The sequence below is a fragment of the Adiantum capillus-veneris genome, chromosome 8, assembly GCF_014529385.1.
Source record: "Adiantum capillus-veneris isolate H3 chromosome 8, ASM1452938v2, whole genome shotgun sequence".
In the NCBI taxonomy this organism is placed as follows: domain Eukaryota; kingdom Viridiplantae; phylum Streptophyta; class Polypodiopsida; order Polypodiales; family Pteridaceae; genus Adiantum; species Adiantum capillus-veneris.
Genome location: NC_140938.1, coordinates 125875810 through 125947272, shown reverse-complemented (window position 1 = coordinate 125947272; position 71463 = coordinate 125875810). Strand labels below are relative to the sequence as shown.

General features: G+C 43.8%; 1 protein-coding gene across 1 annotated transcript; it reads right to left on the bottom strand.

Annotated features, from left to right (window-relative positions):
• Positions 1 to 39048: 39048 nt before the first annotated feature.
• On the bottom strand, positions 39049 to 47222 carry LOC147452913 (uncharacterized). Its single transcript, XM_086519315.1, has 4 exons — positions 46925 to 47222; positions 46673 to 46854; positions 46359 to 46593; positions 39049 to 39341 (listed from the first exon to the last, which is right to left on the bottom strand). The coding sequence occupies exons 1-4, from the start codon at positions 47157 to 47159 to the stop codon at positions 39049 to 39051; spliced, it is 945 nt and encodes a 314-aa protein (XP_086375441.1). The 5' UTR covers positions 47160 to 47222.
• Between the last annotated feature and the right edge of the window lie 24241 nt (positions 47223 to 71463).

Below are 71463 nucleotides of genomic sequence, written 5' to 3'. Positions count from 1 at the left end.
ATAAACAAACCAACAATTTTCTTTAGTGAGGTGGCACTATCTATTTGTTATAAACTCTCTTGCAATACTTCAAATTTCGTATCATTTTGGTGCTACTAAAATAAACCCAGTTGTTTGAAATTTGCCCTTCTACTGTATTGTGTTTACATTTAAAGGACATGGATATCCAAGGAATTCATTCATGGACGCACTAATAAGCACGACCTTGCATAACAATATAAGCACTTACTGTTGAAAAATATTGCTTTGTCTGACTAACTTTCATAACTCTCATTATCATGTGTTTATTTTGTATCAACAAGATTCATATTTTCATTCTAGTGATTTGAAACTCACCCCTAGCTTCAAAAGATATGTTTGTAGGTGTCTACGATCCTTTCTAATTTTGATATAAATACTCCCCTATGTGTAATAGTTTTGAGTTTTTCTATATACATTTGTACCACTCTAGATGTTAAGTCATTGTTTAATTACCCAACCTTAATCAGGATGGCACCTTCTTTTATTTCATGGCAAATTCTTAACACAAAATTAACACATTTTGACTTTATTAACTATACTTTGGTTAAGTTTGGTAGTTGCATCTTTCTCTTACTTGTGCCTCCCCCCCCCCCCCCCCCCCCCCCCCAACACATACACACACAATGGTATATACATTTTCAACAAACAAAAACTGCATACCCTCCTCGTATATACATCAAATACATCATTCATCTTTTCATATTTCATTTCTCTGCATTGTGTTCTAAGATGAATACTCAAACACTACTAAGGTCATGGCTTCTGATTGTATTGAAATGATTTTTATTGAGATGGTTTGTCAATAAGCTATACAGCTACTCATGTGAGCTAAGGTGCTCTGGGACAGTAAACAATAGTTTGTAAGTATCCTCCTACTCAAACATACTCCAAATTGGTCTTACACCTGTGATAAATGTTACATTTTTATGCCTAGCCTAGTCCATTGGTCACGGACACACAGATTTGCTGATTTAGGCAGTGTGTAGACACTCATCTTGGTGCAGATCCGCTGATTTAGGTAGCACATTGATAAAATGCAGATTCATGAATTTTAAACAATATCAAATGCAGATTCGCCGATTTAGGCAACACCAATCACAAAATCATGCTGTAGTGGCTGGCCACCATTATAATTGGTATGATTTTGTTACCCGGGTATAGAAAATGAAAGATATTTTGAATTTGGATTTGGAATTGGTATATGATGATTTTCGATCGCGACAATATTTATAGAAGTGAACTTGAGATTGATGAGAATTAATTTATACAATGATGAGTGTGACCAATAATATCCTGATTCATCAGGGTATGACATATACTGCTTATTCTAGTGGTATTGGACACTAGAATAGGTAGTATGTGGATGACGGCAGGCATAAGCTAATGTTGTTTAGTTTCATAAATTTTTATTTTATTATGTGATGTTCTTGACACAACATACTAATCACTGTTTTTGACAAGTATTGTTTGCAGATTTTTTCACAAATGAGGACAATTGCTTTCCAACGGAGAGGTATGTTATGGAATTGATATCTTATTATTTATTGCAGCTGTGATAGGTGGAAAAGGCTTGACCGAGCTAGGCCTATGCATACAAAAATATATTTCATGTATTATTCAAGTGCTCTTTATGAGGTTCGGCCGTTTATGACCGGCCGGCCAGTTTGTACTCAATTTGACCATTCAAGAAATCTATAAATGAAATACGTGCAAGAGGGAAATGGTCACTCTTGCACGGGGGGAGATTGCACCCAGTGTCTGCCTTATTCTTCTCTCCTGTCCACTTCTTCTCTCTCTTCGTGCCGGTGTAGCACTCCGCTCTAGGAGGTGCGCCTGCACGTGCGTTGTCTTTCTCTCTCTCTCTCTCTCTCTCTCTCTCTCTCTCTCTCTCTCTCTCTCTCTCTGTTCGCTTATGGCCTTGATTCTGTGCTACGAGACTCATCAGCACACACAACTACAATAGTGTTAGCAACAGAGTCCCCAAGTGGCAAGAACTTGCTTTCAAGGGCATCTGGTGTATTGTCTAAGGGAAATTTGGTGTTGTTGCATAGCACGCTCAAGCATTCATCCATGCACAGGCCAAATGCTTTCTCCAAATCATGCATAAACACATACTCCCTCCCATTCACTACCAATGAGGATAAGTGTCTTATTTCAACCTCTAGGATAGCCTCATCCGTCGATGGTAGTGGAACTATAATGCCACTAGGGCCAGCCACGACGATGGATTTCTCTACCACCTCCTCGAGAAGTGTTTGTTCTTCGGCTGCACGGTTCATGGGGTCAACCATCTGCTCCTTGGTGTCCTTGATGAAGGACCCAACTTGAAGGTGTGGTAGACATAGCTCCTCCATATCAAGTTCCTCGCTCACTAAGAAGATGAATTTTGCTAGCCAAGAAAGGTACTCCACCCTCAACTTGCGCTTTTTGAGTGCTGACACCCCTGGGGCTTGATCGTCTAAGAAATTTCCTGCATCGGCGGTAATTTCTTGGAACCATCGCAACCACTTGGAGAATGGGAAATCACCCTTGTGTATGTAGCGCAAAAGATTGCAAGGCACCCAGATCCCTGCACCCAGATCCATATGAACGGCAATTGTGGCGTCAAGGTGAAGCGTGACAAAGGGGTGGATGTGGGTGCAGATGCAGAGGCTGTGGAGGCGTCCATGTCTAGCTTGGGGTGCAGATAGAGAGTGGAGGAGCTCAACAGTTACAAAAGTGAAAAGTGTGAATGAGTTATGCGGCTCCCCTTTTATAACGGTCCCTTTTTTAAAGACATTTTTTTGGAAAAAAAGGCACTTTCACGAAAAAATGATCTCTCATCTCAATGCGAAAAATTATATTCAAAGACATGATTTGTTGAAGAAAATCATGTTGATTACATCGGGGATTGTTTTCAAAACTGCAAGAGCTACAAAATTATAAGAGCGATAGCATAGTTCCATCCATGCCCCAGTCCTCCTTGACCTTCAATTTGTCTTCCATTCTGTTCCCAATCTGCGGACATTCATTACAATAAGCATCCAATGATCGACAAACTATGATGTATTGAAAATGTGGTGGAAGGATTCTCACCTTGTGACCTTGTAAATGAAATTCGATTGTTACAGGGCCTCAAAACCCATAATAACCGAATGTTCTTGCACATTACTGAAAGTCCAATGCTTGTTCACTTGGACTGCCTCCAAAGCATCGTTGGGCATCCTCACTGCAATATCAAAGCTTGCAATAGCACCGTCTACACTCTGTAAGGGAGTCCACACTCCAAGCTTGCACATCCAGCGATCATAGTGGAATTGTATGTACAAGGAGGTGTGGGATTTCAAATAGCGCATTCCAGTACCTGAAGCTCCAACCTTACAATGGTACCGGTCCCCATTGTGCATGCCCTCCACAAAACCCCAGTCCTCTTCTAAAAGCCTTCCTAATTCCTCATAATGCACATCTTTACATACAAGCAATTTGGTAGTCTCCACAAATCCAAACTCTTTAAAAATGTGTTCAAAACAATGAATAGGCAAACACAAACTCAAACCCACAGACCTAGAAGCTTTAGAGTATTTCAAAGAGTTTTGGACATCTATTATCATCTTTTTCTTGAAAGATGCTACCGACCACAAATCTGACACTGACCACTCCATACATAATAAGGAAGTTACTTTGATGGGTTCAAGCATTCCAAACTCTGGTGTAGAAGTAGGCACAATATAGGAGTGAGAATAGAAGAAAATCCTTCTTTGAACCAGTTTGGTTGGGAAAAGATGTGCGAACATCCAATATCCGCATGTATAGTATTGCATCTGCCGGAGAGACTATGTAGTGGCTGCGCCTCCACCAATGTGGATTGAAATATGACTATAAATGCATGGCAAACCTTAAGTATGAATCCATAATAACATTACTTGCATGCTTTGACAAAATATGTTGCACAGTGGCTACGGTCCCCTTGTCTTTGCAGTTCTTGAAGCCAAGGAGCTTCCTTTCCAATGATGGTCCAATTTGCACGATTCCGCACACGATGAGGGTCAATAGCAGATGGTTGCATGTATATCCAAGCACATTTGGTGAACTCTTGTATCACCCACTCATCATCTATACCTCTTGTGTTGTGGCATGAAAGTGTTGTGACCTCATCCTTTGGCCGCCTTTGCGAAGTAGAGCCGGCCATGGTTGAACAAAGAAAATTAGGAGGAGGAGCACGACCTTGCTTGTTGCTACAATGTAGGTGGGATAAAATGATAGAAGAAGGTGGTTAACCCTTGCTTGGTGTGGCAATGGGAGGAGAAGGTGGATAACCATTGCTTGGTGTGGCAATGGAAGGTGGTAGGGGAGGAGAGAGGAGATTCCTTGCTGCAACAATGGAGATGGTGTAGAGAGAGTGTTAGAGTAGAGGGTGAGTGTGATGGTTGCAACCAAGGAGGGGTTGGAAAAGGGGTTCTAGAGAGAGAAAATCACTTTCTGCCTAAGGACTACTTTTGGGGGACTCTGGATAGTAAAAAAACATTTTTCAAAATTTTTAAAAGAAACTGAATTTTAGGGTTTTTGGGTGCACGTTTTGACTTTTTGAGGTCAAAAAATGCTATTTTGACCATAAAATAGATTTAGGGGGATTTTAAGAAGATAAGGTTTGAGTTTTCAAATTTTGAGATTTTTTCAAAACCAGATAAAAAAGGAGGAAAGTTGGAGGTTTCATATGGCCCACCCACCCCCACCCCCACCCCCCCTTCTCATTAGGTAAGAGCCCATTAAGAAGTGTAAGACTACTTTGTTCCCTTACATTTTCGAGGGCATAGAGTGTGTCCACCTTCCTCTTCTCATTGGCTAGCCTCTAATTAACCTTAATCCCAAAGGGTCCCTAGAGGGTTCATATTTTTCCTAATGTCACTTCTCTCTCTACCTACTCTCTCAATCTATCTACGTAATCTCAATACTCTCTCTCTCTCTCTGCCCTCTGTTTCTCTCTCTAATATCTCTTTTCCTCTCTGTACACTCTCTTTATACCCTCTATCCCTCTTTTTCTCTCTACTCTCTATCTACCTAATCTTTACACTTTCTCTACAAACTCTATCTCTCTAATCTCTCTATGCTCTCTCTATTCTCTCTCCAATCATCTCTCTCTCTCTCTCTCTCTTTGTATCCACTCTCTGTAATCTCTCTCTACACATACTCTCTCTATCATTTTTGTCTCTCTAATCTAACCTACACTATTTACTCGGGCAAAAACTATAGAATAGTAGCTAACGGACATCATTGTAGAATTGCATGGAAAGTGATCAAAAATGGAAAATTAATGAAAACTTATGCATATCTACTCTTTTTATGCTTATGTGAATGATCCCACAAATTTAGTGATTTTTTGACTTTGTTTGGGATTTTTCACATTGAAAATGGTCTTCTTTGGGGAAAAAATGAGCTAAAAATGACTTAGTTTTGGTCAAAAATGGCAAATAAGCCCCAAAAATTAACACATCAGCACTTTTGACGATGGGCTTCAAACATAGCTACTTTTCATGGCTAAAAAAACTTGCAATTTTCTCCTTCTATGTAATTTACTTCATGCTTGCTCTATGAATGTGTAGTATAGTCCCACCTTTTTGCTATCTTCTATCTTAGCGTGTAAGGGAGTGAATTAGGGTTTCCCTATATCAAAATGGTGTGTGGGCTTCAATATGGGAGCTCTTAAATCTTTGCAAAATCAAAAAATGGTCTATATGTAGATGCAAGAAAAGTTTGAAGTTACGACTATATAAGAGAAGGTGAGGCTACAAGATTTTATGAAAGAGGTTTGGGTTTTGAATGAAATTTGTGCTTTTTGGCTTTCTAAAAGAAACCCTTAATGTTGTGTTGGGTTAGGGAGACTCCTTTCATTTCACATCCTGACATGATGACATGATGGAGACTTACTTTTCATTTCACATCTTGACATGTCTTTACTTTTGTTGAATTCTATTGTTTTAGAATGCTAAAGTGAAACTTCACCTTGCATAAATTTTAGTAAATTTTACACACACACACATGTTTTTTTTGCATTCTATTGTTATTGTTTTAGAATGCTAAAGTGAAGCTTCACTTTGCATAAATCTAATAAATTCTATACACACATATATATTAATTAGTTCTTTTTATTTCACCTTTCATTTCACAACTTCACATGGCTTTACATTTCTTGCATTTTATAGCTTGATTCCAGTCAGTATTAACGTTCAAGAAAGTCTCTTTTATTAAGAGGCTCCTAATCAACTTTCTTTCTCACAAAGAAGAAAATCACAATACTAGCATAAATTTTGAGATTTGTAAAATTTTTGGACGATTTTCTCACATATTTCATCGGTTTTTCTTCCATTTACCATGGTTTGCAGTTAGCTAGTCTCGATTTTCAATCGGCTCAAGACTAAGCTGAGGCAATCCTTTCCCAAACACTGATACCAATTTAATTCAACCTAACAATTTTATCACTTTCTTACTGTTTTTGAAAGGCGTCATGAGCCTTTCACTTGTTATGAGAGTTTAGGTTCAAGGAAGTTCTACAAGCGAAAGTGCTTCCCAAGGCAAAAATGGGCACCTTCTTTTGGCTTGGAAAAGCTCCTAGTCTTTTGGGACTTTTGCTAAAATCATGGCCTTCCTTTTAGAATTCAACTCTAGCCATGACGATCCAATTTTCCTACATTCACTTAGTCAATAAAATGTTATGTAAGCAACTAATGATCCGTATGTAAGTTAGACCACACCGCGATGTCCTAGTGTAATCACAACATGTATAGTACTGCACTGACATATTTATGATGTTGCTTCTTATATAATATTAGTTCTCGTAAAAATCCAATTTGATTTTGTTTCTCCATCGTATGTTCGTTTTTTACTCATACGGTGATAAAAAATAATATCTTTAGGGTTAGACGATTTTAAAAGGCACATTGGTTTTTGAAGAAAACAAAAAGCTTAAAAAAGTGTGAAAATCTTAAAAGAAAAGTGAAAATTTTTAAAATTCAATCACGATTTTACCTAATTTACATGAACAAAAAAAGAAACTTGTTGTGCCAGGAAACACGAAAAGCGCAAAAAATACTCAAAAAACATATTTTTACAAACGTAAGCCCTAGTTTCTTTGGAACTTTTAGATTGAGGATCCGACCCTGCTTCTTGAAAAAAGAGATTGAAAAATCACAAAAAGCAAGAAAAGAATTTTTTTTTTCAAACCTAAAATCAAGCATCTCTTTTACCCATGAGAATATGAAAACAACTTTTCTTTCCACTTAAAACCTCTTGACATTGCACAATAAGCATTCTAGACCAAAAATTAAAGTAGAAACCTAATTTTTAAAAAGAGACCCAAAAATCAAGAATCTTACATCCTTCCACACTTGAAAAATATGAGGTTTCCTCATCTTTACATAAAGTCCGGATAATTATGTTTCAAAACATCATCATGTTGCCAAGTAGTATCCTCTTCACAATAAGTTGACCATTTGACAAGGTGTTTAGTGACGGTCTCCAAATAGTAGGCGACTCTGAATTTTTGATTTCTTATTGTGAGAAAAAAGAGATGTATAAGATAAGAAAACTTACCTACTAGAGAATTCTTGAGGGAGTGAAAATATTTTTGTGATTTTTGCTAAAGTGGAGTCACACTAAGATTAACGGAAGCTTGAGTGAAAATATCCAATGCATGAGATGTACACATAAATGCTATTGCAATAGCATAAAACATATACAAATGGTAAAAGATGCAAAGGGTCTTACTTAGTCCTAGTAAAAATACATACCTAAATCAAACTCATAATGTAGCTAGGCTCAAGGTAAGAGAAAATATTTACATGCAAAGGGTGGCCATAATATCTTTAGGGTTTTTTCTTTTTTAACTTATAGGAATGATTGGTAACTCGCAAACACCTATGTACAATAAGGAGAGAAGGTGAATTTGTCAAACATGTGCTTTGGATAAAATATGAGATTGATTTGTGAAAATAGCCTAACCAAGGGGATATGTTTTAATTTTTAGAATGAAGGGCAATAGCTTCTTGTTCATCCAAAATAAAATGAATCCCATTTAGTCCTCCCACTAGATGATGATACATTCATGTACCATCAATTGGTACACATTGGAATGATAACTTTGGATAGTCATGCATTGATTTGTCCACCTTTCCTTCTTCTTTTGTTATCTTTGCATCTTCATGTAGATCACGTGTTGAGGAGTGCATGATTTTTGTTGATGAGAGAAGGAATAACAATACCGACATACTTTTTGAGGCTTCTTCTTAAATTGTTGATTAAGTCCTTCAAAAGAATATGGCTTAAATAGAACTTTAATCAGTAGCCATTTATCTTCTTTTTTTCCCGAGAAAGATCCTTCTATTAGTTAATGATAACTGTCCATAGGGCTACAACCACCTCTACAAGAGACGGCTACAACAATCATGATGGGGATACTCTTCCAATGAAAAAAAAACATATGTGCAATGAGGCTAAATCAAGAGATGGGAGGAGGGAAGAGACACACAGGTGGACGGTAGTTCCATCTGAGCACACCATGGACCATACTCAAGAAAGGCCCAGGATGCCAGAGTCAAAGGAAAGCCTCAAGCTGCATTCTCACACGCGGTTAGAGATGCCCTAGAGTTTCTCAAACTGTCCTCTGAGAGTATGGATTAGCTCTAGCTAAAGATCCCAAACAGTCTCTATTGGTGGTACAGGGTGAACCTCAAAGATGCGGAAGCAACGGGCCTGCCAGATAAACCAGAGTGTCAGGCCACTGATGAGCTCCCAACGCTCCTCTCTCTCACTGCACCACTCCTGTGGAGTAAGCTTTGTAGTAAGCCGGAGTGTAGGTTAACCCCCCCTGCATCACTATCATCCTGCTGGTGGAGGATAGCTCAAACTGAAGTGTCGGGCCTGTGAGAGTAGACCAAGCAGCTGCTCCCCATGTGTACTACTGAGCTGTGGAAAGAGTTGGCATTAGCCGAAGAACACAAATCCACACCTGCTATGCCAAAGGACAGTCCCAAAGACAGTGACACTCACTCTCCACAAGATGGTCACAAGCTGCACATGAGGCCGAGAGACCACTATGTACAAGCCAACTTCCAACTGTTGTAGCTCGGTGTGCAATCAGCCCCACTAGAGCAAAGTGACTCACCTTGGCTGTTTGAAGTCCCACAAACTCTCCCAAAAAGCTACCATGAACTCAGATGTGAGACCCTGCTCCTACCAGTGAGGTGATGCAGCAGGACGAGCCTCTCTCTACGGCACTGCGAGTATGCGACGTCCTAGTCGAATAGTGTACTGAAAGAAAGGAACACATGGATGGTCTGATGAGGAGAAAGGGCCCCTCCAAAGCCACTCTCTAGGATCCCATTGTACTCGTGCCAGTGGAAATCTCTCCCAAGCCCACAGTCTCCAGTGGCTAGTCTCAAGAGCTACTGGGTCGAGATCTATGACATGTCCTCCCACAGATGCCCACCACTTGGATCCTCTGAAAATAGCACTCTTCACCCCTCTCATGCCCTATAGCTGAATGCCTTGAAGCTCCTCTGACAAGCCTGAAAACTATAACCAGTCACCTAGACAGTGTGTTGGACCCTCTGCCATGGGACCCTAGGAAACATGAGGCGGACTACCAACCAAGTGACCTCTTTGAGTGCTTACCATAGGATTCCAAACAAGGGGCTGTCTAAGATGCTCCTCAGTGCAAGTAGGCTGATGGTGCTCCATGCCTCTCCGCAGTTGCTCCCAAGATCAGAGCAGACTCGCAGCAAAGCGGTCCTCCAGTCCCTTGCTCAAGCCAACTCTGCACATCTCTGTGAAATTCCATCTAGTCGAGGTTCGCCAGGGGCCTCCACCCTGAGGCACCCTAGCACTAAGCCGCTGAAGCAAGAACTCCTTCCAAGGCTCCTCACCTAGAAGAAATCCTATGATGTTAAACTTCCCAAGAAGAGATGTGCTCTATTGTGCTGAGTCTATGATCCCCAACCCTCCCTGAGAACAAGGAAGAGTGATGACTTGCCATGCCACTTTGGCCGAGCTATGTGAGATGCCCTGACCAAAGGAAGTTCCTGGTCATCCTCTCTACCTAGCTGATACAAGAACTCGAGAAGATCCAGCAAGAAGTGATGTACCACATAGTAGCCAACAACACTTGGTTGGCCACTACAACTCTGCCTGCCAGAGAAAGTTGTGTGGAGATCCAATGTAAAAACTTCCTTCTGATAGACAAGAGGAGGGGAGAAATTTTCTGCCTCGAAGACAAGTTCAAACCAACCTGACATCCCAAGTACCGAACTACAGTCCCTGGTCCCTGGGGGAATCCACATGAAACCCTCACCTGGCATCCAATCGGGCATAGGAGCACTACCAACCAAAAAAGCCATTGTCTTTCTCCAATTGATCAGTGCACCAGATGCACAACAGAAATTCTCAACTGCCTGCTCGCACCTGTGAAGGTTGGCCTCCTAGCCATTCAAGTACAAGGCTGAGTCATCCGCAAAATAAGCGTTCAGTAGCTCATCTCCCCTAATAGGATATGCTAAGACATGTAAACCAACCTGATGTGAGAACAAAAACCTGCTCATCACCTTAGCATAGAACAGAAAGAGGGGGCAAGAGGGAAGCCGTGTCTGACCAAATGTGTGAATGAATCAATCACCTCTACCTTTTGAAAAAAGTATCTAGCTGTGTGCCCGTCTGTACAAAGCTCACACCCCTCTGATCCAAGCATCTGAGAAGCCCCTGCGTAGAGTGCCCTCAAAAAAGTCCCAGTCAACTCTGTCATAGGCCTTCTTAAAATCAAGAAGACGAATCACCAGATCCTCACCACAGAGCCACGCAAGGGCAGAAGCCTCCCAAAAAGTAAAGATGTTGTCAAGGATACTACATTCCTTGACAAAACCTGTCTGAGTCCCATGTATAATGCTCTCTAGAAGTAGCTGAATCCTCAAACTCAGAGCCTTGGCAAGAATTTTTTAGGCTGAGTTGTGGATGGTGATAGGGCACCACTATTGAATCTCATCCAAGGAGCCACCCTCCTTGGTAATGAGGTAAATTAGGCCCTCACTCATGCTGTCAGGCATCTCTCCTGTGTGCAAGATGTACTAAAAAGCACTACAAAGATGTGAGCCAAGCAAGTCCCAGTACTCCAAGAAAAAGTTGGGAGTCAATCCATCCTCACCTAGACAGCTACCACGGGGGAGTTCTTTGAGAGCCGTGTGTAGCTCCTCTAGCTGAAGAGGCAGCTCAAGCTTCTGGCACATCTCCTCAGTCACCAAACAAGGCATCTGTGCCCACACCTGCTCTCTTCATGCATCCTGATGCTCTAATTGAGGCTCTACAGGCAGTAGATCACAGTAGAAGTAAGTGGGAACTGCACACATGTCTCTGGCTTTGAAGCAACTGACCCATCGAACCTCCTCAAGTGATTGACCTTGACATGCGTATGTCGAGGTCCCATTGCCTCAAAGAAAGCGCCTGTCATTCTATCACCCATCTAGGTCCAGTGTGATGCTCGATGGAAAGCAAACTCATGGCACCTCTTCTCTGTGTTGATGAGCTCCTGGTGAGCCTGTTGTAACTTCTCCTCCCACCAATGACTGTCTGGATGCTGCTCTTGCATCCTCTACAAGGAAGCAATGCCCCGTTGGAGATGCTTCTCCTCCTCTCTCGCTGTAGCCAGGCAAGCCAAAGACTCATGAAGAAAGAGTCGACTAAGCTGAGCAAGTCCTGAGGCCACTCTGTCAGTAGGAGAATCGTGCATGTCTATGCTCTCTATCCAAAGAGCCTCCACTCGCTCTCTAAAGCGCTCCCTCTCCTCTGCCTATCAGTCATTGTAAGGATCACTGGTGCATGGTCCAAAAAGGAAGTCCCTGCCAAAATGCCAGCTATACCACCGCGTCACAGAAGTGGTCACTAGTGTAGAAGCGATCTATCCAAGATAGATTCACGCCTCCCACTCTGTGGTCCAAACGAGAGAAGGCCAGGCTATCTGGGGTCTCACAAAATTGGAATGTTGCCACACATCTGAAACTCGCAGAGTCAAACAAAACCTCTCCCAAGTTGCCAACTCAACTCCATGCACAGTAGTATGGCTACCACCAATCCTGTCAGAGGGTTCCTCCAACATGTTGAAGTCACCCCCTATGCACCATTGCTCTACTTGTGATAGAGACTCAACAGTCTGAGACCAAAACTCTGCACGTGCACTCGCCACATTGGGCACATAGATGTTCAAGAAGCCCATGAGACAACCTTGAACCTGCATAGTGATCCACTGAACCCTACCTGGCATAATAATCCCTCTGCCCACAATGGCCTGCTGTAATGAATCCACAATAGTCATACATACCCCGCCCTAATGCCTCCACGTTCAAATGCAGCTGACCAAAAAGTCTCATATCGTCCATGCAAAATCTAACCACAACGTCTAATGCGGCTCTCACATAGAAGTTGCTCCTGTAGCATAAGAAGGTCATTCTCTTCTCCCATAAGGCATCATTGAAGCTCCTGATGCAGTCAGCCCCTCTGACGCTGAAATTGGGGCCCACCTAGTCCTTGTACATTCCATAAGAAGATCCTCATGGGGAGCAAGAGATAATTGATGTTGCCACAACAGCTAACCGTGCTATCTTCGAGGCAGGCTTGGATGGGAAGTAATCCGCATCCGACCGTCCTCGAGATAGGCGTGACAACAAAGAGTGTCTAGCCCAGGTCCAAGTAAACCGAGCCGTGCGTAAAGCAACCTCCTCTATCCAGAAGTCCTCATGTATGTGTACATAGCATGGAGGACTCTGCGTATCAACAAAAAAGTGAATTACAACGTGTCTACATCCTTCTACGTATGGAAGTGTCACAACAAACTTGGCCAATGGCCAAAGAGTCTGAAGATTTTCTGTAACCCTAGGTATCCCATGTGGTGAGAGAACTCTAGGGCCTGTATTTGTAGCCACTCCAACACTGAGTCTATAGTCCACTCAGCCTAGTCCCTACCGCATAGGGGAAAAGAGAAGCCAACCGCTGAGTCCAAGGCCTCTATCCCCCTAGCTGCAAGGAACAATACATGAACAATGAAGCAAGCTGCCTCAAGGTCTGGTGAGGGGTCACCAAGAAACCGTGTAAAGTCGTAGGCAAAGAAATCCCAACGGCGACGAATGTTGAAGCTCATTAGAACTCAAGGAACTGTTAAGTATGGAGCCTGATTTACCCGTTGTAATTTTTTGTGGTAAAAATGTACATTTGTAAGGCCCCCATTATAAGGAGAAGCCATCGTGCATGAAGTAAAATCACTCGCCGGAAACCAAAATTTTCACGGCCAACGGAATATTCCTTTTTGTCGGAATATTATGGCCGGATGGCGGCCGGAAAGTGGTCGAAAAATGACCGATCGGTTGGCTGGTTGGCCGATGGCCGGTAGTCAATGGCAAGTGGCCGGTGGTCGGAAGTCAATGGCCAGTGGCCGGTGGCTGAATTCAAAAGCGGACTTGTCTTCTCAAGGGCAACCGCACATGGGCGGATTGGAGGGTCCAATTTGGACTTATCTACACAAGGGCGGCTACACATGGCTGTCTCTCATGAGAGAGGGAAGCTATTTTGGTCTATAAAAAGAGGCCATTTCTACACACATTTCATAGTGTGAAGTTGATGCAACAAGATGAGTGTGAGGTGGTGAGAGTGAAGCAAGGCGGGAGCTCTATTAAGGGAATAATCTCTTTGTAAACTACTTCTTGTTTTGAAGTACTAAAGCCATTGAGTGGCTGCTTTCCCGTGGACGTAGCCCACATTAGGTGAATCACGTAAATCGTGTGTACTCTCTCTCTCTCTCTCTACTCTATAATCTCTTATGTGTGAAATCTATCTCTCTCCATTAAGTAATCTACTCAAATATCTATTTAGCTACGTCTTATTTCCTAACAACTGGTATTAGAGCAAGGTTTGCTCGTAGCTAAATTATCTCAAGGAAAGGATTCCTTGAATTGAGTGGGAGTTACGGCGGAGGAAGGGAAGCTCAACATTGAGAAGTTCAACGAAAAAAACTATCCACATTGGAAGATGCAGATTAAAGACTATCTCTACCAGAAGGTCCTCTATTTGCCACTAGGCGGTCTTATGAAGAAGCCCGCAACAATGGCAGATGAAGCACGGATTGTCCTTGATCAAAAGGCACTGGGAACAATCCGGTTAAGCTTGGCGTCAACGGTGGCCTTCAATGTTTCGGAGATGAAGACCACGGAGGACTTGATGAAGTCACTTGACGGCTTCTACGAGAAACCATCAGCATCCAATAAGGTATTTCTTATGAAGCGCTTATTCAATTTAAATATGGCAGAGAATGGTGTAGTTGCAGAACACCTAAATGACTTTAACACAAACATAAGTCAACTTCAATCGGTGAAAATCAATTTTGATGACGAAGTGCGAGCTCTCCTTATACTATCATCTCTACCTGATAGTTGGGCCAACCTTGTGATGGCTATAAGTAATTCTATTTATGGCACAAATACTCTTAAGTTTAATGATGGGGTGTTCTCTTAAGCGAGGAAATACAAAGGAGAAGCACAGGAGAATCATCAATTGTTGCACTATCAGTGGAAACAAGAGGAAGGCCTAAGGAGAGGTTCAAAAAACCAAAAGGGTCGTGATCGCTCAAGACGGAGCAAGTCACACACAAAGTCAGTTCTCGAATATTGGAACTGCAGCAAGAAGGGCCACGTCAAGAAGGATTTCTGGTCCAAGAAGAAGAAGGAGACTGAGTCTCAAGACAACAAGCCAACATCAGAGGCCAATGTGGCAGGTAAAGTAGAGCAAGATTCTCTAATTCTCTCATTAGACAACGTGTCTAATTCTTGGATAGTAGATTCGGGGGCTTCATTCCATGCGACACCACACAAGCAACATTTCCAAGATTACACCAAAGGTAATTTTGGGCATGTATACTTGGGAGATGATGAAGCTTGTGAGATTGTTGGCAAAGGTACAATTTCTGTCAAAACTGCTAATGGAAATGAATGGAAGCTTAAAGATGTTAGGCATGTTCCTTCTCTTCGCAAAAACTTGATCTCTACAGGACAATTGGACGATGAAGGTCACAACATTGCATTTGGAAACAAACGGTGGAAGATATCAAAGGGATCTTTGGTGGTTTCCAAGGGAGAAAAGGTCGGTACACTTTACTTATGTACTATCAGCACGCAACCTTCAACTTGTGCAGCAACTACAGGAGTTGACAGTGCGGTGTGGAACTACCAGCTTGGGCATATGAGTGCCAAAGGAATGCAAATCCTTCAAACGAAGAAGCTTCTACCAGGTTTGAAAGAAGTGGACTTAGAGTTCTGTGAAGATTGTGTTTATTGTAAACAAACGAAGGTAAAATTTCAAAAATCAGGAAATGAAAGAAAAAATAAAAAACTTGTGTTGGTTCATTCTAATGTTGGGGGTCCTGCCAGTACACCATCACTTGGTGGCTCATTGTACTATGTAACATTCATAGAGGATGCGACTAGAAAAACATGGGTTTATGTCATGAAGAATAAGTCCGATGTATTTTTCATATTTCAAAGGTGGAAAGCCTTTGTGGAGAATAAAACAGGTACCAAGGTCAAATGCCTCAGATCCGACAATGGAGGTGAATATTGTAGCCAAGATTTTGAAAGATTTTGTGCTAGCAATGGCATTCGGAGGCAAAGGACAACCCCAAGGACACCTCAACAAAATGGGATTTTGGAAAGGATGAACAGGACAATCATGGAGCGAGCACGAAGCATGCGGCTATATGTAGGCCTACCGCTTGAGCTTTTGGCGAAAGTTGTAAGCACGTCTGTGTACTTAATCAACTGGTCACCCTCAACGGCATTGGATGGGGAGTTCCATAAGAGGCATGGACAGGTAAACCGGTGATTTATGCATTTCTCAAAGTGTTTGGGTGTGAGACTTTCATGCACATAGATAGAAGCCTAAGATCAAAGCTAGATGCAAAGTCCAAAAAGTGTTTCTTCATTGGCTCTTGAGAGGTGACTTTGGGTATCGCCTATGGAATCCTAAAGATGGTAAAATCTTAAGGAGTAGGGATGTAATTTTAAACGAACAAAATATGTACAAAGATTACTTGTAAAGAAAACAAACAAAAGAAACAAGTGATGAGTACATGGAGCTTGAGGACGGTGAAGACTCAAGGACTGCAAACGGTGACAATGTGCAACAACGTCAACCAAATGAGAAGCCTCAATCTATTCCCCAAAGATCTACAAGAGCAAGTAGACCTCCAGAAAGGTTTGTTCCTTCCTTCAACCATCTCTTGATCTCAGATTCTAGAGATCCGGGATCATACGAAGAAGCTATGCAACACGAATCCAAAGAAGAATGGACGAAAAGCATGCAAGTGGAGATGGACTCACTACATCGCAACCAAACATGGGAGCTGGTTGAGTTAACTAAAGGTAAGCGGGCACTTCAAAACAAATGAGTGTACAAGCTAAAGGAAAAAGAAGGTGGGAATAAAAGGTACAAGTTTAGGCTTGTGGTAAAAGGGTTTTCTCAAACGAAAGGTATTGACTTCAATGAAATATTTTCTCCTGTTATAAAAATGAACTCAATTAGGCTTGTCTTAAGCCTTGTGGCTGCTCATGATCTAAATCTCGAGAAAATGGATGTAAATACAGCATTCCCTCATGGTGACTTAGAGGAGGAAATCTGCATGCTTCAACCAAAGGGGTATGAAGTAAAAAGTAAGGAGAAAATGGTTTGCAGATTAAAGAAAAGCTTGTATGGATTAAAGCAAGCATCAAGACAATGGTACTTGAAGTTTGATCGATGGATGTTAGATCATTGATTCAGAAGATGCAACTCAGATCATTGCGTCTACAAGAATAATTTGGGAGATGGGAAGTTCATCATCCTAATGTTGTATGTTGATGACATGCTGATTGCAAGTGCTAACATGCAGGACATCAAAGACCTAAAAGAGGAGCTGTCTAAATCTTTTTCAATTTAGGTGCTGCAAAGAGGATACTTGGTATGAAAATATCAAGGGACAGAGCTAAGAAGACAATAAAGCTATCTCAAGAGGAGTACATCAAGAAGGTACTGGAAAGGTTTGCAATGCAAAATGCAAAAACAGTTTCTACACCTTTGGCTGATCACTTTAAACTAATGAAGGATATGTGTCCAAAGACACAAGAGGAGATAGCCTATATGTCTAAAGTTCCATATGATGCAGCGTGTATGCTATGGTCTGGACAAGGCTAGATATTGCACATGTAGTGGGAGTTGTGAGTAGGTTCATGGACAACCCAGGTAAAGAACACTTGCAAGTTGTGAAGTGGATACTTAGGTATCTAAAAGGGACAACAACAAATGCTTTGTATTTTGGAGGAACTGATATTTTTCTAGAAGGGTATGCTGATGCAGATATGGTAGATGACAAAGATACTCAAAGAAGAACTACTGGCTATGTCTTCACGGTTGGAGGCACAATAGTAAGTTGGGCTTCAAAACTGCAGAAAGTGGTCTCACTTTCTACCACGGAAGCAGAGTATGTAGCAATGACAGAGGCAAGCAAATAAATTATGTGGCTTCACAGATTCTTAGAAGAGCTTAGATTCAAACAAGACAATTGTGTCTTGTACAGTGATAGTCAAAGTGCTATCCATCTTGCAAAGAATTCAGAATTTCATTCAAGGACAAAGCACATTGAGGTGAGATATCACTTCATACGCACTCTTTTGGAAGAGGGACAGCTAAAGCTATTAAAGGTGCATACAAGTGAAAATCCTGCAAACATGTTTACAAAGGTGGTCAACAAGGAGAAGTTGAGCTTTTGCTCATCTTCAATCAGCATTCAAGGATAAGAAGCCAGGATGGAAAGCAGTCACAGGTTTGGTTTGGAGATCAGTCTCCAAGTGGGAGATTGTTAAGTATGGAGCCTGATTTACCCCTTGTAATTTTTTGTTGTAAAAACGCACATTTGTAAGCCCCCCGTTATGAGGAGAAGCCATCGTGCATGAAGGAAAATCACTCTTCGGAAATAAAAATCACTCGTCGAAAATAAAAATCACTCGTCGGAAACCCAAATTTTCACGGCCAATCTCGAGCCGGAATATTCATTTTCATCAGAATATTATGGCCGGATGACGGCCGGAAAGTGGTCGAAAAACGATCGGTTGGCCAGTTGGCCGGTGGCCGGTAGTCAATGGCAGGTGGTCAGTGGTGGGACGTGAATGGCCGGTGGCCGGTGGCCGAATTCAAAAGCGGACTTGTCTTCTCAAGGATGGCCACACATGGACGGATTGGAGGGTCCGATTTGGAGTTATCTACACAAGGGTGGCTACACATGGCTGCCTCTCACGAAAGAGGCTAGCCCTTTTGATCTATAAAAGGAGACCATTTCTACAAACATTTCATAGTGTGAAGTTGGTGCAATAAGGTGAGTGTGAGATGGTGAGAGTGAAGCAAGGCGGGAGCTCTATTAAGGGTATAATCCCTTTGTAAACTACTTCTTGTTTTGAAGTACTAAAGCCATTGAGTGGCTGCTTTCCCATGGATGTAGCCCACATTGGGTCAACCAAGTATATCGTGTGTACCCTCTCTCTCTCTCTCTCTCTCTCTCTCTCTCTCTACTCTATAATCTCTTGTGTGTGAAATCTATCTCTCTCCATTAAGTAATCTACTCAAATATCTATTTAGCTATGTCTTATTTCCTAACAAGAACTATTGCAAAGGGAGACGTATGCACCAGAAGAGGGGTTCACAAGAAAGGATGTACCTCTCTCTCTAAGTGACTCGTGACAAAGGTGCTGCCAAGAGATCTCCTATCAGCTGAGGAAGGCCCTGCCCCTTGGGATTGGAGCAGGAAAGGTGAGGGAGCAGCGGGCGAGGGGGACCGATAGAGGTAGGAGGGTGATGTGGAGAGGCTTAGGGAGAAGAAGGAGGGGGGAATGGGGGGAAGAGGGGGGGATCTCAGGGGGAGGAGGGTCTATCGAGGGTGAGGCTGAGGTGGAGGTTGGAGCAGGGACCTTGTCCTACTGAAGAGGATCGAATCCATTTCCCGTGATAACGTAGTGCTGCTGGGCAGGATCCTGAGGAACACTCTGAGGGCCATGCTACCAGCTCTCCTTTGCTTGAGCCCCTAGCTTTAAGGGTGGATGATCTGCGTGCGTACTCTATGACTCTGCCTGCTCTGCTGTTGGCCAGCCCTTGAGGGCTAGGGCTAGGCCTGTGGTGTAGGTCGGGGTCTCCTTCCTGGACAAGGCTTCGCAAGATGGCCCATATGTCGACAAGTGAAACACTGATTCGGGAGGTCCCAAATTCTCCACGCTCTGTCTGAGCCGACTCCCAATCACCGAGGAAGTAGGATAACCTTGGGGAGGGTGTGGGTGTCCCTAACCAGAATACATATTGAGGGAATGTCGACCGCCTTGGTAGCAACTGAGGTTGTGTGAGGTGTCTCCAGGACAGTCCCAATCTCTGAGCCTATCCTGGACAAAAAATGGTAAGTACTCCCTGTTCAAACCAAGAAAGCAGACGGAGATGGGAAGGTCTACCTCCTCTACTAGAACATCTGAAGCTGGGTTAAAACCATGTCTTCACTGTCTAAAGTGGGCTCAAACTACTTGGATAGTCAAGGGGCTCATCGCGACCTGAGGGATTCACTCTATATACAAAACTGGATGCCACCTACGAGCAGACAGCTTTGATAAAACCCCTATATACGACTCATATTAGGAAATATGACCCCCCTTTCTATGCTTATATGATAATCAATGCAGAAAACTATCATACCCCTATCTTACATATACAATTTAGGTCTAACATGATCTAATTGAGTAAAACTAGTCAAAGAGCATGTAGTATAGTGATTGGCAACGTACTAAGGAACCACTTCTATTGATAACTAGATGTACCCTCAATGTGTCTTAGTTTGACTTTAAAACTATGTGTACCCTCAATGTGTCTTAGTTTGACTTTAAAACTATGTGCCCATTCAGTACACTCTAGCTACTCATCCAATTCTGACCCATCTAAATTACTCAAAAACATGGTTATAAAGTTTTGTTAGGTTCTCCGTGTAAATTTGCATCTATACACTCTTTATATCTTTTTTCCCTCAACAAATGAACTATAATCACAAAAAAGTCAATTGATATAGAGCCATTATTGTTAGTTCTTGGCATGTATCTTTGTAGTCAATGACTCCAAGTTTGAGGGCATACTTTCTTGAGAAGCCATGATTTTGAAACACAAAAACTTCCTCTCATTTTTTCCTTTTCTCACTTCTCTCCCCCACCCATGAATATGATACCCCCTCCCTTATTTCAAATCTTGGGAGATAAATTATTAGGGGCCTGTCCCTAACTTATACACTTATGTAGCTTGTAAAAAATAACCCCTCCCTTGCACTTACGTGGTGCGGTAAGTTTTCCATGGTGAATCCCCCGGGCATCACGATGACCTTGAACGCCATCTTAGAGGTCTCAAACTCTATTTGATAGTAGCCACATCCAAGGAAGTGCACGTCCAAGATCTTCCCCACCTCTGTGAGAAGGCAGGCCTGGAGAAGATCATGCAACTCTCCTCTGCTGGGTCTGGTGCCGAGAATCTTGCAAATGACGGAGGTCATTGCCTGTAGGCGTTCCACCTCTGAGGCTAGGCTCACTTGCTCTGTCGGTGATATAGCAAGTTGAATGGTGGGTGCGGGCGAGGGGACTTCACTAGATTTCCTCTGTGGCGGAGCTTGAGCCTCCATCTGTGTCTGGTGCTATGAGGAAAGGGCAGAGAAACATCGACGAAGGAGGAGGCTCCTGCTGGGGACCAAGCCTGTCAAGGGTGCTAGCGAGGCCCAACAATCAAGAGAGGCTAATGGTGAAGTGTAGGCGAGCGGGGCAAGGGATAACATCAATGTATAGGCGGGCGGCTGGGAAATTATTCATCATGTCATTCATCCTTCTAAGAATGTCTTCTATGGCTGAAAGCTGTGTTGCAGTAGCCGTTTCCACTTGTGCTGGTTTGGTGGATGTTGTTTTCTCGCTTTGATTATCCTTAGGGATGTCTTCTTCATTGAAAATATCACAATTGTCTCCTAAGTCAATAGCATCTGACACACACTCTTCTACGGTCGTATGCTTCTTGCTATACAGTTTAGCTAGCATCAAGTTCTTTGTTTAGCATTCCCTCTAGAAACAATGATACTAATCGTTCTTCTCTAGGTATCTCTAGCTATGGGTATCTAGCAATGTATTGCTTCATTCGAGTTTCACAATCCCTAATAGACTCACCTTGTTTCTGTTTAAATCTATAGATTTGAGCTACCATATTGTGTTTGATCCATGTTTTGGAACAAGCAGCTACAAATCCTTGATTGACCTTGGTGGAATGTTTTGGAACCATGTCAATGATTTTCCTTCTAATGTCATTCCAAACTCCTCAAATTGAGTATGGAAATCGAATATATGTTACGCTCTTAGCACTTGCTTAAAGCTTGCTAAGTGGTCATATGGATCCGGGCTAGATCCACTGTATTTTCTGACCCATTTCTGAAAATCAGCTGGTCTGACAAAGCTCAATCAGCTCACAATTTTGATTTGAGCTCATTTCGGCCTCCGTTTCCACTACAGGCAGTACTGCACAGGCTATTTCGTTATTTTGTGTAAAATTTCTGTCAGTGTCGTTTTTTGCATCACACGTGCCTTATAGTCTTCTACGGTTTGTGCTATATAGCACAGGTTGTTCCCGCTCCGTTCCTCCTATTTTCGGGCAGTTTTCACATCAGGTGCAGCATTTACCATGGCTGACAACAACAACACAGATGTGTTCAAGATGTTTGCTGCTGAGGACAGGTTGGATGGGGACAACTACCCTATGTGGGCTTATATGATGCAACATGTTCTTGTGTCAAAGGGTGTTTGGAACATTGTGCAGGGCATTGATGTACGTCCTGGTTCTGAGGATGTAGGCGATGTTGAGGATGTTGCAGGTCTTGCTGCAAGGATTGCAACTGTTAGAGTTGTTTTGCCTACCGCAGAACAAGCTCGTTGGGATGTTAAGGATGTGCAGGCTCATGCATTGATTGCATTGTCTGTGAAGCGCACCATTGTTCCTTACATCCGTTCAGCAAAATCTGCAAAACAGGCTTGGGATATTTTAGCAGGTCTTTATGCAAGCCGCAAAGAGGCTAAAATTGCTTTGCTGTGTAAAGAGCTGGAATCGAAGATTATGCATGAGGAAGATGATATGGACACTTTCCTTGCTAGTGTCAAGGATATCAATGAGCAGCTTATTTCTGCAGGTGAAGTCATTTCAGATAGTTCCCTTGTGCAGACTGTTCTTGATGCCTTACCAGATTCCTACCAGACTTTTGCTAGTACTTGGAGACTGATGACCCAAGGAAATCCTGAAGTTGTCAAGTTTGATGCATTATGCACATTGCTGTTGCAAGAGTCACTTTCTAAAAAAAACAGGACTAGGCAGCGTGCAGTTGAACAGGCTTTTATTGCTTCTCAAAGAAAGGGTGGTTACAACAATGCAGCCACTTCTTATGGTTCTGCTGTGCGTGGCAAAAATTCTGTTCCTAATGCTTCTGCTGGCAGTACTTCGTCTGGCAATTCTGGTGAAAAGGGCAAAAAGAAGATGCCTTGCCATTATTGTAAAGCCAATGATCACTTGATCAAGTCGTGTCCTAAGTTGAAGGCCAAAGAGGCTAAGAAGAAAGAGGGTGGTTCCACTGCAAATGCTGGTTCCACTACAAATGCAGCCATTGTTGAGTCTTCTGTGAAAGGAGACTGTGTTGCTGATGTTGATGCAGAATGGGCGTTTAGCGCAGAGTGCACTTACAATCCTGTTGTCCATGATGCATGCTTGTCAGTTGCTGCAGATTCACATGTGTGGTATTTCGACAGTGGTGCTACAAAGCACATTACCTCACATCGTCAATTGTTTACCTCTCTTGAGTCTGTCCCTCATGGGAATTCAGTCACTTCTGCCAACAACGCCTCTTATCCAGTTCAGGGAGTTGGAAAGATTGTGCTCACTGCTGCTAATGGAAGTTCCTTCACACTTGTTGATGCACTTTATGTACCTGGGATCAAGAAGAATCTCTTGTCTGTATCCGCACTTGCTAGACTTGGACTTGTAGTCAAATTTGTGGATGACAGATATACAGTTCATGATCTCAGTTATGGTGATGAAATTGTTGCATCTAGGATTTTGTGCCGTGGGTTGTATAAGCTCACTTTGTATGACAAGTGTGGACAAAATTTTGCAAATGCTGTTGCAGATTCAAGGGCTATTTCAGATGCAAAACTTTGGCATGCACGTTTTGGTCATCTGAATTTTGCCAGTTTGCTGCGTTTGCAAAAATCTGATATGGTTGCTTCTTTGCCGCCTCTTGAAGCACCTGTCAAACATGTTTGTGAAGGGTGTATATTGGGTAAGATGCAGCGTTCTAAATTTCCAAAGGATGGTTCAGTTCGGGCCACATACAGGTTGCAGCTTGTGCATAGTGATGTTTGTGGGCCCATGCAAACTCCGTCCTTGGGCAATTACCTGTACTTCATGACTTTCATAGATGATTACTCCAGGCATGCATGGGTATTTCCGCTTAAAGCGAAGTCCGAAGTTATTATGTGCTTCAAACAATTTCTCGCTATGGCTGAAAATGTCTCGAAATGTACTATGGGCACCCTCCGTTCTGATCGAGGGGGGAAGTATATGTCTCATGAATTTAATGCATTTCTGGCTAGTCATGGGATAAAACACCAATATACAGTGCCTTATACACCTCATCAAAATGGTGTTGATGAGAGGAAAAACAGGTCACTGACGGAAATGGCACAATGTATGGTCAAAAGTCAAGCTTTGCCGCATTCTTTTTGGCTTGAGGCCATTATGTACTTAACAGGTGTCCTACGAAATCTTTGCAGTCTATTACTCCATATGAAGCATGGCATGATAGAAAACCTTCTATTGAGCACATGCGTGTTTTTGGCTGTTTGGCATATGCTTTGGTGCCACAAGTGCAGCGCAAAAAATTGGATGATAAGGCTGTCAAATGTATTTTTGTTGGTTATAGTGCTGAAAGCAAAGGTTACAGGTTGTATCATCCGCAAACAAAACGTATTCTGGTTTCTCGGGATGTAGTGTTTGTGGAAGATTCTGTTCAGCCCTTGCTGTGATGTACTAAAGACAGTAATGTAAGCTCACAGGACATTTATGACACTTTGTTGCCTCTTTTCAGTGGTGGAAATACGAATGTAAGTTCCAATGAGGCAAATGTACAACCTATGGGGGTTTCTGAAAATGTTCTATATCAGCCTATTATTACTGATGCAGATGTACATGATGTACTTGATGAGGAAAGGGCTGAAAATGAGCAGGCTAGAGGTATGCCAAAATGGCTGGTGCACACTTTGCATGACAGTAAATTGGATGCAACTTTGTCTAGTCGTACTCGTTCAGGCTCTCGCCATGCATCTTATGCATCAGATTTTTATGCTTTGGCTGTGTTTAGCTTACATGATGTTGAGGAGCCTCTGACTTTTGATGAAGCACAAAATTCAAAAAATTGGATGGCTGCCATGCAATCAGAATATGATGCACTTATAGAAAATGACACATGGACTTTATGTGATTTGCCTCCTGGCAAAAAGGCCATTGGTACGAAGTGGGTTTACAAGTTGAAACGCAAGCCGGATGGTGAGATCGATCGCCATAAGGCTCGACTTGTTGCAAAGGGTTATGCACAGCAAAAAGGCATAGATTATGAAGAGACTTTTGCTCCCACTTGTCGTATGACTACTGTGCGTTTTCTATGTGCATTGGCAGCTCATTTTGGTTGGGATGTACATCAATCAGACATTGTTACTGCTTTCTTGAATGGTGACATATGTGACGAAGTTTATGTAATGCAGCCTCGCGGTTTTGTCATAAAAGGACAAGAGGACAAAGTGTGCAAATGTAACAAGGCTTTGTATGGGTTGAAGCAATGTCCTCGTGCTTGGTATGAGAAAGCTGACACTCATTTGGTCAAACAAGGCTTTCGTAATAGTCCAACAGAAAGCACATTGTATGTAAAGCGTGAGGGTGATGTACTTCTCATTGTGGTTCTTTATGTTGATGATTTGCTGATCACTGGACCAAATGAGAGACATATTGCTGAATTTAAAGCTGATTTGAATGCTACTTTCAAGATGAAAGATTTGGGACTGTTGCATCATTATTTGGGTATACAGTTTAAGCAGTGTGATGGTGGTATTGATTTGTGTCAGAAAAGTTACATAGAGACATTGCTATGTAAGTTTGGACTTGAGGATTGCAAACCTATTGCCACTCCCATGGAAACAGGTGTGAAGTTGAGTCTACATGATGCTGGTGATCCTGCTGATGTCACTCTTTACCAAATTGCTGTTGGCTGCCTCATTTATGTATGCAACACGAGGCCGGATATTCAGTTTGCAGTCTCACAGGTAAGCAGATTTGTGCATAGCCCAGGGTCTAAGCATTGGCAGGCTGTCAAGAGGATTTTCCGCTACCTTAGTGGCACTTTACATCTTGGCTTGTTTTATCCCAAGGGGGGATCATTGCCGCCAGACCTACATACGTTTTTGGACTCAGATTGGGCTCGTTGTTTTGACACGCGAGTGTCCACAAGTGGTTTTTGTTTCATGCTTGGCAGTTCATGTATATCATGGTTGAACAAGAAGAAACCTACTGTGGCCACTTCGAGTTGTGAGGCTGAGTACAGGGCAGTCTTCACAGCTACGGTTGAGTGTGTATGGCTCAGACGCCATATGGCTGATTTGGGTGTTGGACAGGACACTGCCAACACTATCTACACTGACAGTCAGAGCGCATTGGCAGTTGCGAGGAACCCAGTTTTTCATGCTCGCACAAAGCACATTGAGGTGCATTACGACTATGTCAGGGAGAGTCTCTCAGCAAGAGAGATCAGCTTGGCTTATGTGCCAACACAGGACAACCTTGCAAATCTTTTTACAAAGGCATTGTCTCGTGAGAAGCTTGAAGCTTTCCGCAACTCTTTGGGCTTACTGCCCTTTGTGGACTGATCGTGTCCTCATGACATGGCACTTCCCTTTACTCATGTGCCAGCTCTCGTTCACCGCATCACTCTAGGGGGGATTTGTTACCATATACATGTGGTAGTGATGTGTGTGAACACACTAGGACCGCAGGGGCATTTTTTCCCTCTTTAGGAGGTTTTTTTCCCCGTGCATTGTACATACGCCCATCACTCTAGGGCTATCTATCTTTCCATTGCACACTAAGTAAAACACTCTCTATTGTGTGCCTTGAGCTTCCTTCGTCTTCTACAAGCTGTGTGTGTTTAAACCTCTGCAACCCTAATTCCAACAGATTATCCGTACTAAGCCATTTCAAAGGCCTCAAATCAACTTGATCGTATCCCTCAAATTCTAAAGTTGGTGGTCCTTCTTTTGCTGCCATATCTGGAATTATGGTATTTACCTCTAACCCTCATTTGTCTATCACGTCACGGTTTTTGACTTGTAAATATTGAGTTTCGTTTCTATCCATGTATATTTTTCCTTGTTTGTTTGCCCTGATTTCCTCTTCAAACTCAATACCATGGTCATCAATGAGAATAGCATACTCTTCATTAGGATTTAGGTAAACCTGAGCTCCATGGCGATTAGTCTTATAAAAATAGAGTATATGCTGATAGCGCACTGTCGTTCCGGTTTCTGAGTGATTCGAATAGGAAGATATTTCAAATGTTGATTACTAAAAACTGTCTAAGACTTCTTCAAAGATAGTGTCCAAGTGTTCCCCTTGATTAACACTCTCTTCAGTGGATACTCTACTAGCGGTCTCTCCAAATAAGCCTTGGTTTCCTAGTCTACGACTAGATCTAAGGTTCATATAGACTTGTGAAGCCCTGGAGTGAGTACTTACCGTCGGATTGACTTGTTGTCAATTTCTTCCACTTGACTTGATTGCAACTTCTGTCAAGCTGTGAATTCCTTGTCTACAATCTGATTCTTGTATCAATTTTGATCAAGTTAGCTATTCTTTCACAATGACTATACACTTTTTGCTAACTATTGTGATTGGTCTATGTTTATCACTTCAATTCGAACTAAGTGAGTCAACACTTGAGAATTTCAGATTCTACTTTTGCGAAAAGCCAAAGGACTAATCTGCAACCTGAAAACTGAGTGAACATGTACTAATTTGGATTTGATTGAACCCAAAATTTCTCGGTGGCCTTGTATTATGTTGGTATAACATTGTACAAGTTTAAAACTTAAAAATGGTGCCCCTGCATAGCAGTAGTAAATAATCGTGATTATTTACTTTTCTCAGTTTTTTGCACTTTTTGGCTTGATTTGCCAAGTATACAACCTGTTAGGTCCCTGGACAAGCTTCACTAAGTTTGAACAAAATTTGTTCAAGTTAACTGTTTCGTGTCTGCAGACTCAATTTTCAAGATTCTGGCTTAAGTCTTACTTTTGTGATCCAAATTCCACCAAAATTGATTTTTGCTTGACCTTGTGGTATACTGAAATGTGCAAGATTATCACCTTTTGTAGCAGATGTAAATAATTACGATTATTTACTCCAGCTATTTTTTTGCAAGTTTTTGTCCCAATCTTGACACGAATCTGTTAAGTATATCAACTTAAGCTCCCTAACCAAGTTTCATCAAGTTTGGATAATTTTTGTTCAAATGGTCATCAGTTTTGTATCTGTAGACAGACTTTGCAAATTTGGCCACAATTTTTAATCCAATGATCCAAATCTTACCAAATTTGATTTGTAGGCTTGATACAACATGGTAAAGCTAGTGATATGCTGACTTGATCAAAAAAAGTTGAAAAATAGGACAGATGTAAATAATTTTGATTATTTACTTCTGGCAAATTTTTGCATCTTTTTGGTCAACTGAGCATGTACACATGTCTATCACATCAATATAAGCCTATGAATCAAGTTTCATTGATTTTGAATAAAAAAATTTCCAATTTTCACTCGAGTTCCCGAAAGTCAATACAGACTTTAGTTTTAATCCAGTTTTTGGTCAATTTGGTGATCCAAATTCTATGGTCCTTTACAAAAGTTGTTTGTACACATGCATAGAGTCTCTGGTATCAACCTTGGTTAGCTTTGAGCTGAAGTAAATAATCATGATTATTTACTTTAAGCCTAAAATGAACACTTTTTTGAACCTTTTCCCTGGACAGTCTTTTCATGAGCTATTTTAAGCCTCTGAGTCAAGTCAAAACTTAATTCGGCCTAAAATGTCAAGAAAACGTAAATCCTCTGAGTTTTTGCAAACTCTTGAAATTTTTACCTCAATGTGTCCTTGAGCTTACCCACCGGTTCATACAACTATTAAGCATACTCTCCAACCGAATTGAGTGGTTGACAGTCTTTTCGTGTTGTTTCTAGTTGTAGGCCTGAAATTTTGCAACTTCACATAACAACTCACAATTGGTTCTTTTGGAGAGAGCAATGTTCTGAAATCCACCTCGGATTCTACTTACCCTACTCCTAGGTTCTACTGCAATGGGGTTGTGGAAAGTGTCCACAAACACTCGTTTTCTTGTTTTTAATGGTTTTCTGAGCCTTGATCTTAAGACTTGTCTCGTCCATCAATCATTCTAAAAACCTTAATCTAATTCTATAATCCTACAATCCTACAATCCTAAAGGCACTCAGCAAGTACGATTACTTCCAAGCTACCCCTACAAAGCAAAAGACGACAATCTCAAGCTATGCGGTTTTAAAAGGCAAGTTTTCACTTTAGGAGATCCTAGAAGAAGTTAAAAGATAACTTCAAAAAACGCTCGTGTTTTTCCCTAGTTTAGGTCTCTTCTATCCTCGGCAGCGGTGCCAAATGTGGGACGGGTGTCTAACCTCACTCCTATCTTATTGCAGATGTAGCGAGAACCATGAATGAATTGTCAACCCATGAGACGAAGCTAGCTCGACTAGTGCATAGAGGCTACAAGAGGCTATCAACCTCTTGGAAAACAACAAAAAACTTGCATCTAACTCGGGCTACACTCAAATGACTGAAATCACCAAAAGCTAATGGCTCATCGGCAAACAAATCACATCCATTACAGCATTAAACGACATCCAAATGTAACAAAACTTCTATACGTGTTTATAAGACCTAAGCATACATGCTTATGGTCTCATATCTCACTTTAGATCAAGTGCAAAAATCACGATTATTAACAGCAGTGAGTTTTTGACCTAGTCGTTTTTGACCAAGAATGCATCTAAATGCTTAGCAATGATGCCCCCAATATCCCGCCTATACTTAGTTTTTTTATTTTGAAGTGTAAATTCCTACTTATGATGAGATTAGGCCGCGGGTCGACGACGCCAAAAGCTATGAAATACAGTGAAATGCTTACGTCAATGCATAGAGCTCTTGCCTGCGGTTGCAACGCAACAGACGCGACTGCAATGTCACAATCGAGGAGGGAGTGGAAGCACGAGAAGGAGAGAAGTGAGCACCGTTAGCTCACGCTGTGTTTCTATTATCCAAAATTGAGAAAATATCTTACAAAAATTGGCTTTTATACGTTAGCCAAGGTTTTGGTGGTCAAAACTAAAAATCTGGGAGCTCTAACTAAAGAGAGGTTGATACAATCTGACAGTTTGTAGCCCTGGCTCAACAATTACAAAGTTTATCCAAAAAATAGGAGTTACAATATTCCCAATTTATCAAAATAGTAAATGGTTTTACAATGAGAGCTCCAAAAAATGGTATCCTAGTTAGCTTGCTGCTAACAGAATCTATCATGCATAAATACATTTATGAGTCCTTGGCGGATATTTTGATCCAAAAGGTAATCTTACATTGAATCTAGAAGATTTACAAAACACAATAGAGTCAATTAAGTTTGATTTGGATTAGAAGTCTAAAGAGTACACAAACACATTAGTCACCCAAGCATTGATGGATCATTCAAAGAACCAAGAGGATGTTGAAGATGATCAGGATGAAGAGAAGGCGCAGGACGAGGATGTATAAGACACAAGAATCATAGGGATAATGGTGATGGAGACAACCCCCTCCTCCATTACCTGTTTCTAGGCAAAAATATCGAAATACACAAGGAGCCAAGGAAATAGGCGGGCAAGCTGAGGGTCAGACTTAGAATCAAGTGAATTGGACCGAGTCTAATCAAACTTAGCAGCGAACTCAGCATGAGTCCACGGGGCAACAACATGCTCAATGGTCAGAGGCTAAGGAAAGGTAAGAGTATTCTTATCAACCTAGATTCAAACACAAATTTGGATTACTCTACTAGATTCTTGACTCTAAATAAGCATCTAAGTAAGTAGAAGGCTATATGCAGATACAAAAATACTTGCATGATGAGGATGTTTATTCGATTTTAGAGCAATTCTAGATGATCTATGTGGGGGATAAACAAATGGTACATCAGTGGAAAATGATAAGTTATCATGAACAAACTACTTGTTAGTTACCCCCTCATCCCAGCACCATTCAGTTGTTAGAGCAGTACCAAAATATTTGAATATTATTGATGATATTGTAGTCAATCCTCAACTACAACAACCATCCACTATGAACCTTCAGAGTTTGGCACTTCGACTAGAATTACTATTGGGTGATCGACCAACATATAGCTGTATGAAGGATATTATAGTGGAAATCCAAGCCATGCTAGTCAAAATGCAAATTGCTAGATGGTTTTTGGATCAAAAAGTAAAGATTTTGTTGGAGAACAAGGCCAACAATAGCAAGGGATCCAAAACCAGAATGAGCCTAAGGGAGCAAGAGATGGCTCTGAAAACTCTTGTTCATCTAATTGGATTTTTCAAAAAATGTTGCTGCAAGATAACCAGATAGTAATAAACTTCATCAAATTCGTTCTAGATTTCCCAATTCTATTGTATGCATTACTAATTAAAGGTGAGAAATTGCCAAAGTTTTACCTTGCTCTGTATCCCAAGTATAATGAACCAGCTATCAACAAAGTTATCTTGAGATACTAGATCACTTGAGAGAGTGGTATGAGCACAACAAAGTAGATTGGATAGCATGGAAAAATGTTCTAAAAAATACTTTTAAAAAAAACTATTGTGTCAAAATTGAAGAAAAATCTCCATCGTTTTAGAGAGATGATGAATCAATGGTGGTATCAAATCAAAACAGTGATTTGATGTAATAACAAGCTCCTTCAATTGCCAGTGGAAGCTTCCAAGATTCCAAAAAAGAAGCTGGCAAACAAAGCAGTATCATCGGAGCCACGGTTTAGGGAAACAATTGAGGCATTATTGATCAAAGCATGTACCAAGGCAAACAAGCAATTACTAGAGGGTTGGATCCACACCGCATCAGTCTATCACGAGCTTGCTAGAGCTAGACTTACCAGGGAAAGGCATACTTTGTATGATGCTGACACCAAAACCTAGAATGCTCTCACGCCATATGAAATGGAAATGGTGATTGATCGCAGGGAGCAACTGGAGGAGAAAGCCATTTATCGGCTTATTTAGAATCATAATGCTTGCGCCAATGCTGAAGGTACATGTCAACCTCTTGCAATTCTAGTTCCTCCTCAAGCGATTTTGAAGGTCACGAAGAAGAAGGCTCCAAACAAGAGGAAACGATGACACCCAAGCGTGTGTACGAAAAGCCCAAGAACCGCATTTTAGGGAGGTCTATGATCTATTATGAAGAGTAATCTGGAACAAAAGTGGGTGGATTCAAACCTCGAGAATCAGACCACTTCCCCGAGGATATCAGTCATTTTCAAAAGCAAGATCAACAAGATCTGGATGTGATGGATGCTAGGAAATTTGGAATACTGTGAAATTCAAAGAAAGGAGGAAGGAGATGTAGACAGTGGGAAGAAACTCTAGTCAGGTTTCCAACATAGTCGATAGGAAAATTAGTCAGAGACACAGTCGAGTACCTATAGATAGGGTCCATTACTTCATTTTATGGGCTAGTCATTAAGGAGTCTAGTTCTATTGTTTGTACTCATTTGGAAATTTCTTCAATCACTATTTGTCTCTTGTGACTGTACCTGATTCGAATTGTATACATTCATATATTCGAGTTCCAATTCTAGTCTCTTGTCTTCTATTTCTAGTTTATTCTTTGTCTGATTGTATGCCATCCGAAGTTTGTCTAGCTGATCTGATCTGATCTCATATGACTCACTCAAACACTCCAACCTAGATTAGCTGTCAAAAATGACCAAATCATTCCACGCCACCATGGTCGTCCTTTGTGTAGTGATAACTCCACGTTCGGCCTCTTTTGCATGCACTCCATTTTTTGAACTTCAAACGGTACCATCATTCCTTGTGTCATATGTCGTCATTACATCAAGTCTTGACGGTCAATGATTTGAAAGTTTTTCTTTTTGAAATTAAAATTATCAAACTTAGCCCCATTTCTTTGGCCAAAAGTTCCCCATAAGGCAGGACCACAAAGGCCAAATCCCTTTAACCCCTTTTAATTAAGGGGCTTATTCCACTTTGCAGCATCAATCCCAAAGGGCCTTTTCCACTAAGCCCTTTTCCAAGAGGCTTTTATTCACTAACTAAGGAGATGCAATTTTCGCAGACCCAAGTCATTCGAGGTTTAGAAATAAATTGCTCGGACCAACCAATGGACTTTCACGAGTTTAATCAAAGCTCGACTCAAAGCCTTATTTTTCTTGAAACAGACTTGGTCTCAATGAATGAACCTAAATGACCATGCACACACATAAAATACAAAAGCATTTGGATAATACGATGATAGCAATGCTAATGCAAAATCGTCTAAAAGTGAACACAACAGCACACTAAAAATATTTATGCATACACACTCAATTCTTGGAAAGCTGCTAATCAAAAGCTCTCTAATCAAGAAGGTAGTGGATCATTCGTATCACACACACACACACACACACACACACACACACACACACACACACACACACACACACACACACACACACAATTATTGGAAAGCCGCTAATCAAAACCTCACTAGTCAAGAAGGGTAGTGGCTCATTGGTATTGCCAAGAATGTGCCCAAGATTAATTAGCGATGCTAGTGACGGGGGGGGGCGAGAGAGAGAGAGAGAGAGAGAGAGAGAGAGAGAGAGAGAGAGAGAGAGAGAGAGAAGGGGGGGGGGGTTCATTAGGCCTAGGTACAAACCGTGAGCTTTGATACTACTTGATGGGTTAATGGATGTAGAATCATACTCCCTAATCACCAATGATTGGCATTAGGCTATGGAAGGTGAAGCCTTAGCTTAACCATGGTGTTAGGGTTAGGATTAGAGAGATGGTGATTAGGGTTAGGTTATGCCAAGAGAAAGAGCATAGAGAGAGAGAGAGAGTGCAAACACAATGATAGGACTCAAAGTGAAAAAGATTCATTTTAAGATAGCCTCTTAAATAGGCTTTGTGCTTTACAATTATTGGCTAGAGAGGTTGCACCCTCTTAAATTTGGACCATGTCGGTGTCATTTATCTCTTCCTAGGTGGCTAGAGAGCTTTCCCACATAGTGCCACAAGTTGGGCTTACCCTTACACTGTCTACTATAAAGCAGCCATTATAAAGCAATGTTTGCATTAGCTTAGCCTTGAGCCTTTCAAAACTCAAGATTAGCCGGATGTAAACCATGACTAAGAGAAGACAAAATGGTCAAATATAGAAGGAAATAGCTAAAAAATACTCCAAATTTGAAAAAATCTCCTATGATTCCCAATTTGCCTCTTTTACAAAGATGAATACCTAGCCATTTGGGAAAAAAAAATTTCAATACTGTTATAAGGTGACATGACTAACACACTTGTAAAAAATGTAGCGGCCTATTGGTAAGAACTAGCGAGACTCCCAAGGCGAGTCACGGAAGATCGTGTTTAATTAGTATGCTTGTTGTTAAAATACCAGGTAGACCACAATGTGTGTTGAGTGTTTTAGGAGTCCAAATAAATTGGATGTTACCATTTGCTATCATACATTGGAAGCCAACCACCACCACCGTGATTGTTGTAAAAGGGCTTCATGATTTATCTCTTGATAAGGGCAGTTTCTTATGGCATGGCAGGCACAAAAGAAATGAAAACTTCTCAAAGGTGGCATCTTTAATACAACAAAGCTCATCTTTATGTCCTATCCCAAAGGGGTAAGACTTTAGTGAATATACCTTCCCTTTTTCTTAACAAAAAAGAGGAATTTGCTTCTAAAAATGTCTAATTTTATGATTGGTTGGTTGAGAGAGAAGACACTCATTATAGAAATAAACCTTAGAAGACATTCATTACAAGGATTCAAGACTAGCTTCCATTATGAATCATAATTTTTTACTCTACTACTGGACCTAGTGGGTCTACTTGTTACTACTATATATATATAAAGAGAGAGAGAGAGAGAGAGAGAGAGAGAGAGAGAGAGAGAGAGCTCTTGAATTTGGTTCACCGCAGCATAGCATCAAAAAGCCCTTGTAGCTCACACACACAGAACTCAAACTCTCTCTCTCTCTCTCTCTCTCTATCAAACACACACACACATGAGGGGAGATGACGATTCTACCCTTTCATCACGCCAAGAAACGTGGTGCTTGGTGGTTTGATAGCTCGGGGGGTGCACTATCCAATCATGTTATTGTATAACGTGAGGTTAAAGGAGGGGTTTTAAAATGAAAAAAAATTAGACAATTTAATAGAGTTAAATTAAAATATGGGGTTTTTATATTCAATTTTGGTAAAAAAAATTTAAAATAAGAGGTCATTTTATTTATTAAGACATGTTAAAAGAGGGGTTTTTTTAATACCCTATGAACACACGTTATATAGGGGGGTACTAGATGGTGAACCACCCGAGTTTCATGGGCTCCCAAAACTCTCTCTCTCTCTCTCTCTCTCTCTCTCTCTCTCTCTCTCTCTCTCTCTCTCTCTCTCCAGCCTCCCTTTTGCTAATGCTCCACAAGGAGCTCCAAAATTCACACAGTTCTCAAATGTGCCCACCCTTGGCCATACCTGAAACCCTCCCATCTCAACAACCAGGAAGAGAGAAGAGGGTGGTCTTGCCTTCAAGGGAAAACTCCATCGCTCCACACACACACACACACACACACACACACACACACACACACACACACAGAGGAGCCATGGCTTGTGAGACACCTACCCTCTATGTCACTTGATAGTTGTGCACCCTCCCTTCCCTTGATGTGGTTGTCACCAAGCAGACGCTACTGGCTGGTGCTTCAACTCCTTCATGCTCGCTAAGAACCGCCTAAGAGAAACAAAGAAAGATCACGTCAGCACGGTCGGAATAGAACCCCCGTCACTCATCAAAACTTTTGTCGGTTACGGATAACTACTGCCAGCGCAAAGGACCCCTTTGTCCAGACAAGGCGGGGGTATCCATCTTATTTTCTAGCTCTGCCAATTTTGACAAAGTTGAGCCTCATGATATTCATTTGCTGAGGACTGCGGGCTAGGGTTCCACCCCCCTCCCGTGCAGATCCGCCGAAACTCATGTCACTTGCGGCCATGGTCAACTTGGCTTCAGCTCGACCCGACATAGTGCCACATGTCCCTACCCTCAACTCTGTGCTCCTTCCACTAGTACCCTACCTACCATGACAACCCATTGGTGTTTTGTTTTTCATCCCAATGTGGACTTTGGAGGATCTCGCATGTAACAGAAATGGACTATGAACATTGAGAATAATGGAATTAAGGAAACTGTAGTGAGCATTTCTATGAGAATACTTTGAGAAAATAGAGGGAGAACTTGATTAGAGATAGAAACATAGCCATAATAATTAATTAACTTGGCATGAACAATACTTTGCAAGAGAGAGAATTAGAGAATTTGACAACAATTGAGACCGGATTTATGTGGAGCCGGTCCCCTCTCCAAAAGGCTTTTGTATTATCGTTTCTCCCATAAAGAGAGACTTGGTACAATACAAGCTTTGTGTTCCTTGAGACCTTGATGGTACAATGAAGATCTCAATTATGCCCATAACTTAGCTAGACGAAAGCATTAACTTGTCCCCAGCCTCAGTCCCAAGACCTCAAACACCTTCCAAGGTGGAGAGAGCTAGTAGGGAATGAGGGTAGGGAAGAGGAAGAAGAAGTATTCTTATGAGAAATAATTAGTGTCCTCTCATACCATTACTCGTAGAGATTAGCATATCATAGTAGCATAGTAATGCAGATGAAGAACATGATAAGAAAAGCATTGAAGCATGGCTCTTGGTTGTATTTGCATTCCATAGCCAAGAGTGTTGGTGTAGGCTCTCAACTTCTCAAGCTTGGAGAAGGAGATGGAGTTCTTGCACTTTCACAAAATAAAAATGAGAGCATGTAAGTTTGTGTGAGAGAGAGTATACCCCCAAGCACACCCCTAGCTTGCTTTGGTGGACCCTTCCTTGTAGCTCATCCTTGAATTTGATTGGACCCCTGAAAGCCTAGCCAGTCACATGCTTAGTGAATATCAAGCAACAAGGGTAGTCTTTGGACTAGTGTCCTCATTACCCCTTTGAGAGAGAGGGATTGATAATGCCTAGATAAATACTTAATTAAATTAAATGCTCATTGGACCTCTCTCAAAGTCAACCAACATGCTTTAGGCACACTATGGCGGAAACCTAGCTAGGAGCTTGACATGTGTCCCATATGCCTCTTTGAGCAAGGGTTGCCCCTTGAGTGAGGGGAAGGTCATTCTCTCTCATCCCCTACTCTCATTATCTCTCATACCCCTTGAGAGAGAATGAGAGTAGGGGATGAGAGAGAATGCCTCTTTGAGCAAGGGGTGCCCCTTGAGTGAGGGGAAGGTCATTCTCTCTCATCCCCTACTCTCATTCTCTCTCATCCCCCTTGAGCCAGCAAGCATTTCAAGCACCTCAAGCACCTCAAACACCTTAGCCAGCAAGCACAACAAGCACCCCAAGTATCTTAGTTAGCTCAAGCATGACAAACACCTCAAGCACCTTAGTCAACTCAAGAACGACAAGCACCTCAAGCACATGCTTAGCTTGTCTAAGGTCTAACATACTCTAAGGTCTTGGGTCTAAGGACTTTTAGCACTAACCTTTGGAGGTCTTTAATGAAGCTAACCCTAAGGACTTTTAAGCTCCATTAGCTGGAATTGCTCTTTGCTAGACCATCTCCCATTTGGACCTATTGCATTTGGTCCCGTGCTGAGATAAATCTAGAAGCCTATGTCTATATTTTAACTCTTTTTACCCTACAACATCATTCCAAATGGATGATTAATCCATCTGGGGCTTGGGAGACTTAGCTGCCGTAGGCATGTCTGCTCTTGAGTCCATTTCATTCTCTCAAAGAAGAGTGACAAATTCTACTTGGTGTTTGAGAGACATCCTCATCAAAAACATGATTCTAAGCATGCCTACTACTTAAATTTGTGTACAATAAAAGAAAGAACTAGTCTTAGAAGAAAAAAACATTTTTCATTAAAAAAGTATTTACATTTGCTTACTCTATTGTATCATTGTAAGCATTGACAAGGTTCATACTATCCTTAAGTTGTGTGTCTTGCATCCATCTAGCATCTTCAAAAGGATAATTTTTGAATGTAATAAGATACCGTCGAATGCCCATCCTCCACGCCCCTCGATCCACACCCTTGTTCAGCCCTGTAGCTGCAGCGTTTGCAAGTTGCAAGCAGGCAGCAGTTGCCAACGTTCGTGTTCGTGTCCATCTACAAATTTCACATCGCTCTGCAAATTTCACCCCTCAATGTTTCGGATTTTCAGGTTTTTAGATTTTTAGCAGATCAAGTTTTCTGCAAATTTCACACATCGCTTAGATTTTCAGCACACCAGATTTCAGCAGCACTATAAATAGAAATTAGGAGTGTGCGTATACAGATTGTTGGTTGACTGCATATTGATTGATGTATGATCTGTGGGGATATTTTGATGTATGGTCTTGGGGTTTGAAGTATACCGCTATAGCTAGTCCGTCAATCAGTGTCATCAGGTGGCTATGGCAGGAGGCAAAAAACTGATGCCGAGGAAAAGGCCTAAACCACACAGGCATACCAATTATGAAACTGAAGCGGAATCGGATCCTAGCAGCCATGGGGTCACGGATATAACGTCCAGTGCTCCAGCTGACGAAAGTTACAAGGCCTTGGCATCAGATGCAGATTCAAGCTCAAGCTCAGACAATGGTAGCTCAAGTGCACAAGAGAAGGATCCAAAAGGGAAAAGGAAAGCACTGAGTCACCTGATCAGTCATGAAATTGCAAGGCCTGAAACACAAAATTAAATTTTCCCTCAATTTTCACATGCAGCACATGTCTCTCACATGACCAATTGGACAACTTGGGTGTACATCGCTAGCTGAAGCTGTCCTTCCTAATGACATACCTGTCGGCATGATTCACGAAATGCATAAATTTTTTCCAAAGTCAAAGGACACTTTAACAACGGCGCATCTAGGACATGCAATGGGGATGACCAACTTTCCCTCCTTGCAAACGAGTACTAGGTCATATTCAAAGTTCTCCAAAGCTGCTACCATACACGTATGCAAGGCATTGTTCGAACCAGAGCATCCTAATCTGCAACATCAAAGCTCTCTTAGCAATATTCACATATTTATTTTTTAGTGAGAGATGCTCAAGGACCAAAGGGGACATGCGAAGTACCTACCACATTCCCACAATATGATGGTCTTTACTGTTTAATCAAGTACATACCTTGTGGGTTTCATTAGATCCTGTTTACATCATTGCAGACCAGGGCGAAAAGGTTTAGAGCACAAGTGCAGTCACCTCAATCTAGCTTCCAATGTTTTGCCACGCCATTGAAGAAAGTCTCTTGGCACAGATGATCAAAAGAGGAAACAAAAGAAAAGAGTCAAAATGGTAAAAGATACAGCAAAGACACTACGACCTCTGCCATTTTCAAAGAGCCACACTCGGTGACGCATCCTCCACGACGTCCTTCTACCTCCATTCCCGTCTCTACAGCACAAGAGGCCATCAGGAGCTCCGCTGTTCTTGGTACACCCACTCCTATTACTGAGGCGGTCTCCCTACTGCTCCCATCTATACTCCTGCCCCACTGTTACCACACCCTTCTCACCACCTGTGGTACCCTCGTCATTCTCTCTTATCTCCAGCTCACCCACTGAACCTAGAATCACTGTCACCCCGACATCCACTGCAGTGCCTCTTGGGCACCCTTCTCTTATTGTCACCTCGACCTCGACTGCAGTGCCTCTTGGGCGCTCTACACCTCCAGGTGCTACTGATGCTTCTTCTAGTGGAACAAACTCTACCTCGTTGTTCAGAATCTCTAAAGAGAACCTGTAGGAGTCAAGAAATGCTATTGCAATGATTGAAATTGGTGCCGAGAAATTAGCAGCTACCCACTAAAAGGACTCGGCTACATCTGTGGCCATGGAAGGCTGATGCTACCATTTTCACCCTACGTCAAGCTTTGCATGTAAAGTCCCAGATAATTGATGACCTCAAAGCTCAAATGTTAGGATTTCAGGACATGCTAGTCCAGGGGGACATATGGTTTCAGCAGCAGCCTTAGGCTACCATGGGATATGGGCGGGCTCGTCCCGCAAGATCACTACAGACGCCCATGGGATATGGAGAGCACAGTCATCGACATTTTTGGAAAGGTGCTCCATCACAGCAGCAGTTTGACTACTACCCTCAGGGATTTCAGCAGCCTGGCACCTTTGGCTCCTTACCACACATGTCATCGTCACAGACGGCTCTTTGTGACAGCTTTGCAGGCGCACATCGGTATGGGTGTGCGAGTGGGCGGCCTCAGTACACTTCAGGCTAGGTACTCCCATCCGCCGAGCAACAAGTGACTGCTCCTTTCGCGGAGTGTCGGTTGGTGGAGAGCACTCATAGAGTCCAGAGTTTTCCCATCGATCTGATGGCTCCACCTCAAGAGTCTGATACTTCGGGTGCAGCAATGGCCACAACTCTATCTCTTGGATGACAGAATCAGGAGCTCACCATTGTACAAATGCAGTACCTAGAGGTTTTCTTTCACAGTTTTTCAGTATTCCTCTCATCGAGACGGTGAGCGGTCTTGTGGCAGGCAACCTGTAGCAGGCTACAGTGCACTTTCACAGGACACACAGTTAGTATAGTTGGTCTCGTCTGGTTCACACTGGACAAACTCTCTGGGCTGGGCAATGACACGTGTCAGTGACACGAAAGGTGGTCTAGTGGACATCGTGACGAGGTCACACCACCACTCTCAGTTTGGAGATAGACTTAGATAGCTGACATTTATGAGCCGTTGGTGGCTCTTTATGGTTGTACATATGAGTAATAGATGTTGGGTCATCATTATCATCTTCTTCATATATGGTCCAGCGTCGTCAACTAGAGCAGAGAGTCTATACACAGCACGTCTGCACCATCCCTGCACATCTGAGCCTCGACAACCCCATTGTACACGTGAGTTCTGGGCTGGAGCTGAGTGTACTGCCACGCCAGACTCTGTACTGGTTCCTTTGGACAGTTTCTTATACCGAGCAATCGAGAACAATTGCTTTGATTTTAGGTGGTATGTGGCGGGTTCTAGGGTTAGGGTTCTTTCGTCAAGGTCTTAGACCCGCATAAATAATAAAGAAATACCAAAAGGGGCACCAATCTTTGGGGCTAGTGTGTCTTGGCTCGGAACTCGGCTGTGCCATGTCGACAACTCTATCTCTCTTTCACAATTATTCAAGTAATTTGATGTCACAAGACGGGCCCCACGTGCCAATAGAAACCAACAGACTGAAAAGACTTTTAGCACTTCAATAACAACTGAACTGAGAGAGAGAGAGAGAGACGACACGCGACACGAAGTGCCGGAATTCCACCCCAGAGAGTATCGGCCCCAAACCTTGGCGTCCCTTTCGGTATTTCTTTATATTGCATCAACACGGTACAAGCCGATACTCCAGACTCTGCACCTTCTCTAGGAAGCATGCCAGAGAATAAGCCCTTAGCACATATTTAAAGGCCCTTGGCCTACGAAACGCAGTTACAGTGAAAAGCCTTCAAAACTCAAAAGCTTCTGGTCCAAAAGCAATGCCAAAAAGCTGCCAGTGTAATTTACGGAAATCCGTACAGCTTGCCACATCATCAGCCAAAGCAAAACGAAAAATCCGTACAGCTTGCAACGTCATCAGCCATCATAATTTTTGAAAATCTGCCACGTCATCAACAGCTACGCAATTTCTTATGTGTGTGTGTGTGTGTGGGTCCTGCTTTATTTCCTTTTATGTCACTTGGGGCCCCATCGGACGGGGTCCCCATAAGTTGGTAGGACTTCTTTTTCTGTTACTTGTTCTTCTTAGGGTTTAGGCCCCTCGGCCGACATCTGCATGTTGACTTCCCTCTTCAGGGCTTTGACACGTCAGCAGTTTGTGACATCTCCCCTTCTTGAAAGAGAGTAATCGTCCGCGATTACAGCATATCTGCAAAACAACTCAAGTTAACTCAAAAATTTCTGAGGAACATTTCGAGGGACAATCAATTTGCTCTTTTTGTTAAGAAGTTAGCTTCTCCTTTCGACTCTTTTGATCAAGGCGTAGTAAAATTAGCCATCACACCCAGACCACACTTATCTTCCACGAGTGTCCTGATGAACTAAAATTACATACCCAAGCAATCTCATCCAGTTAAGAATATTCAATGGTTGGCACACCACAATGTAACACAAATGCTTACATATGCATGTAACAAGACACAACAAACGCCGCCGCTGAGCACTCCCCCAAGACAAACGGTCCACGATATGAAGCTACTCAACGACTACCTCGTCACTACCCCCACAAAATAACCTAAAGGGGTCCGGGCCATGAGCCCAAAGGACTGTACAACCAAACGCTCCCCAGACCGCACTCTGCGTCGCTTGGACGTTCAAGCATACAACCAAACGCTCCCCAGGCATCGGCATGCATCGTCCGGAGGTTTTCTAGCATACAACAGAACGCTCCCTAGGCATCGACCTGCGTTGTTCCGAAGTTCAAACAATACCAAAACAGTATTTCTCACTTCTCCACCAGGGAGTAAAATCACCAATTATTGAAACCAGTATTAAAACCAGAGTCAAACAATTCAAAACGGCACAAAGACAGGTTTAAAACAGATAGCATTCATTTCAAACAAATTTCAAACAATACTTTCTCAAACAATGTTCAAAAGTATCTGACTAGAAAACAACTAGAGAGGTCATTCAAGTTTTGTTCGGACAACCGAACTTTGAGGACAACGGGCTTGCCCTTTTGCATCACAGTGATGATTCAATTCCGGACGTGGAGAGTTGCATCATTCTTGTCGTGCCAAGGCATGCCCAAGAGAACGTCGCAATTGCCAAACTTCATAATGTGAAAATTAGCTTTTCCATGATAATCTTGTATAGTCACTGGAAGTGCACCAATGAGCGATACCACTTTCTGAGTTTGCCCTGTGGCTAGCTCAGCTTCAATTTCTCCACCCTCTGTATCATAATCAAAGTGCATCTGCTTCAAGAATTCTGGATGGATGAAGTTCTCCATAGCTCCGAGGTCAGAGAAAATAAGGACTTTCAAGCCGTTGACATTTCCATAAGCTCTCCATAATTCATTAAAACTCTCGAGGTGTATACCATAAATATCGGATACTAGTAGCAAGTCTAGCCTTCTTGGCGGGAGGTGGCCCCGGGGATCTGTCTGACGTGGGAGCAAAAGGTTGCACTAAAGACGTCGAGGCTCGCTCAGGACATGTATTGAATGTATGCCCCGTTTGGAAACATTGGAAGCATCGGCCTTCTTGTAACAAGGTGTCTCGTTGACGTTGTGCCAGACGAGGCCAATGAGGTTGGTTTTCACGAGATTCACGAGAATTTGTTCGTTGTTGCCGAGAGTTCTGGTTAGTGGCGGGAGGTTCTTCTGTGGTAAACTCTAACTTTCCTTTCATGAGCTTGTAGCCGACTGCGGCATGGTCCATAAGCTCTTGCATGGTAGAGACTTGCTCGGAGAGACAATATTCCTGCAATGGTGATGGTAGTCCAATAGTGTAGCGCTCGCACTGGTCCTCCAAGGGAACGAACTTAAAGACACAGGAAGGTACACGTCGAGAGACCTTTGGTTATAGTCATCCATGGTTTCGGTGGCAAGCATTTTCAAGTTGCCCCACTCTGCCAAAATCCGGACTTCAAACATCGAAGTCATGTAACTACGTGCAAAAAGTGTCTTGAAAGCTTGCCAGGTCCTTGGAGCATGCGGTGTGTCGCGATTGAACTCCACCATTGCATAGCATTATCTTTAAGAAATCCCGTTGCTCGATAAATCTTGGATTCTTCTGTATAGTTTCCCAAGCATAGATATTGTGGAATTGTTGTAGGAACTACAATGCTTTCTTGCGATCTTTCACCTTGGAAAACGTGAAAAATTTGACTGTCGTGCCACCATCTTTGAAATCTTTGGGTTGGTTAGGCACATATCCCGGGTATGGATAATAACGGTATCCATATGGGCTCCAACCATTGTAGCTTGGTGGCGGTGGTGGTGGAGGTGGGGGCAATGGTGGTGGCAAAGGTGGTTGCACTGGATCAGGGTCACATGGCTGCACCATATTCCTGAAGACTCCCCCGATCGGAACAGACGCCTGAGAAGGTTGCCGGTTGGAAGCTCTCGTACTTTCTGGTGCCGCAGGAGGAGGTACCACTTGGGGCATCAGAGGGGGTAACAAGTAGCACAAAAATTCTTGAAAACTTTGCAGCATTGGAAGATTCTGTTGAGGATGCCGCGAAAGAATGTCGAGAAGCTCATTGAGCAGAAACTGCAAATATTCTGCTGAATCCATGAATTCCAAGTCTTGGGTTCTCTATGGCTTATGCCCTGTAAAACATGAGCGGTGAAGACGGGAGCGCGCCCGATCCGCGATGAAGTAAAGATGGGAGTGGCTAATAAGTCTGGGGTCGGAGCACGAAGCTAGAATTTCCAATAAGCTTTGGAAGTGCGATCTTGCTCTGTTTGCTCTTTGGAAGTACCGGTATGCTTTCAGAAAAGCACACCCCTGATGCTCTGATACCACTGTCACAAGACGGGCACCATGTGCCAATAGAAACGAACAGACTGCACAGACTTTGAGCACTTCAATAACAATTGAACTGAGAGAGAGAGAGAGAGAGAGAGAGAGAGAGACGACACGTGACACGGAGTGCCGGAATTCCACCCCAGAGAGTATTGGCCCCAAACCTTGGCGCCCCTTTCGGTATTTCTTTATATTGCATCAACACAGTACAAGCCGGTACTCCAGACTCTGCACCTTCTCCAGGAAGCATGCCAGAGAATGAGCCCTTAGCACATATTTAAAGGCCCTTGGCCTATGAAAAGCAATTACAGTGAAAAGCCTTTAAAACTCAAAAGCTTCTAGTCCAAAAGCAATGCCAAAAAGCTGCCAACGTAATTTACGGAAATCCGTACAACTTGCCATGTCATCAACCAACGTAATTTTCGAAAATCTGTAAATTTTCAGATATCTGCCACGGCATCAGCAGCTACGCAATTTCTTGTGTGTGTTGTGTGTGTGTGTGTGTGTGTGTGTGTGTGTGTGTGTGTGTGTGTGTGTGTGTGTGTGTGTGTGTGTGTGTGTGTGTCCTGCTTTATGTCACTTGGGGCCCCCATCGGATGGGGTCCCCATAAGTTGGTAGGACTTCTTCTTCTGTTGCTTGTTCTTCTTAGGGTTTAGGCCCCTGGGCCAACATCTGCAAGTTGACTTCCTTCTTCAGGGCTTTGACACGTAGTAGTTTGTAATATTAAAGTGTAAGTGTTGCCAAGTGAGTAGATTTCAATTTTCTCGTTGTTTCTGTCAATCCCTGGCCGGAAGAGATTACACTCTGTCGATCCTTGGCCTGACCATGCACGACCACATGCTTCTGCCTCACCTCCCCCGTTTTCTTTTGCCTTGTTGTGCACGTTAATGCAAAGCCTGAGACGGATGATCAAAGGTGCTAGTCCGTCATGTACGTAGATGGAACGAGTAGGATCCTGCCCCAACAGCCACTTAAGCGAAGGATTCCCATAGAGAACTTCTTTGAGTCTTTCATGAGCGAGAAGGAGGTAGCATAGGAGGTGATCCCCCAACCCACCAAGCCACATCCGATCAGCCCCTTGAGCAACCCATGTGCACCTCAACCACAGACTCCCTCTCCTCCCATACCACCCGCCTTTGCTCTCCTCCTCCAGCACCTACTCCCTCACCTCCCACACACCTTTCTTATCTCCTCCCCTCTCCAATTCGCACACTCATCCTATTGCCATACATCCCGTTTTGGACACCTCCCGTCCCTCTTCCCTATCTCATTTACACTCATTCTCGCTACAGGGCAGTCCTGGGGCAAAGTATTCCTCAGAGCACTCTAGTGCAAGAATTTGTCCCCCCGTTGATGTGGCTTTCAGAAACGCTGGCTGATTTAATCTTCTTCTTGGATCTCACCCCTTTTGCCTACACCTATAAGGTTGGTCAGCTTTGACATTGATTGTTCTGAAGAGTGTTGCAGCATGTTGCTATTGGGCTGTGTGCTCATCCGTACTACGTAGTCCCCCTTGCTATGTATTCATCCATGACAATTTTTGGGACAGGGACTTCAGATATTGTTAGACAGTTGGCTTGTTTCACATGCTTATCGCAATCTTGTAGGATTACTCATTATCCAAGCAGCTTGCAAAGACTACATGATTTGCTCCTTAGCACCCTCTGTTTCTCAAGTCTCCCTTGAGGATTGTCTGGTAGCATGCGCAAGGGCTTGTGGACACCATTTCTGTGGCGTAAGCGAATACTGAGATGTGAGCTACAGAGATGACTGGTTGGGAGATCCATTGATAGCTTTGATGGTACAAGAGCATCACCTATGTAAGAGACATATCTTACGATTGTGGTCAGTTGTTGGGCAGTGCATATGAGACCCTTTGGTCGCCTGAATTCCGCACTATGGCCATGAAAACAGCGAATGCAGGTTAACCAAAAACCCTAAGTTCAACTGATGATACCTTAGGCTCCAATACGGCATTGTAAGGCTCATTCTACGTCAGAAAATCCTGAAGATATGAACTAATTATGAATTTGTACCAATTCTAAACTACCTCACCCTTGGCTGCGACATCAAATCTCAAAAACCTTTGCAAGAAGTTACTTCTCCCTTTATTTTTAAGATCAGCTGAGTGTTGCCAACAAGTCTAGCTAACATCAAAAAGAATGATTTGCCTAAGCATGGACAACACCAGAAGAAGCATTCTAATCGATAAAGTTCGCTAGACCATAAAATACGTCAAACAATCATTCCAACTACTAGCAAGAGCAGATCTAATCGCTACGAATATAAAGTGCATACCTTGAAATCTCACTCTAGGATGTGGAGGCTGCCTAAGTGCTGCAAACAGAAATCGCTCCTTGTCAGCATCCAGCTTAAAACCTGCTCTTCCCGGAAAATCAGCTGCAGATAAAGTCGAGATAACAGCTTCTTTTGTAATTGCAGGGTAGCATGTACACAGTCCATACAGAACATCAGAGAGTGCTTCCTTCAAGGACTCCACAACATCATCAAGTGCAAGCCTTCTCAAGATAGCCTGAAAAATATGAGAGAATATTATTTGCTGTTTGAAAGACATCAAAAGATGTTCACAAAGGAAAGAGGAAACTTCTAACTTCAACAATCAGTCTTCCATAAGAAATGACTACTTGATCCAACTTAGTCAAAAGCTCAGGAGAAAAGTTCCAGATTCTTCTTTCTCTGTCTATTGCCTTGTGATCATTACGAGCTTCAAGACTCTCAAGAAGAAAACTTGCAGCAACTAGTGCAACATCAGGGTCTTTTCGATTTACTGCACCTGCAACAGGATATTAATGAGAATAAATCATGAAAATACCTGGAAAAAAGAAAAACACTAGGATTTTTACCTGTGGCAGATGCAAATACTTGCGAGAAGGAAACAGAGGGTAAAATAAGTGCAGGAAAATACTGAAGAAAACTCCGCCCCAACTCATACATCATGCACAAACTGCTTCCAAAATCTGTATCAGGTAAATCTTGCATTTCTAGCATAGCATTTATATTCCCAGCCTGGCTTCTTTTCTCCACTTCATCCATCACCTTATCCAACTCTGATAACATGCTTGTAACATCAAGCAACATGGCAGCTAAACAATTCTCAAGTTCTGGACTATGCTTTAGCTGTGCAAGAGCTACCACCTGTCACTTTCCAAACAGAAAAACCTCTCTCTCTCTCTCTCTCTCTCTCTCTCTCTCTCTCTCTCTCTCTCTCTCTCTCTCTCTCTCTCTCTCTCTCTCTCTCTCTCTCCGAGCCCGGGAGCGCCGTGCACTGAGGAGCGAGTGACTCAGATGAGGGCCGACCCGACAGCTTTCATCCGGGTAGCCTTGGCACCAAACCCGCCCATGTACCACATCTTACATCCCCCCATTAGTACAGGATGGAGCTAGATAGCTTGATGCATTCTCATGATTGTACTACCTTGAGCATATAGACATGCATATACCCCTAGAGATAGAGCTCCATCCCTCCTCAGATACTCCACTACCTTACATTCAGTTCAGTTCAGTTTTGTATCAGTTTTGTTTCATTTGTCTTTCCGATAGACGGATGACATACACACCATGTACATTTGATTTGTCTCATAGGCCGATTTCGGCCTGACATAGACGTTAAAAATCTTTCTTTCTTTCTTTCTTTTCTTTTCTCTCTCTCTCTCTCTCTCTCTCTCTCTCTCTCTCTCTCTCTCTCTCTCTCTCTCTCTCTCTCTATCGACTCCCAAGTTAATGAGGCCTTCTTACAACGCCAATGTATCACGGCTTGGGAGAAATCCGGAGGTTCTCGCTTCAGCCATTACACCACACACGTTGCCCCAAACTACAAATCTCTCTTCTTCTCGGAACGAGGTAACCGAACCCATTCCTACATCCTTGAGCCCATCCCGTTGAGTGCGATCCGCACCATTGCCTCCATTCGTCTTAGCTCCCATTCTCTACGCTGCGAGACAGGACGTTGGGGCACTGGCGAGGAGTGTCATCGACTTTGCACCTTATGCCCTCGTCAAGTGCGAGAGAGTGAGTACCACACACTATTTGAGTGCTCAGCTTTTGACCACATTAGGTCCTCTTTTCCCCATATATTCAGCCATGATCTCTCCCTACATACCTTCCTCTCCCAAACACGATGTGGACTCTCTATTGCGACGCTCATTTCAGCCATTTTTGAGCATCGAGAGTCACTTATGAACTCCACTCACACCACGTGACATGTTCATTTGGTCCCATAGGTCATATTTGACCTCCCAGGACGATAATAGAACTATCTATCTCTCTCTCTCTCTCTCTCTCTCTCTCTCTCTCTCTCTCTCTCTCTCTCTCTCTCTCTCTCTCTCCGTTTTCCCTCCATGCAAGCGAAGAAGTCCTTGAAGAAAAGGCCAACTCTTAAAGAGACGGGCATTTTTCTCGGGGATGATCTTACCCTCTCGCATATCGCTCATATGCAGGAAGTAATGCCGGAGATTAGAGCGGCAAGGGGAAAAGGCGAGATTGCCTTTTACCGAGATGGAATAGTAGTAATACTGGAGCGACGCTCCACATGACGGTGCGAGACTTATGGGACCACACTCAAAGTGGCAGCCTAGAACTGTAATGGATCCATGCGTCTTGATGTGGGTGCTTTTGAGGATAGCTTTACTAGAAGAGACATCATCTTTTACTTTGAGACACACCAGGCAATCCATGCCTCACATCAGTGCATACAGATGGGAGACAGCTTACACACAGGAGACACGCGCAGAGCACAGAGGACGGGGCTTGGGGGGAGTGGCAGTGTTATTTAGAGAGGATTTGCAGCCATTGATACATATAGCCCACAGGGATGAGCAAGCTAGGTACATGTGGGTGAGATTGAAAGCAGAGACAGGCAGATATCTCTACATTGCTATTTGCTACTTTCCCCCGAGTACGTCGGTCTATGCACCACCCAGAGGACAGTCCCCCTTTTCTATTTTGGATGATGACATATGGGAGTTCTCTAGAGATGGTGACATTATCATTCTAGGGAACTTCAATGCTAGGACTGCCCATCACCAGACAGTGTTTTATGATACTTCAGACGAGATGCTGAGAGAGCTAGATGTTGTAGCGACGGGGCTGTCCAGACTATCGCACGATGCGGAATATACTGAGTATGGACGACACCTGATAGACATGGGCACCGCACATGAACTGGCCATCTCGAATGGCCTACAGAGGTTTCCTACTTCAGGAGGCTTCACATGCTTCCCACACAGACATGGAGCCAGCACAATGGACTATGTCATGGCACAACCGAGCCTCATCTCTACTATCCAGGACCTCACGGTTGGACCCAGACCTGTTGGTGTGGCAGTGGATCATGCTCTTGTATCGCTGACCATTTCTTTTCAGTTTAGTGTAGCACACAGGCTACGGGCAGCAGCCCCTACTCGCCACACCTTCACATGGGAGACGGACTCTGTATACATAGATGGGATCTACAAACGCCTGTGCATAGAGGAGCCAGGGCCACCTCTGGAGGAGCATACTACTATACTGACACAGACACTACATGATGCAACAACAGAGGCATACCCACATATCCAGCCTCAACAGAGACGCCGTTCGGGGAGCATGCCCCAGAACAGTTGGTATGATGAGGAATGCCGGGACACTAGAGCTAGACTTCAGAGGGAGGTGCTTTTGGGGGACATCACTCATAGGCAGTCACAGATTGGTTGGCGTCATAAGAAGAGGGCATTTTTGGCTCGCCTAGAGCAGGATCTATACCAGCTATTCTTGAGTCACGACTCACGTGAGGCGTGGAGGCTCTTTCATGAGCACCCCCCCCCCCCCTTGCCATCACTTCTACAGAGGCTTGGGACCAGTATGCATCATCTTTGTACACAGTTCCTGAGCAGGCCCCCCTTCCGGACCCCCCCGATCCATGCCCACACACGTTTTTTCCACCGCTGAGATGGTGAGGAAGGCCATTGACAGGATGAGGACTGGGAGAGCATATGATCATGATGGCTTAGTGGCTGAGCATTTCATGCATGCCAGAGATTTACTAGCAGAGCTTCTAGCCGTTATGTTTAACCGTGCCATGTGTGAGGGCTTGCCTAATACCTGGAGCCTATCTACTATTGTACCTATCTTCAAGTCGGGAGACCCTATGGAGCCCGGGAACTATCGCACTATCATGATTGGACACACATTGGCACGGTTGTACGCATCTATTCTTGAGCAGCAGCTAAGTAGATGGCCAAAGAGGGAGGGGATATGCGCAGCCGGGCGGGCAGGTTTCAGCAGGGGTTTTTCTACTCTTGACCATATCTTGACACTCAGAGCCATCATTGAGGAGGGCAGATCGCGTGGGAGACGGATCTATTGCAGCTTTGTGGATTTCCGTAAAGAATTTGACACAGTGCTCAAAGCTAAATTGATGCGCAGATTACAACAGGTGGGAGTACCCATAGAGCTCATTTGGGGGTCATGGCATTATACAGGTCAGTAGTGGGGCATGTACGCACCCCAGAGGGTCTATCCACACCAGTTTATTCAACTATTGGGGTGAAGCAGGACTACCCGCTCTCTCCTACTCTATTTGGTATGTATGTAGATGAGGTTTTTGACTACATTGAGAGAGATGGTGATAGAGGTGCACAGTTGGCAAGGACATGGATTCCACTAGTGTTATATGCTGATGATATTGTTTTGATCTCTGACTCTCCGGAGGGGATGCAACGTCACTTGGATGCTTTGCATAGGTTTGCCCAAGAAAGTGGTTTGTCCGTCAACCTTGGTAAAACCAAGGTCATGGTATTTAATACCACCCCACAGTGGATCAGGAGGTCAGTGCCCGCATTCACATACGACCAGGAGAAGGTGGAGTATACAGATGCTTACACTTACCTTGGAGTGGTTTTTAGTGGGCCAGCATTTTCATTAAGGAGGGCAGCAGAGACTAGATTGACCATAGTCCATGCAACATTGGGTAGATTGGAAAGGATGTGTTCACAGGTTCAGTTTCAGGAGCCAGGGACGAGGCTCTGGCTCTTTGACACTTTCGTGGCTTCTACATTGCTTTATGGAGATGAGATTTGGGGACCTTCATTGGATCATCACAGGAGGACAAGCCGCACTAATGGATGGGGGGACGTGGAGAAGCCTTTGGTTTCTATAATCTCGCGGCTCATTAGAGCTAAGGCTTCAGTACCACGTGCTATTGTACGAGCAGGGCTAGCTGGCCCCCCACTAGTGGTTGAGGCGCTCACCAGATCTGTCTCTTTCATACACCGCATGTGGGAACTTCCCAGAGACAGATATGTCCGCCTTGCACTTGAGTCCTCTCGACAATTAGCCATGCAGGGAGATACAGCATCCTGGTATGGGGAGATGACGTCATGGTTTCAGGCGCATGGGTTCAGCATAGACAGACTGCCTCCTTTTCAGTACTCACTGGATGCGCCCTCTCTGACTCTTACACAGTCCGAGATCACCAGGCTCATTCGCTAGGACTTGACTCAGCTAGACACCAAGAGGACATGGATACAGCCAGTACAGGAGCTAGGCACGAAGATGGCTTTCTACAGAGACCATCTCCTCCAGCTAACAAAGGATGGTTTTGTGACGAGGCCCAGATACATGGACACTCACCTATCTCATGGGATACGATGTGCTATTGGCCAGATACGCACATCTTCACACCAACTGCGGATCGAGACTAGGAGATACAGCGAAGTACCAACAGAGGCCAGGACATGCGTGTAACAAACTGGTGACGTGTCAAAGCCTAAAGAATGGAGTCAACGTACAGATGTGCCGAGGGGCCTAAACCCTAATTCTGGAAACCCTAACCCTAAAACCTGCAAACCCTAATTTCTGCCAGAAACCCTAATTCTGAGAACCCTAACCCTAAAACCTGCCAACCCTAATTTCTGCCAGAAACCCTAACCCTAAGGCAGCAGACAAATTCCAAAAATTGCGCTGACATTATGACGTGGCAGGCTGTACAGAATTCCGCGTTTTGCGCTTGCTGATGACGTGGCAGGCTGTACGGATTTCCGTAAATTGCGCTGGCAGCTTTTGGCATTGCTTTTAGGACCAAAGGCTTTTGAGTTTGAAAGCTTTTCATCTAAACTGCTTTTTAGGCCAAGGGCCTTTAAATATGAGGCTAGGACTTATTCTCTGGCATGCTTCAGTACGAAGGTGCAGAGTCTGGAGTACTGGCTTGTACTTTGATGATGCAATATAAAGAAATACCGAAAGGGGCGCCAAGGTTTGGGGCCAATACTCTCTGGGGTGGAATTCCGCCACTCCGTGTCGCGTGTCGTCTCTCTCTCTTTCAGTTCAGTTGTTATTGAAGTGCTAAAAGTTTGTTCAGTCTACTCTTCTCTATTGGCACGTGGTGCTCGTTGTCACAAGGCGGGCACCACGTGCCAATAGAGAAGAGCAGACTGAACAAACTTTTAGCACTTCAATAACAACTGAACTGAAAGAGAGAGAGAGACGACACGCGACACGGAGTGGCGGAATTCCACCCCAGATTGGCCGCAAACCTTGGCGCCCCTTTCGGTATTTCTTTATATTGCATCATCAAAGTACAAGCCGGTACTCCAGACTCTGCACCTTCGTACTGAAGCATGCCAGAGAATGAGTCCTAGCCTCATATTTAAAGGCCCTTGGCCTAAAAAGCAGTTTACATGAAAAGCTTTCAAACTCAAAAGCTTTTGGTCATAAACGCAATGCCAAAAGCTGCCAGCGCAATTTACGGAAATCCGTACAGCCTGCCACGTCATCAACCAGCGCAAAACGCGGAAATCTGTACAGCCTGCCACGTCATCATGTTAGCGCAATTTTTGGAATTTATCTGCTGCCTTAGGGTTAGGGCTTCTGGCGAAATTAGGGTTTGCAGGTTTTAGGGTTAGGGTTTTCAGAATTAGGGTTTGCAGCAATTAGGGTTTCTGGCAGAAATTAGGGTTTGCAGGTTTTAGGGTTAGGTTTTCCAGAATTAGGGTTTCAGCAATTAGGGTTTCCAGAATTAGGGTTTAGGCCCCTCGGCCACATCTGTACGTTGACTCCATTCTTTAGGCTTTGACACGTCACCAGTTTGTTACATCTGCCCCCTGTGTGACATCGAGCCTGAGACAGAGTTGCACCACACATGCCACTGCCCCGTCTACTACGAGATACGAGGCCGCTTCCATTGCTTGTTCACAGAGGGCTTTGGACAATTCTCTAGAGTCATGCGGTACGAGGATCAGAGATGTCTGGGTTTGTTTTTGCTCGAGCTGCGGAGACACAGAGAGAGCCTGATGAGAGGAGAGACTAGCCAGTCTCAGAGACAGATCACAGACTTCTTTAGAGCTGCCACTGGACACCCGGAGGAGTTACTACCACAGTAGAGCTCGTCGCTTTACACCAGAGGCATACTGATCAACCGAGCGACTGAGCTGGGGAGATCCAGACGCCCACGACTGCAGAGGACTACACAGCATCGATAGAGGCTGCATCAGAGGATCCAGGTCACTTTGGCTCGACATGCACGACGCCCGGTCAAACTACTGACCATGGAGGAGATTGATGAGATCCGCCAACGAGACCGAGCTCGACCTCATGTGATCTAGCTATCTCAGCTAGCTGTTTTAGCTGCTTAGTCCACACCCAACAGTCTAGGATTCCATAGTCTTTATTTTGTCATTTTGTCATCTTGTTACTCTGACTTTGTATCAGATCCACCACATTGTAACTTTCTCGTCTCATAGGTCACTTTGGCCTTTCGAAGACGTTAATATAACATTTCATTTCATTCATTCTCTCTCTCTCTCTCTCTCTCTCTCTCTCTCTCTCTTCTCTCTCTCTCTCTCTCTCTCTCTCTCTCTCCTCTCTCTCTCTCTCTCTCTCTCTCTCTCTCTCTCTCATGTTTAACCGTGCCATGTCTGAGGGCTTGCCTGATACTTGGAGCCTATCTACTATTGTACCTATCTTCAAGTCGGGAGACCCTATGGAGCCTGGGAATAATCACACTATCATGATCGGACACACATTGGCACGGTTGTACGCATCTATCCTTGAGCAGCAGCTTGGTAGATGGGCAGAGAGGGAGGGGATACGCACAGCCGAACAGGCAGGGTTCAGGAGGGGTTTTTATACTCTTGACCATAGAGCCATCATTGAGGAGGGCGGATCACATGGGAGACGGATCTATTGTAGCTTTGTGGACTTCCGCAAAGCATTTGACACAGTACCCAGAGCTAGATTGATGCGCAGATTACAGCAAATGGGAGTACCCACAGAGTTCATTTGGGGTCATGGCATTATACAGGTCAGTAGTGGGCATGTAAGCACCTCAGAGCGTCTATCCACACCGGTTTCACTCAACTATTGGGTGAAGCAAGGTTGCCTACTCTCTCCTACTCTATTTGGTATGTATGTGGATGAGGTTTCTCACTACATCGAGAGAGATGGTGATAGAGGTGCACAGCTGGCAAGGACATGGATTCCACTATTGTTATATGCTGATGATATTGTGTTGATCTCCGACTCTCCGGAGGGGATGCAACGTTAGTAGTTACTTGCATAGGTTTGCCCAGGAAAGTTGTTTGTCCGTCAAATTTGGTAAAAACCAAGGCCATGGTATATAATACCACCCCACAGTGGATCGGGAGGTCAACGCCCGCATTCACATATACGACTAGAAGACAGTGGGTATAACAGATGCTTACACTTACCTTGGAGTGGTTTTTTAGTGGGCCAGCATTTTCATTGAGGAGGGTTAGCAGAGACTAGATTGACCATAGTCCATGCAGCATTGGGTAGATTGGAAAGGATGTGTTCACAGTTCAGTTTCAGGAGCCTGGACGAGGCACCTGATAGGGCACTGGGCCTAAAAGCCATGCCGAGCTAGTTGCCTTCATTGGATTTCAATGCAAGATAACAAAAAAACATGCCTCGCGGGCACAACGCCTCTGGTTTATCATCCGCGCCTAATCTATACAGAGTTCAGTCCACGGCAATCAAACAATAAGGGTTCACAATCTTTAACTAGCCTTCGAGCGATATCCTTACGAATTCCTTGGGGAAAACCATTAACTAAAAATTAACAATGTTCTCATCCTTCAGGCATAGTCCCTCAACTAAGAATAGGGAATATCGGGTAATTCATCATTTAACTCCTGAGGGGCTTCACCATTGGGTATGCGAGACAAATGATCAGCCATGACGTGCTTTTACCGGTCTCACTACAATCGTGAAATCAAACTCCAGAAGAATTAACAACCATCATGTGATTCTTCCTGTGGAGCATGGCTTGTTACCAGATACAGCAACGCTTGATGGTCCACATAAAATACAAACTTGTTTGCCAGAAGGTAGTAGCGAAATTTCTTTACTGCATAAACCATTGCCAAACCTTCTCGCTCTGTAGTGGTGTAGTTCCTTTCAGCATCGTTCAATTGACGGCTTGCAAAGCTAATGGGATAGTCCAATTTATGTTCTCCTGGTTGAGTGAGAACACACCCAATAGCAAAGTTTGATGCATCAATATGCACATGGAAAATGACATCCCAGTTAGGTGTCCTTAAAATCGGAGCACTTGCTAGTGTTTTCTTCAATTGTTCATAGGCCTGTCACACTCTTCAGTCCATTTAAATTCAATGAGAAGCTTGTACAAAGGACGTGCTATCTCAGCGAAAAATAAAATAAACCGTCGATAATAACCCACGTGTCCCATGAACCTTTGAACTCCCTTGTAATTGGTTGGTGGTGGTAACTCTAGAATCACTTTAATTTTGCTCTCATCGGTTGAGATACCATTCTTGGATACTATATGCCCTAAAATAACTCCATGCTTGACCCAAAATTGGCATTTGAACGGGTTCAATGAGATACGATATAACCTACACTTTTCAAACACCTTCCGCAAACATGATAGATGTTCTTTCCAAGAAGAGTAAACACAAAGGTCGTCTAAGAAAGCTTCACAAAACTCTCTCAAATATTCTTTAAAAGCAGTGTTTATTAATGTTGGAATGTAGCAGGGGCATTTGTTAAGCCAAAAGCCATCACACGAAATGCAAACACGCCAAATTCTGTGATGAAGGCAGTTTAGCTTGGTCCTCTAGCGCTATCGTGATTTGGTTGTAGCCTGAGTACCCATCTAGAAAGCTATAAGCTTCCTTGCCTGCAACTCTTTCGAGTACATGTTCGGAATATGGTAGGGGGTAATGGTCTCTTCTAGTAGCTGCAATAACTTTTTTTGAGGTCCACGCACACCCTGAGTTTCCATTCTTTTTTGGCACGATAACTATTGGAGACACCCATTCAGAGTGTTCAATAGGATATATGAACCCACATTTGATAAGCTTTTCTAGTTCTTCTTGAATGATCTTTGCGTACTTAGGATTCATCGGTAGGGTCTTTGTTGTACGGGCTTCGCAGTGCTAATCATAGGGATTGTATGTTGGACCACAGAAGGTGGAACACCTTTCATATCATGGTATGTCCAAGCGAATACGTCCTTGAATTCCTTGAGAAGCTCTTTGAGGACCGCCTCTTCAACTTCTGTGAGGTCTTGGGCAATAAAAACAGGTTTTGATTCTTCACCGGGGTCAGCTAATTCTATTTCTTTAACTATTGCCGGACCATCATAGATTCCATTATTCCCATCGATAGGTATTCTTTGGGCTTTTGTGTACACAACCTTTGCTTCCCCTGTGGTGTAAGATTTGAAATGTTCTGGTGCAGGATGCAAGTCTGTGGATTCTGGTTGTGCTTTGGTTTGCTTCCATTTCTGCTTTCTTGTGTTGTCGAGCTAACTCTTGGTTTTGACGCCTCCTTGCAGTGCGGCTCAACTTTGGCTTGTCTATGATCTCTAATTGGGCTATGTCATGGGGTCGTGGTCTACACCACATAACATTTTGGAGATATTCACCCCAATTGTCTACCAATTTTCGATGAGCATCACATGCCCCTATATAACTGAGCCATTCTGCTGAGGATCTCTTCTTTTTTATCCTAGCACGTACATTGGCTCGATATCGACGCCTCTTAAGGTTTTTCTTTTTCTTATTTGAGACCTGCTTTTGATTTGCATTTAGATCTGGCTCACTAAAGGAGTCCTCGTTGGTGTCCTCTTCACTCTCGGGGGAGCTATCATCGGTTGATGTGCTCGGTCCTTCCGAATGTTTTGACTCTGAACTTGCTCCACTCTCTAATTCATGAGATTCAGAATCCGTTTCACTCTGGGAGTCAGTGTCCAAGTCGTGTTGGTCAAAGTCTTCTATTGAGCTATCGGTGTCACTGTCAGATTGGTCCACAATTGCCTTGCCCTTAGAAGATGCATGTATGGCACTTATCATGTTCAGAGGTGCAATTTGTGGTACCTCTTCCCCCTCTGGTGTGACCCAAGTGGTTCCTCTATTTCCCCAGGTATCTATGGTTGCAGCTAGGTGTACCCAGTCTACGTTGTCTGATTCCGTCATACCCGGTAACACATCCATGTAAGGAGAATCTTGGCCAATGTCTGTATCCTTCTTACAAGTGTAACAATATTGTAGTGGGGCCGAGTGAACTGTGGTGTCAGAGCGATGATCAATAATGGTTTTACTCCCTAAGGGGTGTACCTTACCAGTCACCAAATCCACTCTAAGGACAGAGTCTTGGAATTGCAAATAGACATGATTTTTAGACCAATCATGAACCATTTGTGCTTCCCTCATGAATGGTCGTCCTAAAATCATTTCATATGACATAAGGTGTTTAGAGAAATCCATTACAATGAACGTATGTCGTACCTTGTGTCCTAGAACTTTGATCTTAAGATCCTTGAGCATCCCCATAGGTTTGGCTATGGTACCATTTGCCATCTTTACCACAATGTTAGTAACACTGAGGCGGGGTTTCCCATGGATTCCCAACAATCTTTTGTAACGATGCTAACTCCCGCACCACCATCAAGAATTCCCTTTATAGTTAATCCCTTGGTAGTGATGGGTAGGGTCGCATTAGACTCGTCGCCTTCAAAATACTGCCCTAATTCGTTAATGGGTACCTCGATCACAGACTCGTGTCCATCTAAGTCAAGTGATTGCACATGATTTTCCTCATCAATCATAATCGAGTCAGGCCTATTTGGTTGCGCAAACTGCGGTAATCCCGTTCGTAGCTCTCCGTTAAGGAATGCTCGAAGTGCAAGGAATAACTCAGGATCTCCATACAGCTTTGCTATGATCGTGGTTCGGACCTCAGAAGACATGAAGTCCACTAGTTTGGCAACATTCATTGGCATTTTGCAGGGTGTACCTTGACTAGGAACTGGTGAGGATGGAATCTCATATTCCTCAATGGGATCAGGTATTCCTTCGTTAAACATCCTTTCCAACAAGAAAGGTGTATGCTCACTTTCTGATGTCCCCGTCCTCACTCCCTTCTTGGATGATACTAGATATGGCTAACGGTCTATGGTTCATGTGGGGTGGATGAACTTGCGTGGGAAACACTGTGTCATGAATTTTGACATGCATGGGTTCTGGTTCTAGTTTCCTTTGAGTCTCCTCCACTAAACCTCTTAGATGTTTCACCTGCTCAATCTCGTCTACTGGGTTTGGGTACGTCCCAATCTTCTTTTTACGATTCTTCCCTTTTTGCCCCTGCGGTTTATCTTGGGGGTCTTGGATTGGATTTGGAAACACTTGTGGTGTTTTCAGAGGCTCTTTATGGTTTTCTCTTATTCGGTTTTCATTTGGTTCCATGTTACGGTTTTCTTTGTCGGTCTTTCCCTTTGTGGTATTGGTTCTAGTCTCCATTGTCTCGATTGAATCTGAATCATCCTCGAGGTCATTCATATACACGGGGTCATCTCCTGTTCCTATGTTTGTTTTGGAACTTGGCTTTGAATTTCCCGTATTCTGCGACCTCTTCCTTCGTGTCTTCTTTTTCTTTGCTTGGATAACTGACGCGGTATCTCTCTCTTCGAGGATATGCCTGGCCCTTGAAGCATGGACCGTGTAATCGCATAAGCGGGTGCGACGGGTGGTATTGGCGATGTCACACTAGCAATTTCGACCAAATTTAGGGGTGTGATTTTAGGCGCATTTGGGTTATAGGGGCATTGGGCAATCAAGTGATCTATGCCACAACGATTACATGTGAGTATTGGCATTGCAGACGTGCTCCCTTGATTCATTTGCATCTGTGCAGCATTCTTTTGCAGCCTAATAGGGCACTTCGTTGCCCGATGTGGTCCACCACACTCGTAGCATTGAAGAGGTGGCCTCCTAGCCTGGGTGTTGATATTTTGACCTCTGGATGCGTGAGCAGCAGCTTGATAAACCGGCTTGACTTGCCCCTAACAATCTTCCATGTAGTATATAGGACACTCTTCCAATGTATCAAGTCCGTAGGCAATACTAGTGTCTATTTCCTCCTCACAGCCATCTGCATAAGCATTTGATGGCTCGCAACCCACTTGGTTCATAGGGGCGACTCTTGGATGCGGGGGCTGCGGTCCTAGCACAGGATGTGGTAGCGGTGTAGCTTGTACAACATTTTGAGATCTAGGGACCATGTGTTGCGGTAGTTGCTCAACAGGTGGAGCAGGCATCAATACAGGAGCTCAAGGTGCATCCGTCCAGGCTACAGGTGGTCTATTTGCCATAATATGTTTGATCATTAAACAATCCTTAGCTTGGTGACCATACCTACCACATGCGTTGCAAGTTCCATTAAATTTTACTCTAAACGTAGGGCACTCACTAGTGCTATGTGGACCTAAGCAAATGGAACACCATTGTTGCTCCCTTCTTGGATACATGTGACTATTTTGAGGGGGTCGATTATCCTTAAGAGACTCTTGGATTGCCTTGGTGAGGTCTGTCAAGAATGTCTCAAATACCTTTGGCTCATTGGCAATGGGCTTTGCAGTCATGGGTTCATACTCAATGGCTTGTGAGCTAGTGGATCTCGTGTCAGTAGACACCCTCATGCCTGCTATCATCAAGTTGTCCTCTAATTGGATTGCATTGGCAGTGACATCTTCCCAGGTTGTGATACCTCTAATCACTAGTCCATTATAGATTCCTTCATTCCTCAACCCTCGAATGAATCGATCAAGCAGTTGGTTATTGTTGAAGCGCTCATTTACAGGGCAGCGAGAGTTTAAGTGCTTTAGACGACTAATGAAGTCCCTTACCGACTCTCCTTCCTTACGTTCGGCCTTCTGTAGCTGAGATGCTACACCCCAAAGCACACCTTCTCGTATGTACTCCTTTAGAAACAACCTTCGAAGGGTAGGGTAGATTGTTTTCTCGTCCACCCTTAGGGTCCTATACCAATCTCCAGCCTTCCCACTTAATGTCAAGCTTAAGGCATTTCACTTATGTAGTTCGTTGCGTTCCCCTAGGAATCACATACTTGTTCAAACACTTCAATGTGTTTCCTAGCATCTTCGTCCCCATTGAATTTTTTGCGTGAGTTTGGCAATTTGTACTGCCTTACTTCTAGGCTCTCTATCAGATGCATGACGCATATTTTCCGCGATAGATCGACCTATGGTTTGAGCAAACGCTGCCAAGTCACCTATGTGAGGAGGTAGGGCCGGTGGAGGTACTCTTGGAATCATATGTGGGAGAGGGACGGGTACCGGTCTTGGCATATGTGTGGATGATGCAGGATATGGAACATAACCGGGCATAGGTCCACTCGGATAAGGGCTAGGGAGCGGCACTCGAGGAGCATAAACAAGTGGTACAATTGGAGGTGTGGGGGGCATGTGTGCATAAGGGGCTAGAGGCACATACGATCGAGGCCCCATATTAGGTACTACGACACTAGGTAGTGACACTGCGCTAACCGTAGATGTCATCGGTACATTCTCTGTCAGGCTTATCCCTGGAGTGAGCACTGTGTTTTCCTTAATAGAGGGTTGAGCCAAGTTAGGGAAGCTAAAGTTGTCGCTTGGAGGCTCAGATTGCATAGAGACCCCAGGTGAAATGACGTAAGATGGGTCCATGGGGCTCATTAGAGGAGTCTCCATTTGTGATAGAGTAGGCTGTTGAGCCTTGCTCGTATCCAAAAATCTCATGGGGCCAGTTGAGAGTATATTTACCCCTCGGTTTTGCCTTTTTGATTGAATAATGCCATGGATAACATTACAGATCATTTTCTGTTGATCTTCGATGCTCGTGGCACTAGAGGTGGATTGTACAATCTCTATCCATCCTACATGGTAGGCGTGGCCAGAGTGTAGATCCGTCAACACCTCAGTGTGGAGGTCGTATGTCCAATGATCATTAATGAACAATCCTTCTAGAGTCGACGTGTTAACGGTTTCTTGTGAGGTAGAAGCAATGTTGCTCCCCGTGGTTTTACTTGTCACCAACGGTACTCTAGAGGGAACTTCTGAAGAGGCAGCTCAACAGGGCCTTCTTGGTAAGAAGTTGGCAGGATATCCACATGGACACTCTTTGGGGTGTGGGGTCCACGTGCGATGTGAAAGGAGATTCCACTTCCCCACCCCCTTCGTGTGCTTCATTTGCATCAGGTTCCGAGCGAGTAGCTCTACCTAATGTTTCCATGAAACGGCTAAACATACTAGTACTAGGCTGTGGAGCTTCGGGAGGTGCATGGCCTTCTCTCTCAGTGTTTTGGGTAGGGTATGCTTCCATGATTTCTGAGTCGGAGGAGGAATCACTAGCGGCTATTTTAGGGTCTTGGGTGGTGCTACCTTGTGTCCCCGCTGAGGGTCTAGAGCCTATCGTGGATGGATAATGGGTGTCCGTATGAACAGAGGCACCCTCAATATGCTCGTGTTCTAGCACCCGCCCAGAGCGTAAGTGCATGTGCTTTTGATACCCTAAGGTGTCAAAAGCTGCTCTAGGAGGCCTTGTGACTAGTTTTTTAGCGTGTTTTTTTGTTTGTTTTTTTTGCTAGATTTTTTAGAGCGTGTCGTGGAATGGGCCGTGTGATAGCTCAAAACGAGCGTATCGCTAGGAGGGACGCGCTGTGCTTTACAGCCCACCGTTTGGTTCTATTTTGCTCCAGAAAAGCCCGAAACAGTCTTTTCCTCGCTGGGGAACTAGGCTCCAAATAGCAAGTCTAAAGGTGCAAGTGGGAAGAGAAGGGAGGAGAGTGGAGGACTTGTCCCACATGCTCTCATTCCCTCTTGAGGAGGTAGGGTATATATATAAGAGTGAGTCTAGTATATATCGGAAGACTGAGGACTGAGGCCTGGGCTTGGGCTTGGGCATATGATCCCGATCCCGATCTAACTTTTATACAAACCAATCCGTCCGTTTTTATAACTCACGTTTTTTATTTTCGAAAATCTTACCTCCCCTTCACTCACGTTTTTATTTTTCGATTTTTTTTTTTTTTTTTGAGATATCATTTGGTACGCGTTTTGGTGCGCGTTGACCTCACCTAACTATTTACTGTCCCACCTACCTACTGACCTGCTAATCAGTGGTTCACCTAATTACTAACCTACTTAATTAACTAACTGTGCGCCTAACTGTGCACAAACCAGAAAACACAGAAAACACAGAAAATGCAGAAATTGAAACTTGACAGAACTGTGCAGTGAAAACACAGAAAATGCAAAAAAAAGCAAGAAATGCTAACTGTGTGTAAACAGAAAAACAGAATTTTGCTAACTGTATAACTAATACTAAATGTACGCAGCAGAAAACACAGAAAATGCAAACTGTGCGCAACAGAAAAACAGAATTAACAACTTGCAGAAAAAATACGCCTTCCTCTCCCTCTTCTTTCCTACTGCAAACCACTCATACAAGAAGCACAAAGTGCCTCTTGGGCTTAGTGCAGGGCTATTCCCCGGCAGCGGCGCCAAAAATGTGCGCTCCTTGCCGCACTGTCGAAGCAAGGGACTTGCCGATACACCGTGTACGAGCCGCAGACGGCTCCAAGCACACAACTAGTTTAACTAGTAAGCTCAAAGAGGGCAATGGTGTGTCACTCACCGCCTTATGCTCCTGCCGTAGAGGATTCCTCGCCGCGAAGAAGAGGGAGACGCCGCTACGCCGTGCTCAATCGCCTCGCCGCCGTCGTGCCGCCGCAACGATCGATCGCACACACACTCTCACACTCTCTCTCTCTCTCTCACACACACACACGCACACACACAAGGAGATGGTGAAAGAGAAGGTGGAGATGGAGCAAGAGCAGCTTCTATTGCACCATGAGAGAATGACTCAATTTTAGGTTTAATTGGCTTTTATGTGAGCTCACCCCATTCACACTTGGGCGCCCATGCTTAGCCAACTAACCCTAGCATGTTCGTGTTAGAGTGCGCCTCTCATCGGCGATCACTCTACCTTTCCCTATTGGACCGACAAGCCCGGTGCCTGACTCTACTTAAATAAATAATACGGTTACAGTGTCCGTCGTAGGCGATAGGGTGCCCGTGAGCCACGAGGGTTAACAAAAGGTCGTTCTCTCTCATCCCCTACTTGCATGGCTCGCCCCCTTCATTGTATTGTAGGCCTTGGTTTGACTTCAAGCTTCTCAAGCACCTTTTCCCATAGCATGAAAAGCACTTCAAGCACGTTAGTCAGCAAGCACGACAAGCACCTCAAGCACCTTGTTAACTCAAGCAGGACAACCACCTCAAGCACCATAGTCATCTCAAGCACGATAAGCACCTGAAGCACATGCTTATCTTGTCTAAGGTCTAACATACTCTAAGGTCTTGGGTCTAAGGACTTTTAACACTAACCTTTGGAGGTATTTAATGAAGCTAGCCCTAAGGTTTTTTAAGCTCCATTAGCTGGCATTGCTCTTTCCTAGGCGATCTCCCATTTGGACCTATTGCCTTTGGTGCCGTGATGAGATCAATCTAAAATCACATGTCTATATTCTAACTCTTTTTCTCGTTTATTCTCTCACAATAAATGATCAGTTCAATATGAGAAAATAATTTGGGTTAGTTAAATATTAGATTTTATGACATCACATGATTTTCCATCATGAAATACAAAAAAATGTTTACTGCCCCTACTCTCTCTCTCTCTCTCTCTCTCTCTCTCTCAATGCAAGAGGCTCATGTTGATCACATCCATCCTATGTGGCCTACTCTGTTGCATTGCCGACAACTTGCACGCCAAAAAAATCTCGCGATGCAATAGGCTCGTGTTGATCGTATCCCTCCCCTCCTCTGTCGCACTATTGACATCATGCATACCAAAAAATCTATTTCTCACCATTTGGCCTCGTCGTGACATCCAATGTCTATCTCCATCTCTACCTCACTCTCTCCCCTCCATGTGTCATCTTTGCCTTTTTTTTTTTCTCCTAAACGCTATGACAGCATCTCAGTAGACGCTTCACTTCACAAAAAAAGTTCCATTAATTCATGTGGAAGAATGGGATTCGAAGCTCTTGACAAAGCTTAATATGACCCAAAGGCCACGCTTAGATTGATGTACCCTTTTCATTGGCAGGCCTCGTGATTTCATCACTTGTTTACTTTCTCACCATGTTGGTTCCTGCCAAAAATGCCATATATTTGGTCTTCACACACAATCTGAACACCCAAACGTTTGATTTGATTTGCAAATTTGTCATAATTAATGCTACGCAAGGGCAAAAATATACTTAAACCCCCCCCCCCCCCCCCCCCCCCCAAACACACACACACACAAAACAACATCCAAAAAAAAACACCCCTAGGTGTTCAGGAAGGTTTGCTTGAGCTCAACCTTGAACCGGTTGAAAATGGAGATTAGTTGGTTACTAATCATGGGAATGGGGAAGAAAAACTAGTAAAATACACGAGAAGAAAGTTCAACAATCCTGCAAATTGGAAAAATTCTACTTGTATTTCGGGTATGCATCTTTACAAGGACGAAACCGGTCATTTTTGGGAAAAAGACTTTTATGGGACCCCCCCCCCCCCCCCCCCCCCCCCCCCCCCTCCCCCAAAAAAAAAAAAAACTACTCTTCGGAGAAGTTGCTAAACACAAAGTGGTAAATTTGCTTGCCTCACAGCTCTGTCTGTGCCCTCTCTTGTGCAAAAGTTGTTCTCAAAGTAGCACCTTGACCAGTGTCAGAAAAAAACGGGGGTCCAATGTATTTCAACCGGCTGAAATCCTAAAATCCCGGTTAGATTTTGAGCTTGCCTTCAAGAAAAGCGGTCAATTTTTAGAAGTTTTAGTGTAATTACCGGCAAAAGCTTTAAATTTTGACCTAAAAACCGGGAGTATTTCAAGTTTGCCCTTATTTTCTTTGGTTAGGAAAAATGTTTTTTTCTAGCCCTGACCTTGACACGAGTGAAGGCATGGGTGATAAGGTTTCCAAATTCCAAGTCAAGTGATGTTGAAGGACTTGACTTATCAAGTCTATGGTATTACCACCCACCAAAGATAAGGTGTCCCCCTCCATTTCACACCTCTCTCTCTCTCTCTCTCTCTCTCTCTCTCTAAAGAGTTGTTCCCACCACCTTATGGGACCTCGTCTGATGCCCAGGGGCCCTAAAGACATTAAAATAAAGCAGGACTATTTTCACGCCACTTTTTGGGACCAGATGCTTTTGAGTTTGAAAGATTTTTATGTAATTGCTTTTCATGGCCAAGGGCCTTTAAATATGAGCCAAGGGCTCATTCCTTGGCACGCTTCCAAGTGAAGGTGCAAAGCATGGAGTATCGGCATTGTACTGAGTTCAAGCAATATAAAGAAATACCAAAAGGGGTACCAAGGCTTGGGGGGCCAGTGCTCTCTTGGGGTGGAAGTCCGCCACTCTCCGTCTCATGTGTCGTGCATCTCTTTCAGTCCAGTTGTCATTTGAAGTGCTTAAAGTTGTTCAATCTATTATTTTTCGTTGGCATGTAGTGATCGTCCGGTCCTACCAAAGAGCATATCGAGCAAGATGGTGCTTCTAAGTTTCACAGAGAAATTTATCAAAGAATCTTCGTGTTCCAACCTCGGACTTATCAGCCACTCCCACCCTTACTTCATCGCGCATCAAGCGCGCTCCCGTCTTCATCGCTTTGTCTTACAAGGCATAAGCCATAAAGATCACTTGCAGAGAAGGATCAAAACTTATTTTTCAAGCCGTCATCTTTCTGAGAGACAATGCCATGAAGTGGTGGAAGTCTATAGGTACCAAGCCGCACAATCCAAGGACTTGGCAAGCTTTCAAGGATTTTGTTTTGCCCGAAGTTATATGTCTTATGACATCTTCCTTTGCAGTACAACTTCTGGCAGAGTGGGGTATCCTGAAATGCTTGCCACAAAAACCCTAGCAGATTATAGCTTGAAATTTCTCAACATCTTACAATCGATATTTCTTCTCAAATTGATAACCTTGGAGGTCCAATGTGATTGCTATGTCTTGGAACTACCATCACCACTAGAAGAACATTGTCTGTCGAGGCTTGTTTCGACTCTTCAAGAGCTTATGGACCATGCTGTAGTCGACTACAACCTTATGGAAGAAATCTAACCCTAATTTTGGTGCAAGTTTCAGGACGTAAGCCCTATCGACGTTCGAGCTCGATTGATGTCGAGAATGCTTTTTGAGTTTGAATCAACAGTTTTTTGAATTTTGTTTGAGAACTTGTCTGGTAATCAATCCTGCTTTGAATTTATTTGAAATGGATGGTATCTTTGTTGAACCTATCTTGGTACCAATTTGAAGTGTTTGACTCTAGTTTTAATACTCGTTTCAATGCTTGGTGATTTACTCCCGAGTGGAGCAGTGAGAAATGATTTCTTTATATTTCTTGAACTTAGGACAACGATGGTACTCCACGCTCTGCACCTTCACCCAGAAGCGTGCAAGAGAATGAGCCCTTGGCTCATTTTTAAGGCCCTTGGCCATGAAAAGTAGTTACATGAAAAGCTTTCAAACTCAAAAGCATCTGGTCCCAAAAACTGACGTGAAAAGCTGTCAGTGAAAATCACGAGAAATCCGTATAACATGCCACATCATCAACGTAAAATGCGAAAGTTCATACATGTTGCCCAGCCCTAAAATTTGCAACCTTGCCAACCCTTCCTATGCATGTAGCCCTGCCTACGCATGGTAGTTCAATTGTAGGCCTTCCTATGGAAGACCAGGTGGGCTAGCGAGCCCTTCACCAAGGAAGGGTGATCCTCGTCAAAGTCTTCCCAAGGAAAGGGCAACTTTGTAAAGTGCCCTTCCTAGATTAATTTTGCAGGCAGGACCCGGGTTGTAGTGTTGATCAAGTTTTGAACTCAAGACCTCTCAAAATAAAGAATTTTAAGCCTGGAGGTTGACTTGCTAGCCTCGAAAATTCCAGAGAAGCGCCCCTGTTCGAACTTCGCCGCCTATTCAGTTTTGCACACAGCCTACAGACTCCAGACTCCAGAGTACATAATTTATCCCGCCAAATTCAAGGGCTCAAGCTGTTAACCCTCATGGCACACGGACACCCATCACCTACGACGGACGTGTATTATGTATTCGATAGAGTCAGGTACCGGGCTTGTCGGACCAATAGGGAAAGGTAGAGTGATCGCCGATGAGAGGCGCACTTTAACTTGGACATTTAAGGGATTAGTTGGTTAAGCATGGGCGCCCAAGTGTGAATGGGGTGAGCTCCTATAAAAGCCAACTAAACCTAATTTTTACTCATTCTCTCATTTGTGCAATTGAAGAGTGCTCTTGCTCCATCTCCATCTTCTTCTTCTTCTTCACCTCCTTGTGTGTGTGTGTGAGAGAGAGAGAGAGAGGGAGAGTGTGTGTGCGATCGAGCATTACGAAGGCACGACGGCGGCGAAGCGGTGGAGCGCGGCACGACTGCAGCTTCTTCTTCATCGCGGCGAGGAATCCACCACGAAGGCGAGCGTAGAGCGGTGAGTGACACACCCTTTGTTTTCTTGAGCTTGCTAGTTTAGGCTTGTTGTGTGCTTGGAGCCGTTTGTGGCTCGCACACGGTGTATTGGCAAGTCCCTTGCTTCGACAGTGCGGCAAGGAGCGCACATTTTTGGCGCCGCTGCCGGGGATATGCCCTACACTAAGCTCGGTTAGCACTTTACGCTTCCTTATGGTGCAATTTGTATCATAGGAAAGGCAGGGAAGGAGTGTGTGGAGATTTCTGTTTTTTGCGTTTTCTGCATTTGCTGTCAAGTTTCAATTTCTGCTATTGTCTGCGTTTTTTCAATTTCTGCAATTTCTGCGTTTTCAAGTTCGGCGTTTTCAATTTCTGCAATTCTGTCAATTTTCTGCATTTTCTGCAATTTCTGCAATGAAAAACGTGACTTTTAAAACGGACGGTTTGGTTTGTATAAAAGATAGATCGGGATCGTTTTCCCAAGCCCAAGCCCAAGCCCAAGCCCAAGCCCAAGCCCAGGCCTCAGTCCTCAGTCTTATGATATATACTAGACTCACTCTTATATATATACCCTACTCCCTCAAGAGAGAATGAGAGCATGTGGGACAAGTCCTCCACTCTCCTCCTTTCTCTTCCCACTTGCACCCTTAGACTTTCTAGTTTGGGCCTAGTTCCCTACTGGAAATTGACAGTTTTAGGGATTCCGAGGGCATAGAGTGACCAAACGGAGGGCTGTAAAGCACGGCACGACCCTCTGACCGATACGCTCGTTTCGAGCTATCACACGGCCCATTCCACGACACGCTCTAAAAAATATAGCAAAAAAACAAACAAAAAACACGCTAAAAACTAGTCACAAGGCCTCCTAGAGCAGCTTTTTGACACCTTAGGGTATCAAAAGCACATGCACTTACGCTCTGGGCGGGTGCTAGAACACGAGCATATTGAGGGTGCCTCTGTTCATACGGACACCCATTACCCATCCACGATAAGCTCTAGACCCTCAGCGGGGACACAAGGTAGCACCACCCAAGACCCTAAAATAGCCGCTAGTGATTCCTCCTCCGACTCAGAAATCATGGAAGCATACCCTACCCAAAACACTGAGAGAGAAGGCCATGCACCTCCCGAAGCTCCACAGCCTAGTACTAGTATGTTTAGCCGTTTCATGGAAACATTAGGTAGAGCTACTCGCTCGGAACCTGATGCAAATGAAGCACACGAAGGGGGTGGGGAAGTGGACTCTCCTTTCACATCGCACGTGGACCCCACACCCCCAAAGAGTGTCCATGTGGATATCCTACCAACTTCTTACCAAGAAGGCCCTGTTGAGCTGCCTCCTTCAGAAGTTCCCTCTAGAGTACCGTTGGTGACAAGTAAAACCACGGGGAGCAACATTGCTTCTACCTCACAAGAAACCGTTAACACGTCGACTCTAGAAGGATTGTTCATTAATGATCATTGGACATACGACCTCCACACTGAGGTGTTGACGGATCTACACTCTGGCCACGCCTACCATGTAGGATGGATAGAGATTGTACAATCCACCTCTAGTGCCACGAGCATCGAAGATCAACAGAAAATGATCTGTAATGTTATCCATGGCATTATTCAATCAGAAAGGCAAAACCGAGGGGTAAATATACTCTCAACTGGCCCCATGAGATTTTTGGATACGAGCAAGGCTCAACAGCCTACTCTATCACAAATGGAGACTCCTCTAATGAGCCCCATGGACCCATCTTACGTCATTTCACCTGGGGTCTCTATGCAATCTGAGCCTCCGAGCGAAAACTTTAGCTTCCCTAACTTGGCTCAACCCTCTATCAAGGAAAACACAGTGCTCACTCCAGGGATAAGCCTGACAGAGAATGTACCGATGACATCTACGGTTAGCGCAGTGCCACTACCTAGTGTCGTAGTACCTAATATGGGGCCTCGACCGTATGTGCCTCTAGCCCCTTATGCACACATGGCCCCCACACCTCCAATTGTACCACTTGCTTATGCTCCTCGAGTGCCGCTCCCTAGCTCTTATCCGAGTGGACCTATGCCCGGTTATTTTCCATATCCTACATCATCTACACATATGCCAAGACCGGTACCCGTTCCTCTCCCACATATGATTCCAAGAGTACCTCCACCGGCCCTACCTCCTCACATAGGTGACTTGGCAGCGTTTGCTCAAACCATAGGTCGATCTATTGCGGAAAATATGCATCATGCATCTGATAGAGAGCCTAGAAGTAAGGCAGTACAAATTGCCAAACTCACGCAAAAATTCAATGGGGACGAAGATGCTAGAAAACACATTGAAGTGTTTGAACAAGTATGTGATTCCTTAGGGGAACGCAACGAACTACATAAGTGCAATGCCTTAAGCTTGACATTAAGTGGGAAGGCTGGAGATTGGTATAGGACCTTAAGGGTGGACGAGAAAACAATCTACCCTACCCTTCGAAGGTTGTTTCTAAAGGAGTACATACGAGAAGGTGTGCTTTGGGGTGTAGCATCTCAGCTACAGAAGGCCGAACGTAAGGAAGGAGAGTCAGTAAGGGACTTCATTAGTCGTCTAAAGCACTTAAACTCTCACTGCCCTGTAAATGAGCGCTTCAACAATAACCAACTGCTTGATCGATTCATTCGAGGGTTGAGGAATGAAGGAATCTATAATGGACTAGTGATTAGAGGTATCACAACCTGGGAAGATGTCACTGCCAATGCAATCCAACTAGAGGACAACTTGATGATAGCAGGCATGAGGGTGTCTACTGACACGAGATCCACTAGCTCACAAGCCATTGAGTATGAACCCATGACTGCAAAGCCCATTGCCAATGAGCCAAAGGTATTTGAGACATTCTTGACAAACCTCACCAAGGCAATCCAAGAGTCTCTTAAGGATAATCGACCCCCTCAAAATAGTCACATGTATCCAAGAAGGGAGCAACAATGGTGTTCCATTTGCTTAGGTCCACATAGCACTAGTGAGTGCCCTACGTTTAGAGTAAAATTTAATGGAACTTGCAACGCATGTGGTAGGTATGGTCACCAAGCTAAGGATTGTTTAATGATCAAACGTATGATGGCAAATAGACCACCTGTAGCCTGGACGGATGCGCCTCGAGCTCCTGTATTGATGCCTACTCCACCTGTTGAGCAACTACCGCAACACATGGTCCCTAGACCTCAAAATGTTGTACAAGCTACACCATTACCACCTCCTGTGCTAGGACCGCAGCCCCCTCATCCAAGAGTCGCCCCTATGAACCAAGTGGGTTGCGAGCCATCAAATGCTTATGCAGATGGCTGTGAGGAGGAAATAGACACTAGTATTGCCTACGGACTTGATACATTGGAAGAGTGTCCTATATACTACATGGAAGATTGTTGGGGACAAGTCAAGCCGGTTTATCAAGCTGCTGCTCTCGCATCCAGAGGTCAAAATATCAACACCCAGGCTAGGAGGCCACCTCTTCAATGCTACGAGTGTGGGGGACCACATCGAGTAGCGGAGTGCCCTATTAGGCTGCAAAAGAATGCTGCACAGATGCAAACGAATCAAGGGAGCACGTCCGCAATGCCAATACTCACATGTAATCGTTGTGGCATAGATC

What these genes read in the sequence shown, in the direction of transcription:
- LOC147452913 (XM_086519315.1), bottom strand. Translation starts at nt 47,159, where the DNA reads ATGTTGCTTGATGTTACAAGCATGTTATCAGAGTTGGATAAGGTGATG. An exon ending in AGTATTTGCATCTGCCACAG is followed by an intron (nt 46,855 to 46,924) that starts GTAAAAATCCTA and finishes ATCCTGTTGCAG; the next exon opens with GTGCAGTAAATCGAAAAGAC. An exon ending in ATGGAAGACTGATTGTTGAA is followed by an intron (nt 46,594 to 46,672) that starts GTTAGAAGTTTC and finishes CATATTTTTCAG; the next exon opens with GCTATCTTGAGAAGGCTTGC.